Here is a 72,089-nt window from a genome sequence, read left to right as displayed (position 1 = left end):
GGTTCTTGTTTTAACCCATAAAGTGTTTTCTTTAATCTATAGACATGGTCTAATTTTTGTGAGTCTTCAAACCTGGGAGGTTGTTCTACATATACCTCCTATTGGATTAAACCATTTAAGAAGGCACTCTTAACATCCATTTGATATAGTTTAAAGTTCATAATAGAAGCATAAGCTAAAAGCATCCTAATGGCTTCTAATCTAGCTACGGGTGCAAAGGTTTCTTCATAGTCTATACCTTCTTCTTGGTTGTACCCTTTTGCAACTAGTCTAGCTTTATTTCTAATTAATATACCATTTTCATCTAGTTTATTTCTAAATACCCACTTAGTTCCTATGATTGGATAGTTTGAAGGTTTCTCTACTAATTCTCATACATCATTTCTTTCGAATTGGTTTAGTTCCTCTTGCATGGCTACTATCCAATGATCGTCTATAATGGCTTCCTTAAGGTTTTTGGGTTCTATTATAGAAGCAAAAGCCATATTATTGCATAAGTCTTTAAGAGAAAGTCTAGTGGTTACCCCTTTTGAGATATCTCCGATGATATTGTCAAGAGGATGATTTCTTGAGGTTTTCCATTCTTTGGGAAAATCATCATTTTCATGGGCTATGTCATCTTGAACATCCTTGTTTTCTTCATTTCTCTTCCTTTTTAGATTCCTTTCTTGATTGTGCATATCTTCCAAAGAATCTGCAATATCATCAAAAAACTCTTTTCTCAGAGAGGTAATATTAGTTCCATCAAAAGAAACATGTATTGATTCCTCAATTGTCATGGTTCTTTTGTTGTATATCCTAAAGGTTTTGCTATATGGGGAATAACCAAGGAAGATGCCCTCATCCGCCTTAGCATCAAATTTACTTAGGCTTTCTTTACCATTGTTTAGGACAAAACATTTACATCCAAAAACATTTAAATGAGCAATGTTTGGTTTTCTATTATTAAACAGTTCATATGGGGTTTTCTTAAGAATGGGTCTTATTAAGGCTCTATTCATAATATAACATGCAGTGTTGACAGCTTCAGCCCAAAAATATTTTGGGAGTGGAGTGTCATTTAAGAGAGTTCTAGCTATTTCTTCTAAAGATCTATTTTTCCTTTCTACTACACCATTTTGTTGGGGTGTCCTAGGTGCAGAAAAGTTGTGTTCTATGCCATGTTCATCGCAAAACATTTCAAAATCCTTGTTTTCAAATTCACCTCCATGATCACTTCTAATGGAGATGATTTTGAGACTTTTCCTGTTTTGGATGACTTTGGCAAGTCTCCTAAATGCATGAAATTGTGAGTAAGAAATAAAGTCCAAGTATACCTAGAATAGTCATCAACAATTACTAATGCATAGTAACTACCTCCAAAACTCATGACCCTAGAGGGTCCAAACAAATCCATGTGCAGTAATTGTAATGGTTGAGTGGTAGATACAATATTTTTAGATTTAAAGGATGCTCTTGTTTGTTTACCTTTTTGGCATGCATCACATAATTTATCTTTTTCAAACTTTAATTTTGGTAAACCAACAACTAGGTCTTTTGAGATTAATCTATTTAGATGATCCATGTTAATGTGAGCAATTCTCTTATGCCATAACCAAGGATCACTATCTTTACTTAGAAAGCATTTATCATTTTCAGATTTTTGTTTCAAATCAATCATGTAAACATTATTTTCTCTAAAACCTATATGCTCAATATCTTTGTCATGCTCATGCTTGATAACACATTTTTCATAATCAAAAGATACTTTATATCCTTTATCACATAATTGAGTAACACTTAATAGGCTATGCTTTAAACCTTCTACAAGTAACACATTTTCAATGGAAGTAGAGGAACTCATACCTATTTTGCCGACTCCAATGATTTTGCCTTTGTTGTTGTCGCCGTATGTAACATGTCCACTTTTCTTGGGGAAAATGGTTGTAAATTTGGATACATCTCCCGTCATATGCTTGGAACATCCACTGTCGATGTACCACATCTTCCTTATAGATTCTTCCTCGTTGTTCTCATGAGATTTTGTCATGAGACATAAGTTGGCTTGGTCTTCATCATGATCTTGAAATGATTTCAGATTTGATCTATACCTGAAATTACTTTCGAAAAACAGAGAATTTAAAGAGGCCATTTATCTTGAAGTTGTGAAACTTTTCTCAAGATACCGAGCTCTAATACCACTTGTTGGAAAAAGTGTTCTTAGAATAATTAAGAAGGGGGGGTTGAATTAATTATGAATGTGTCTTGACTAATTAAAAATTTATCCTTCTTAATGTTACTAGATTCAATTAGGCTTTACTACTAAGTTATGAGAAAGTAAAGAACAGAAACAATAACTTAGACAAAAGTAAAGAGGAAATAAAAAGTGCACAGCGGAAAAGTAAAGAGCGTAGGGAAGAAGAAAGCAAACCCAAGTTTTATACTGGTTCGACAATGACCCATGCCTACATCCAGTCCTCAAGTAACCTCTTGAGATTTCCTTTCCTTGTAAAAATCCTTTACAAGCAAAGAGCCACAAAGGATGTACCCTCCCTTATTCTCTTTGAACAACGAAGTAGATGTACCCTCTACTTGAAGTGAACCACAAAGGATGTACCCTCCCTTGTGTTCACTATTACAACCAAAAAGCTACCCACTTCTTACACAGAATTCTCAGACGATTAGTTCTTTGAATTTAGTGTTTGGGCAAAGAATTCTCAAACGGTTAGTTCTATGAATTCTTTTGGCAAGAGGGAGAAGGAAAGAAGAAGAAAAAAAAAACAGAAGGATAACACAGTTTTTGTTTTTGCAGAATTTTCCTTTCTTCAAGGAAAGATCGAACAAAAACTTAGAATGAATTTGGCAAAGGTTTTGCAAGAGAAAAGCAATGGAAAGTTTTGTGTAATCAGATGTGTTTTTCTTTGTGTTATTGTATATTTAAAATGCGTGCCAAGGTCTTATATTTATATAACCTTGATACCTTTTGAGAAAACCATGTTAAGAGTTATAACTCTTAACATTTTCTTCAAAAACATTCACTGGTAATCGATTACCATAATGGTGTAATCGATTACACAATGTATTTTATGAAAAGTTGTGACTCTTCATAATTGGATTTGAAATCCAACGTTCAGATTCACTTGTAATCGATTACTAATATAATGTAATCGATTACACTATTTGAAAATTATTTTGGAACGTTGCAAAGCACTAAAACCAGTTTGAAAACCATCCTGGTCATTGGTAATCAATTACTACCAAATGGTAATCGATTACCAGAGAGTAAAAACTCTGGTAACTTAGAAGATTTCAGAAAATCCTTTTTAAAACAAAAGGTGTGCTATTTGATGTTTTTTTAAAAAAATACTTTTTACTACCTACTTTGAGTTGCCTTGATGCTTCTTGATTTCTTCATTTGATTCTTGACTCTTTGAGAGGAATCTTGAATGCTTGATTCTTTAATCTTGAAACAACTCTTTGAGCTTTGGCATCATCAAAACATCTTGGTGAATCATCATAGTAGCTTTGCTTCCACAATTACCATGCGCAGTGTTGTTTACCTAACTTGGTGTTGTTGTTTATTTTGCTATGATTAAGGGAGTCTTTGACCTTATCACTCAACTTTTTGAATCTCCATGGAGAAGTCATTGTAATGCGAGCAGGAGAGGTCCAGATGTTGCATTACAAATTTCATTGTTGTGGTGTTGTCTAAAATTTCAAAGATGATGTGATATGTTGGATTTTTCTTATATTTAGTTGATGATAAATGCACATGAATGATTGATTTATTCTCTATTATGACAAATATTCCCTATGACCAATATTATGTGTAGCTACATTCTTCAATATATTTATAACGAGTAGTTCAGTAGCTTTTCCTTGCATTGTTGTACATGTGATTTGTGCCAATGATAATTTTGAAAGATGCATTCATGGGAGCAAATGCACACATCGAGGCTATCAAAGATGTTTAGCATTAAGCTCCTTCTTATTATTCAAAGGAGTGGCACTGCAGGATAAATGTTAGACCAAAAGGCGGGTGAAGTGCGTTATGATGAACTTGCAGTGACTAAGTTCTTGCCCCGATGCATCATTGTATCCACAGTTCTAGCTATGATGCATATCCAGTACGATGAGTTTGTGCAACCCCTACAAGTTACTCCATAGGCTCACCTTTCATCATCTCGACGTGTAGGTTGTATGAGAGTATATTGTAGGATGTTCTATGCTGCAACTCGAGGGCATGGACGTGGACACAAGCAAGGATATTACGAGGACTATGATGATGAGAATATGCGATCCACTTCACCTCATTGTCCTTAGGGGATCACTTCACCTCACAAAACCAAAATTAAGGATTGAAAACTATTAAAAGAGCTAAAGGAAAAAAAGATTAAAGGTTTAATGAAAAGTATTTACTAAGTTAAAGCGTTATAAGAGTTAAACCCTAGCAAATAGTTATTTACTTTCATTACATTGGGGCATTTTGACTCCAACAGAAATTGTCTAGAATGGTAATTATTGTTAGATCCACAATAAAAGTATTGTGTATTGATTGTTGTAACACCCTCTACCCCGACATATATATAAATAAATAAAATGTATAAAAAATTGATAAACAAATTCACGTAGGTAAAAGGTTCACATTTACTTCACTATTACTAAATAAAACTTATTAAAAATATATTCGACTCAAAACAAGACCGTCAAAATTTACAAAATGTTTTGTTAAATCAATGAGGTAAAATAAAATTGACTAACATCATGCAATTAATATAGAAACATATGTCTCAATGTCACATCCTATCAGAATATTGTGTCCCAACGTTCTTCTGCACAAGGTTCCTTAAAGCAATTTACCTAGTCATCTGCTCCCCCGAACATAAAGTTCAAGATCATCACAGGATCCAAACACAAATAACACACGGGGAGTGAGTTATCACATTCCTAACTAATAGAGAAACAAGACAACTATATACACATATCATATAAATGAGATACAACTTACTTAAACATAACTCACGTAATTCCACCACTTTGTCATTTAAAATTCAATTTTCAATCATCAATCACATTACACATGAATCACACAATTCAATCAAGTCATAATAACACATCAATTTCATAATAAACAATTAGCAAGCGTTATGCAACAGTTATGCTAAGACTCAAGCTTATATGCAATGTGGTATTATGTCAGTGAAAAACCACCCTAGGACACTTAGGAGTACATAACAAGACACACCACACAATGGGTATGTCATGTCACTCTCACTAACTAAAATCATAGGGAGACCAGTCAGGGTCACGCTGTTTTGCGAGAATGCTTCAACCATATGAGATCAACATAGGCTTAAAGAAACACTCAAACCGGGTGTATTTACCTCCAAGGCCTACACTCCGAAGAGTCCATCAGGGCCTCTCCCTCCTGATTCAGGTCCAATCCAGAAAACATTTTAGCACACAGACTCTATTTATGAACTGCACAAAACACATGACTTCTCAATTCTTCTCAAAATAGTTTCAACTCATCGCCCTTTAAAGGTCTTAGCATTAACTCGCCGCCCTTAAAGGGTCTTAGCATTAACTCGTCGCCCCTAAAGGGGTCTTATAGTCGTGTGATTATACAATTCATAGTTAGTAACTCAATGCACACAACATCTCAATCACATGCATATTCAGTTTATCACATACACTCGATCTCAATCACAATGGTATAATCTCAATTTAACGCATTATCACACTTCATGAATCATATACACTTTACCTATGAACCATGCAATACACACAACTACTCAATTATTTTCAAAATCATTTTAACTCGCCGGGTTCCCACAGTGGATCTCATCACAATACTCGTCGCCCTTTAAGGGTCTTACAATTGTGTGATTGCATAGTTCATAGCTCACAACTCAATACACACATCTCAATACACATTTATTTCACCATTAATCACAAGTTCAATTTATTACATACTCACAATTTGAATCACCATTTCACAATCTCAATATAACAATTTATGAAAAATGTTTATTACAACTTGGGGAGTATAACCCCTCAAATAATTTCACATAATTATATCAAAATCAATTAATCCAAATTATAGGTATACAAAAGTGAAAACATCAATAACACTCAATTTTATCAACCAATTCGCATCAAAACATCAATATTGTATTTATAATCATAAAGGAAAAAATTATAATTCAATAAACATCCCAAAATAAACCCCAATTTAATCCTCTAAGGATCCCTACACATGTTCATTCTAACCCCAGTTGCAATAAACTCATCCCTTACCTCGATGTAGTCGCTCAAGCATTATTCTTATCAATTGTGGAATTTCTGGTGCTCTCTAGAGCTCCTCCTCCGATTGCTCTGTTAGGGTTCCCAAATGTTAGGGAGAAAGAGAAGGGATTGAAGCCTCAATTCCATAGTACTATGTGCGATGCATCTTTCTCCCTTCACAGACATTATTTTGCAAATCCCAACTATGAAGACGTGTAGAAATGAATCGTCAACCCCATATCAAAATTTTACGACATTCCAATGGTTAACAAGTTCAGGATCATAGTTTTACTGAGACAACTCTGGGTTTCTGCGGGAAAGGAAATGTTACAATTCGAAGGGTATTTCTCTCAGTTTCGACATGAATTTGTAATTCCCATCAGTGAAAATGCTCAGAATTGAGTTGCGAACCTAGTGTTCAAATTTCACAAAGATTCAACGGTGAATGAGTCCGAGATCGTTATTTTTCTGAGACAAGTTTGGTGGTATACGGGAAAAGAGAGGGTTTTAGAGGGAAAAGAGAAAACGAAATTGAGAGGAAGAGGAGGCATCACCAGTGTGAAAACTGACCTAACACGTTTCTATTCATAGCTAGGGTACTTATAACTTATTATTTTACTTTATTTATTTATTTTTATTATTTTATAAAAAGGAACTCTATTTTATTTTCTATAAAATGAATAAATCAAATATTCTTTTTATTTTCTCTCAAACAATTATTTTAATTAATGAAGTTATTTATCCATATTTATTTAATTATAAAAACCTCATCATTTTTTTAAAACTCTATTTATTTATAAATAACAATCCTTTTTAAATTAGCTTATGAAAAATGGGATATTACAATTGCAATAATAGTAAGTCTAGCTAAGTTATCTAAACTAACACTTTACAATGTCATCTCAAAATGTCATTGCGCATTTGATGAGTCAAGTTGTTTATGAAGGAAGTCCTAGAATTTGAATTAGTGTCTAAAGGGATAGTGTTACCACTATTAGAGAGTTTTTACTACGACTTCTATAGATAGGCTCATCCAAGAAATATCGTGTCATTTCAAAAGAAGGTTCCAAATTCTCATTACCTTTGTCTGCATGACCAATTTCATTAACAACATCAACGACACATTCTTTTGGGATAAGAATATTTTGTGGAGGTGATAACACTTTTTTGCACCATTCTTGTTCAACATCAATATTTTGCCCTTTCAGAGTTGTGAAAGATTCAGAATGTTTGATATTCATAAATTCAAAAGACATTTGGAAATTTTTGTAATAGGTTTCAAATGAAACTCTAGTGAGATTTTATACTACAAATGCAATACATGGGTCTTGTAGTAGTTTTGCAAAGAGAAAGTCAAGGAAATAACCTAACTTTCAATAAACCTTTTTCTCCATTTTCAAGGACTCATATATGTTATTCAAAAGTACCTTTGTTATCTAGAGGCAAAAAAGAAAAGCATTATTGATCCTTATTAGCTCCATGATCTTTTATAGTCTTCTTTGGAAAACTTTCTAGAGTAGGCAATTTCCCATAATAGTACTCATTATGAGTTGACTTATTAGTTAACTGCATTATGTTCATGGTATCATCAAATTTGCTCTTACTTTTTGTTCCACCTTAAACTATTTTACTATACTAATAGGCAAGCAACAATGATGTTTATCCATGTTTGTAATGATTTTCCCCACACATGATTGATTAATGAAAAATTGCCTAGTTCTATAATCAGGTCAACCTTAATTCCAACAAGACGCTTTGAAGCACGATGAGGGAAATTGATCTCTTACCTGTGCTTGTAATTGCGCTAACCATTTTGGGCCTTTTTAGTTTCACGTGTTGTCTTACATTTTTTGTTAGGTGCTTTTTTGGGAAAGCTCCATAATAAGTGACATAGGGAACTAAATCACTTTAAGTTAAGCCAAACATCCTTTCTAATAAACATATATCATATGCAATATTTGTATATAGTATTTACATGGATAAGAACAACTGAACTAGCATTGACAAATACAATTAGTAAATAATATTTTGTTTCATTTAGATAATGAGAATTCAACTCTTTACTTTGACTCAAATTCAGATTCAAAACTTTATTATGTTCACATAATGCCTTAATTTTAGGAATAACCCAAACAATTTTTTAGAAATAGTTTTTATAAAGTATAGATTAGTTATATTGCAACTCACAAACAACAATTACAAAACTCAAGAAAGAAAACATAATAGCATTGAATAATGCATTATTTAGATGCAAGTCATTATTATGAACATGAAAAGGAAAAGAAAAAATTCCAAGACTTTACATTGATTGAAAAATATGGATAGAGATGGAAGTAGATTCTCCTGCATGAGCTGGATTTGGGATTTGATGGTCATTGACAGATGCATGCAAACTTCAGTTTTGATCCATGCTAACCAATAAATAGAGTTGCTAAAAAAATTATTTTAAAAATTCATAATTAGCAATAATTGGTTATACAATAACCAATTATTTAAAATTGGTTATAATATATAACTAGCTAATATTTCGAGTAACTTATTTTTATTAAGAAGATTATTATTATTAAACTTGGTTTTATTACCAATTATTTCAAGTAAGGGGGTGAAACAAGTTGTAGCCCTTTTTCCCAGATGGAAGTTGCGACAACAATTAGACCATTAGAGTATGATAGAGAAGAAATTAAACACCTAAGAAGTTTTAGTAGAGCACCAAATAATTCAATATGTACTTCATTAGTTTGTTTTGGTTCTTATCATGTGTGGTTGTTGGAGGAAGTATTGATTTCATTTGTTTGGCTAATAGCTAAAGGTGTACTTTACTTGGGTTTCAATATCTATAACTTGTGTGTCTAATGTTTAACCATCCACTTGGCACTTTGCAAGGATTCAAAGAATTATAAATTTGTAACAAGAATTTAGAAATGCAATATCAACCAATATATGTGTGATATTCATGAATTTCAATCACACCAAAATTTATTATAGGATACAAATAAATTTAAACTTTGAAAATTTTCCTTGAAACACTGTTTGTCTAAACAATTTATTTCTTTTTTGCATGATTAATTATCTATTTTTGTGTTAGTAATTTTTCATTAATATTTACTTTTATAATAATACATTAGGTAATATTTATAAAATGACTAAGCTCATAAGATTACGATAATAATTGAAATAAAAATGATATTGTGAAGTCTAAAGAAATTATTTACACTAACATCAACTACAAAGTTGTTAATTGATTATAGTTTGAAGTACACATGCAATGAACTATGTCAAACTAGTGCATTAACAAGACATAACCCTTATATGAATTCATAATTTCTTAATCCTTAATGTTAATCTATGAAACTTGGATACGACAAAAAGACAAAAGTATCAATATTGTACTCGTGTTGAACATTGGTACGCCTTTGATACGCCCATATACATATCTAGGAAGTATCTATTTAAAAAAAATAGAAGACATGATGATAATACAACGCAAGTTGTTCCAAATAAGACTCCAATATAGCTTGAGCCACTTTCCAAATTTTAAATATTTTATAATTTTAATATTTTAAATTTAGGAATTTTAAAATAAAAAAGGTTCAAAGTAAATAACACAATACTTTTCCCTGTTCTCAAAAGCAAAATACATGACACTCCTTAATCTTTCTCGTCAAGCATGACAAGTGTGTTGTTCGAACACGACAATTTTGGACATCTTTTTTATGAGATGATTTGTTTTTTCAATGAATGGAGCAAGTGAGCATCTCTTCACATGACACAAAATTTTCTCATCTTTTCAAGCACGTGTTTCCTTAATAACTTTTTTTTAAAAAAAAAAATAGAGGGCACAATGACAATATGACTCGAGATGAAGGAATACAACTCAGCGAGCACAACAAATGGGTTCTCTAAGCACGACAATTCTTGACATTCTTTCAATGAGGTGATTTTTTTTTTCAGGGGGGGGGGGACATGTGAGTGTCTTTCTTCATGACACATAATTTTCTTTTCTTCTTCAAGGGCAATAACATCTTTCATTGAATTTGTGTTTATCAATGGTAAGGCTTTTCTTTTTGGTGAAGCATCATATCCCCTTACATTTTGGGTTTATTTATTCTTTTTTACAACATCGAGCCACCATTTCTAGTTTCAATATATTTCTCAATGGTGGTTTTGGTGTTCAGAGTTCTTATTTCTCAAGTTCTATTCTCTAACATTGTTACATTATTCTATTATCACTTGTGTAGTTGTGTTTCTTGATAAAATGTTTACACCAAATAAGGTAGAGAGTCTAAATGCTAATACTAATTCTTGTGTTAAAGATTCATACTCTAAAGTCAAAACACATCTACCCACAATTTTAGTTCAAAGAATTGTTGTTTGTCATAAAGTTAGTGTTGAATATTAAATTGATTAGAAAAGAATTTGGGATGAGACTGAAACATATTAAAACCCAAAAAGGTCTTGATTCCTACTGGCAAAAGGAGCCAAATGGCACCAACATTGCTACCAAAATGAAGAAGAAGGAGAATTGCAATGATATTGACAATGTAATGATGCTTTCAATGTTGACGATAGGAATAAATTTAGAAATGAGATAACAATCATGTTTTATTCTATTGGTATATCATTTCATCTTGCTAAAAATTCATATTGTGTTAGTTCTTATTCATTTGTTACTAACTATAAACTTTGTGACTCTATTCCTCCTAGTTATGTTGGTTGTTAATGGTTGGAAAAATGCTCAAAGAAGGCCTTTGACAAAGTTCATGACTATATGTGAAGAAGGACCTATATTTTTAAAGGCTATTGATGGGTGAAAGGAGTATAATGATAAATATTACATGAATAGAATAATAAAAGATGTAATCAAGGAGGTAAGACCACAAAATATGGTCCAAATCATAATGGACAACGTTGTTGTTTGTAAAACATTTGGGTTATTGATAGAAGTTGAATTCCCTTGTCATTTTTGGACTCCTTGTGTGGTTGATACTTTGAATCTTCGAGTAAAGAACATGTATAACAAATAATGTTGATGGTAATGTGAATGTTTTCAATGAATGTGGGTGGATTGTTGAAGTAATTAATGATACATCTTTTGTCAATACTTTTATCATGACTCATTTGATGGGATTAACTATTTTTAATGAGTTTTCTTTTCTTAAATTACTTTTAATTGCTAAAATTCACTTTGCCTCTATGATAGTCATGCTAAAAGGTTGTAATTGTTTAAACAATGTTTGCAAACTATGGTCATTAGTGATCAATGAAATAGTTATAGAGAAGATGATGTTAGAAAAACTGCATATATGAAATAAATTATTTTTAATGATATATGGTGGGATAAAATATATTACATTCTTTCTTTCATGGATCCTATATAAAACATGAATAGGATATGTGACACCAATGTTTCTATTCTTCATTTGGTGTGTTAAATGTGGAATTCTATTATAGAAAAGGTAAAAGGCAATCTTCTATAAGGGTGAGAAAAAGTAAGCAAACCAAGTTTGTAGTTTTTATAATGTTCAAGAAATACTCAATTATAGGTGGAGCAAGAATTGTACTCCACTTCATTGCTTAGCCCATTATTTGAATCAAAGATTATATTTTTATGTTAATTTATCAATGAGGAATTATGGCTTACCTTATCTCATTTTCAATTATCATATGACTTAAATATTTTATTATTTATAGGTATTATAGTGAATAATGACTTAGTCAAGCTCCAAATAGGATTCCTCCTCATCAAGAGGATGGAGAGGAATAAGAGTCTAAAAATATATTTTTCACATGTTGAGGAGAGAAAAAAAATTATGAAGAATTCTATAAATTCTTATCTTGTAAGAGTGACTTTTCTTTATTTCATTCAGTTAAGGATACATAAACATTAGATCCAAAAATTTGGTGGGTAGTGCATGGATCTTCTACACCTCTACTCCAAAAGCTTCTCTTAAAGCTTCTTGTGCATCCATGTTTTTCCTTTTGCTGTGAGAGGAATTGGAGTACATACTACTTTATTCATTATTTTAAGAGAAACAAAATGGATCCAAAAAAGGGCTTAAATTTGGTTTATATGCACTCCAATCATCAACTTTTGTCAAGAAAGGATTAAACGTATAAAAAAGAGGAGACAAGATTGTGGGACATTAGTGGAGATGTGTAATATCCCAAATTTATGGACTTTAGAAATATTAATAAAAGATACCTTTTAAGGATTAGCTTTAATAATTAATGGTTAAAGGATACCCTTAAGCATTATTAATAATAGATACCTTATATTAGGAACTAATGAGCATAGGAGAATAAGACCTAGATGGGGAGCCAAGGCCCAACAAATCTACTCACACAAGTGATTTATATGGAAGAATGAAGGGAGAGTTAGTGTGAGAAAGAGAAAGTTAGAGAGAAGGAGGAGCAGAAGAGTAAGAGGGAGAGGGAGCAAGATCAGAGACCTGGTGCCTGAAGCTTCAACCCAAGACCTCCACTATAACACCCTAAAGAATTTTACATTTTGTGTGCTTATATTACTAAATTTTGAAAACATAAAATATAAGAATATCATATTTAACTATATGAAAACTAAAACCAAAACATACATCATAAGGACAAAACTTATACAAAAGCTTTGGCACTTATGTGCCTTACAAACCATGACTAAGGTGCATAAAAACATAAACCAATTCTCATACATTGAGAGATACAAATTATACTAATCTTCTTCCACACAAAGAACTCCATGCTCCAAGCTTCTTTTATGAGCATGCCAACCTGCTTAACTTGTTAAAACATGAACCTTAAAGGAATAAGTCATAATGTTTTAGAGATTATTTAAAGGACTAATGTTTTAGCTTCTCCTAAGGCATAATGTTCTAAGGACTCTAGGTTGATTCTCTATTCTAGAGATTATTTTCTTAACTCTTGTGGTTTCTTAACCACTTCCATCTCACAACTATTATCCCATCTCTTTATCGTTTCTATCTTCTTGAACCACACCTAGGCACCTAGAGTTTATCAACTTAACCATCTCTAAGGCTTATAGTGTCTTATGACACCTAAACATCATTCTCCATCCTTTGATCACTCACTAGGATCTTCATTATTACCCAGAATAGAAAGTGTGTATAACCTTTTATTTTTCTAACGATTTAATTAGGGCTCTCATCACCTCTCTATCAAGCTTATTTCCTTTCTACAAGTCAATTTCATAATAACCCTAAGTTATACTAATCCATATGGATAACATAAGTAAATTCCAATCAAGGAAAAAGAGAAATAAAGCTAGGTTTTATATACTTCAAAAACAAGGTATATAGTAACCAATAGTTTATAATCCAAATCATTTCATAAAAAGTTATCTTATACATGTACACATCAGTAGATCATAATATCATAGATCAATCACCAAATATCACCATGGGAATTCAAACATCAACTATCAATAGTTATAATCATCATCCAATCATCAAAATTAATCATAACATCTTACTTAAACAGCATTGTCAACAACATACTCTTATCAACATAATCACATATATAATAATCAATCCTCACAATTTCTCATCAGAGTCAATTATCATACACTAGCAGCCAACTAGCCCACCTTAAACTTAAACCTCAACACTAACTCTACTTCATAGAGTTTTCAACACAATACGAGTGAACCCTCATGAGACTCATCCCCTAACATGGTACTCACACTTTGACTATTTAGGGAGTCTCTTGGGTTAACCTTCGGAGGATGTATGGTTTTATTGAATGTAAACAAGCATGTGTATTAGCTTTCCTTTGTAGGTTTGCAAGACCATACATCTATAGGGATTCGGCCACTTGTCTATTCTATAGGCCCATTCTTGTTAGCCACCACTAAAACCTTCAACACTAGGTTGAGAGCCCACCTAGCATCATTAACTTATGTGCCTACTCACATGTTTATGCACTAATTATGCACACAACGTACACCAACAACAATAGTATTTTCGTGCACCTACTATGAACTAACAACAAAACAATACACTTCGGTGCACCAACTGTGCACCCACCATGTACTAATAACAACAATAGTACATTTTTGTACACACACCATGTACCAATGATAACGACAAACACAACAACAACCCATTCATTATATCTAGGGATGATTCCAACATCAAGTCTACACTTACATCATACACATCATAATTTCATCAATAACATGTTACATTTAGATACTTCATTCAAGTTCTTCTTCCCAATCAATAACATTCAATAATCATCCAACCATCTCAACAATAAAGTATTGGTCTTGGTCTTATAGATAACCTATTACATTTATTTCAACATTTACAAGATTCATAATTAACCACGTTCATCTTTTAAAGGCAATATCTCAAACAAAAGGATAATCCCCATAAAAGTAACCTTACTCCTTTTATATAGTTCATAAAACAATTATGTACACATTTGAAATAGATCAGAAAACTCTCAAGAAAACATTCAAGGTAAAATAAAACATTTTGAAATTATTTAACTCCAGGTAAATTTGTGCAGTCTTAATTCCTTCAGAATTTAGCTTTAGCTAAACATTTTAGCTTTAGCTAAACATTTTAGCTTAAGCTAAAATCATGCAGTTCCAATTCTATCGAAATTTAGCTTGAGCTAAAAATCATGGCTACAACTAAAATTCGTCTAGTACTTTATTCTGTCAAAATTTACCTAGAGCCAGAAAACAAGGCCTGAGCTAAAAGTTCTTCACAAAATTATATTCAAAAACCCAAGTTTTTGGTCCCATTAGTGGCTACCCAACCTTCCAAACTCATAATAAACACTTAATATTGATCTCTTATGTTTTCTAACCGATTAATTTACTCATAAACATCATCAAACTTACATAATCCTCAAAATCTCACTATCTCCTAGCTTAGTGTTCAAAGGGGGAAATGAGAAAACAACAAATTTAAGGAATGATGATGGACAAGGGAGGAAGCACTCACCTCTAGGAATGTGTGGAAATGATCTTCAGGAATTGGGTCTTGGCATCTCTAATCTTTCTCCTTCTTCCTCTTCTTCTCTTTTTCCTTTTTCTCTCTAACCTCCTTCATTCTTTTCTTTTTTTCTCTCTCTAACTTTTCCTTCTTATTTTAATTAAACCATAGGGGATGTGGTTTAGTGGGCCTTGGATCCCCATTTGGGTCTTGTTATCCTATTCTCATCAATTCCTAATATGAGGCAAACTATTATTAATAATTCCTAAGGGTGTCCTTTAACCATTAAATATAAAGACTATGCCATAAAAGATATATCTTTATTATTTATGACTAAAGTCCATAAATTTGGGATGTTACATCCATAGTGAGTGTTTTTCCCTTAGTTTTGTTGTTTCCTTGTTTGTGCTTGTTTTCCCCTCTTCCCTTTTTCCCCCTTTTGGAACCCTAAGTTAATAGATGTGGGGATTTTGATGATTAGGGTTGATTGATAAGTTGTTTAAGAAGTTTAATTAGTTGGAAATGTAATAGAAGTGTTTATGACTTGATTTCTAAGCTTAGGGACTCATGGGAAGTCAATGTTGGTCCCTTTGTGTAGATCTTGCAAAATCGCTATTCTGCATAATCACAATGCTTGTTGGGAGAGCAAGTTCCCATGAAAATTTGTTAGCTGGGTGAGAAAGTTATCAGTGGTGTTTGTTGGTTGGGCGAGCAATGCTCACTAGGCAAGTATGGGTGGTCTAGAACAGGTTTATAACCCTCCAAAGAGTTCTTTAAGTATAGTAACATGTTATATTAACTTAGTTGTTCCCTATGCTTGTCGCCATATGTATAATCCTTGATGTGATGTTATGATGTGTGGATTGTTGTTGGTAGATGTATCCTTGTGGATTACGCTTAGCATTGTATGAAACGATGAACCTTTTAATAAAAAAATATTTAAAATTATACCTATGCCTCTTAGAAAAGAAAAGGGTGGGGAGTTTCCCCTAAGGTTTCAAGTAAAGGTTTTTATGAAAAGTGTTTTAGTTTCAATAAAGGATTTAGAAAGGATTATCCCCTCAATGATACAAGGTATAACCTTCCTTGATACCAATCATGCTTGAGAGTTGCACGCTCAGTGTACCATGGTGTGCAAAGGGCTAAGGATCCTTTATGTCACCAAGGAGTGATTAGTTTACAAAATGTTTATGAAAATGATTATTTATGAAAAAATTTATCATGAAAAATATTTCAAAGAGAAAGTTAAGATCTCAAATAAGGAAGAGATAAGCAACCAAAAGGTGTTGAGAGAGAGCAAGGCTAAGAGGCCCCCTAGAGGCGAGCAAAGGAACTGTCACCTAGACACCTATGGGAGAAAACCAATCATTTTCAGTGAAAATGGGGTTCTTCATAGACAATGACAACTCATTCTTCAAAGAGAAAAGAAGAATGTTTGGATTGAACATGCCTTCGGATAACAAAAGGTGGTTTGACTACTTTTGACCAGTAGCGTGTAACAAGGTAATAGTGGGAGGGATGCCTCTCTTGGCTTGAGCTTAGTCAATACTAGGTAATGATGGAAGTCAAGTGTAACTTAAATACAAAGATAACACAAAGCACATAGTTAGAAATCAACTAGTGGATAACTATATGCTTGATGTACGTATGTGTTCCTTGTGCATGCTTTAGAGTAGTCTTGAGCTTAGTTGCTAGGTGAGAGAGCTAAGTGAGACCTACACCTTAGATGCAAATGTGTGCATGATGAGAACTACCCTAAGGGGGTAGGCAAGTTCAAATACCTCAAACAAAGGTGATGTAAACCCTAGCTAGGCATGTAAAAAAAATAGAAAGCTTAGGCATGTCCTCATCCAATGTGATAGGAAGTGAGACCCTAGAGAGTGGTCAAGTATTAGAGGTATATTAGGTGTCCCTATGCACCAGTGGTCTTAAAATTGGCATACGAGCCTAATTCTAAGTGTCAAAGGAAAAGTTAGAGTATAACCCAAGGTCTAAGGTAAATATATTATTAGAAAGGATTAATTATGAATATGAGAACTACGAAAAGACTAGAGGGGTAGGAAAAGGATACCTAGGATAAAGAGTCAGCCTAGAGTCCTAATAGCATTCACTGAGACATTATGTGTTATCCCTTTAGTTTTCATGTTTTACAGGTTAGCAAATGGACACCTCGTGGAGAAGCTTGGAACTTGGAGCTGCTTGCTTGGAGGAAGACTAGTATAGTTTGTAGTTACCAATGTATGGGATTTCAGTTTATGTTTATGTATCTTTCTTATGTTTTGTAAGACACATAAGGGCCAAGAGCTTTGTATAAGTTTATGTTTTAATTTATGTCTAGTTAAACTCTAATGTACATATATACTAAGTTTTATAATTTAATAATATAAGGAGACAAGAGGTAATATTCTTTAGGGTGTTACAAGATGTGCATGATCCACTTGATTATGGTGTTGGAGTTCTTGATATGATAGATTTGTCCCTTGATGAACCAAAGTTAGAAACTATGTTTTTTTTTTATGTTGGCAATGAAGGAGAAGAAAATTACAGCTAGAGTTAGATGTTAATTTTTTTTTGGTAATGAGTTAGACATTAATTTAGTAATTACTAAATAGTAATGATGTTTTTGAATAAGCAATTGTATAGAGTGCCCATACTAAATAGTAATGATGTTTTTGTTAGGCAACCTATGGTGAGACATAACTTTGAGGTAGTTAAAGGCCAAGTTTGTGGTTTCTATATATGTGACTATATGAGGAATCACACCTGTGTTGTGGGAAAATGCCTAAACATAATCTATTGTCCTAAGATACATGGATCAAAATAAAAAGAAAATTAAATATATTGCATCCATGATCTATTTGAGTATTTTAATTGTTTTTTAACATACAAAAGAATCTTATATGAAATGTATAATTATTGTCACATTTTTTAAAAATTAATAAAATCCTAATTACTAAATTATGATGTTATTTTATTAAAAAAATATAATTAGTACATATTTGGATTAAGATTTGTAGATTTAAGTTTGAAATTCTTACAAACTTATAATCAAATTCAATTTACTAGAAAAACAAAAATTAGAAAAGATCGAATGGTAAAAAAAACATAGGTTTAACAAGTCAAATATATCAAATACAATTTTCGACAAAATGTTCATCAAATATATGAAAAAGTGGCAATTAAGTTGAATAAAAAGATAAGCTATATAGGTCATGACATATCATTCAAGACATACATTTTGAATTTTTCTTTTAAAAAAAATAATTATACATATTTATATATTATTTTTTTAAAAAAATATTATACAATTTGAATTCTGCTAGTTATAGTTATTCTAAAAGTTCGTAAACTTACCACAAGTAATAGTATATTTTCTTTATATAATCATAACTTAATACTTCATATATTTGATACATAATTTTTCTTGTATATGTGATAAATTTAAGTCTAATATATTTTTTAGTAAATAATTAAAATATACTATTATAAAATTAGTAAACTTAAAATTCTCTCTCTCTTTCTCTCTCTATATATACACGCACATAAATCTATAATATGATTTTATATCTTTAGAAACATTTATTTATTATATATTTCATATATTTAAAAATATTTATATTATAAATTTTAATTATATAAAATAAACATTTATTTGGTGTAATATACAAACTAAAATAACAATCTATACCATTGTATGAAGGGGATACCTTTTTTGTCAATGGTTTGGTCTCCATTTTTATTAACCCCATTATATCCTTTGTTAATTACATACTTTCTCACCTTAAAATAATAATATTTTGGCTTAGATGACCTATTTGGTCATTTGTTTATTTATTTTATTCTGTTTTATAATTTATCTTTTAAATTTTTTAATCTTATATATCTTATTTATTTTATTCAGTTTGATCATTTATTTATTTATTTATTTTTTATTTAATCCTTTATTTTTTTTTTATTCAACTTGATTCTTTATCTTATTTTTTTATAATTATGTGCCCTTTTCAATTTTTGTACGGTTAATGTGATGTGAGGAGATTTTTAATTTTTGTCCATTACAATTATCAATGATTTGTGTATAAGGATTTTTATTTATCGAGAGTATATAGTACAATGAGCAATGCCTATGGCATTTTTCATAATTAATCCTCACATTTTATTTGTTGATTTTCTCTTTGAATCACTTCCTTAGTATTGGAATTGGATCATAACTAAGATCAGAGAACTAACCTCAAGGTACTTTTCTACATTTTATTATCATTCTCTTTCGGAGTTATGTTGGTTTGATACCTTTCATGCATGTCTTTTATTTAAAAGTTTATATCTTTCTTGGTTTATTATTATTATTATTATTATTATTATTATTATTATTATTATTATTATTTTCAGGATGCAAGAGTCATAGAGTTTATGCATGGCCTTTCCCTAATTCACACCCGAGTTCCAAACATAGGCAAGACAAATTGTGAAACCATTGAAGGTCACTAATAATTAGTTTCAGAATGCCAGTCTAACAACATTTTATGGTTGCTTGTGCAAGGTCAATTGTCTGAGGATATCAACTTTTTTTCACTTCTTTCTCTTTTATATATTGTGTAAAATTGATGAACTCTGTTTGATTTTGTTTTAGTAAAAAAAAAAAACAACTTTAGGCTATGTTTGGATTGATTGTTAATAACTAAGCGGAACGGATTGGAATATAATGGAGTGGAATGGATTACCATTCTATTGTTTAGGTAATTTATAAGAGAATAAGACAAATATTTTGCTCCATCGTTTTGAAAAGAGAACGAAATGAAATAAATTATAATTTTTTATTTTCTGTATTACCTTTATTTTAAAGTGACTTATTTTCTTTTTCTTTCATTATCATGGTCGCCTGAAGTGTGTATTGACAATTTTTTTCTTCATCTTTTTGAGTCCATTATATTCTACAATTCGTCAAGTAGATGGTTGCTCCACTCGTAAAAAAAGCAGTTGGAATTCTACATTTTCCAATTTTCCTTTTAACAACAATTGAAACTAGAGAAGAATATAAATGTGAAATTCTATAATTTACGACTGTGTAACTTATAATGAAGGAAAAGATAGAGATTCAGTTAGAAAGAATAAAGCACCTTACAAAAATATTTGAGGAAGAGATGTTAACCATTACAAGGTTAAATTAGATATTTTATAACACCAATAATTGTTCCAATTAAATGGATTGGACTTAAAATCCGTTTCCACTTAATTCGATAATAAAAATGGTTTAGATTTATTTAAAATCAGTTTAAAATGATTTTAAAATCGATTTATAATTCTAAATCATTTTGGTTTCAAATCTTGTTTTAAACCATAAATAAGTTTTTGACCTACTTTGGTTTGGGTTGTTTTAACCTTTCGGTCACCATTGTTTTTTGTTGATTTTTGCTAGGATTATTTTTAGTTGACATTGATTGGATTATTTTTGATTGACGTTGGAACTATTCTATGGTTGAGGTTAGGGCTTTTTTTAGCCAACATCTACTAAAGTTAATTTTTTAGACACCTACGGAATATATGACTCGTACTCCTTTAGGTTCCTTAAATTCTGTGAGTGACGTATCTACAGATATTAATGCAATCAACTATGTTTCTCCTAGAAGTTGGTTAGCTACTTCTCATTTTATTCTAGAATTCTTCTTATTTGTATGCCATTTATGACACGAGAGAAGAGCTCGTGCAGGCCATAGGATTTGAAAAAGGAATTGATTGAGATTTTGAACCTTTTCTTTCCATGACTTCTATGAAGTAGAAATCACTTTTATTTTACTATAAATATTACTATACACAACAAAAAAATTAGTCCAGACCAAAAAAGAATTGTAGTTGATGTCGACAAAAAAAAAAAATTATGGTCGATGTCGGCAAAAAAATCCTTGTCAATATCAATTGAAAATAGTCTTGATCAAAGTCGGCTCAGAAACATTATCGATCAACGTCGACTGATAAAACTCCGATTGACATCTATAAAAAATAACCCCTATCAACACTAGCCGATAAATAGTGTTGTTGATGTTGGTAAAAAAAAAAAAAAACTACTTTTGGTCGATCTCCATCAAGATTATTTTGGGAAGAATGCTATAAAATTTAAAAATATTCACTCTAAATAATTGAATTGGATTTAAAATCCATAAAATTGGATTTAGATGTAAAATCATCCATTAAAATAGATTTAAAGTGGCTTGAATATGATCAGTTATGAATTAATTTTATATCACAGGATTTTTTGAACTCCCCTTCCATTACTTTGGAAGAAGAAGATGGGAATAAACAGTGGAATGGGCTATCATGTGTCATCCTCTTCGGTCATCTCCCATCTTCATTTCTTGCAAATCAAACCAGGGAATATCTTTCGCCTCCACTCTACACCCTTCCATCAATCCAACCAGAGCCTTAGTATGTGATTTTTTAGAAAATTTAGAGTAGAAAAGTCAAACAAGTTGGAATTCTTTTAATCAAGATCTAAATTATTTTTGTTTTTTTAATCATCTAAGTATCAGAGCATGTTCAATCAAGTAGAAGGGCATGACGTACACATGATTTTTCTTTTTTACTGTTTTGTGTTTCTTTTTATCAAGATGGTTTGGTTTCATTTATTTACAAGTTACAGCTTCTATTTATTCTTCTTTCTCTTTTCATATATTTAAACGTGATTTAAAAGTATAAAATGCTAATGAACCTCTTTATCTGTTTTACATATAACTTGGTAAAAAATCTAGCATTGAAATCATCTACTAATGGATATGATCACCACAAAAAATTGTTTTTATTGTCTGAGTTGTATATATATTTTTATTTCCTTTTATATATTGATGTTAATGTTATGCGACATTTACTTTTCAAGCAAGGTATTATTTTACTTGAATTCTTATGGCTTGTTTTCTTGACATGAACATGAATACACTTGAAATTCAGGCCATTGGAGATGATATAACTAATAAATAAGTTTGCCTCATGTGAATATATTTTATTGTTTAGTCCGAGTAGTAACGGGAATTGTTATGACTTATTATTATGGTTCGATCGTTACTGAAACTTTTGTTTCTGTTCAAATATATAATGATTAAAACCAACTAACTTTGGTTTGGTTAATCTGATTTGTTCATCGATGGTCGCCCATGACTGGGGTGCAGTGTTATTGGACTTAATATTGAGGACACAACAAATAATAATTAAACATATATTGATTGAAGAGTGAGCTCGTAGTTTGAATTTGAAAAATCTATCAATATGTTAATTAAAATTGTCCATGTTTTGAATTTTTTGAATATATAAATTTGTTATCTATAACGGTTTATTTTTTTAATTTTTAAATATATGAATTTGTTAACTAAAACTTCAAAGGCTGTTGAGTTTTAAAAATTAAATAATTTGTTAATTAAAACTGTCCATGTATTTGAAATTTAAAAATTTACATAATTTTTTAAAGTGAAATTGCTTTTTTTTTAAAAAATTTAAAAACATAACAATTTGTTGACTAAAACTTACCAGTTTTTGAATTTTAAAAAGCTGTCAATTTGTTGACTGAAATTTTAAAATTTAAATTTAGGTGTGCTACTAAAAGATCACGAAGCAAGTACAATCATTAAATTAAACTAGGAAAGAGAGGCACTCTGTGTCTCTCTGAATTTTTTAAATAATAAAAAAATAAAAGTTAAATATATTTAATAAAAAATAACAGAATAAAAAAATTAATAATATAAAAGTAATAAAAAGTTAATGTAAATTAGAAAAAAGTTTAACAACTAATTTAAAGATAAAATTATTCAATCAAATATGATACTAAATGGGAGATAATTTTTATTATTAATAGTTATAGATTAATTAAATTCTTAATAAAGTAAGAAACATGAAGTTACGAACATACCCCTACGAGGCCCAAAATATCTCCACCCCAACTTCGCGTGGCGCGTCGCTCATAGTCCCGTGGCATCTTGGTAAAATCCCAAACCCTCACAAGGCCAAAACAGTCATCCCACTCACCCACCGACACGTGGCAGGAAGTTCCCAAAACACATTGCACAGTGTCTCGCGCTCCAAAGGAACCAGCCTCATCTACGAAACACACACACAGAGGAAACACAAGCGATTCCAAGGGGCGTGCGAGAGCCTATGGTTTCTCAGCACACGGATCGATGACGTGGCGATAGATCGTCGAAATCCCGCGTAAACCCGAAACTTCAATTTTTTCGCGATTCGATTTTTTGTTTGCGTTTTCTCTACACTGCCCTTCCTCGCAACCCTTCTTATCCCCTGGCTCGCGCGCTCAAACCTCACAACACAACACAACGCGCACTCTCTCTTTTTCTCTCTGTTTTTTGTTCTCTCTTCGCTTAAACCCTATCGTTCTTCTCGTTTTCGCCGATTCTCGCCATGCCGAAAGCTAAATCCGACGCCAAAGCCGCCGATAGCAGGTACCGTGTTCTTATCTCTCTTTGGAATCAGTTTTTTTTTTAATAATTATGAGATCTGGTTTTTTCAATCTGGCGTTTCGCGTTCTGCGTTTTGCTTTGTCGCAGTCGCTTAATGTTTTACGTTTGCGTTTTCGTTTTGCGATGCGTCGTTTAGGTTGAAGCGGAAGGGCGCTGGTGCTGGGAGGAAGCAATCGAGGAAAGCTGCTAAGGACCCTAACAAGCCGAAGAGACCTCCAAGCGCTTTCTTCGTTTTCATGTATGGATTTTCGTTTCGTTTTGTTACCAAATCTGTTTTTTTTTTTTTTTTTGTGTTCTGGCGATTGAGGTTTTGGTGATTGTTTTTGTTTAGGTCCGAGTTCAGAGAGCAGTTCAAGAAGGAGCATCCTAACAACAAATCCGTCGCTGTTGTGAGTGATTTCGCCCTTTTTATTTTTTCTCTCCGCGTGAAAAATTTGACGCTATTTTTCGTTTATTCTCATCCGTATTTTTCTGAAAAATATTTTAGGTCGGCAAAGCTGGTGGTGAAAAATGGAAATCGCTATCTGATGCTGTGAGAATTATGATTTTGAGAAATATTTTAATGATAATTTTTTGTGTGTGGTTGTATATGATTTAATTTAACGAATCATGTCTACTTTTTCTGTAACCTAGTTTGCGTTAATTTAATGTTTCAGGAAAAGGCCCCTTTCGTTGCTACTGCTGAGAAGAAGAAACAGGAGTATGAGAAAACTATTTCGGCTTACAATAAGCAATTGGTGAATACTTTTTACCCTATGTACTTTTTTACTTCTTACTCATATTGTATATAATTGTTTATAATTTATTGAACTTGTTATTTTGATGTGTTAGGAGGGAAAGAATTCAGAGGAAGACGAGTCTGACAAGTCAAAGTCTGAAGTCAATGATGACGAGGAAGATGAGGTAGATTGATCTAATTGGTTATTTTGATTTGTGCCTTTGTGTATCTTATTGTATAATTAATGCGTTGTTTGTTTTATTCTGTAGGAGGAGGATGATGATGAGTAAAGATGGTGATACATGATGAAGCGTAGGTGGATGCGGGAAAAGAAAATTGTTTTGCATAGTTGTTGGGTTTAGAATTTCATAGGATGGTTCCCTACCCACATCCTTTTCTGATAATTAGTTTCTGAATTTTTATTTTGTCCTCCCTCAGTAGGTTTAGATTAGTGCACAATCGTAATTAGGGTTTAATATCATGATCCTGTACTTAAAGTCAATGTTATGATACGTTTCTATTCTATTCTCGAAGAAATTCCACTGCCTCTTTCAATTTCTACATTTTTGTTTGTTTGCTGTCGTTATAATGTGGCCTTTTTGTTGTTTCTTGGTTCAGCGACACAGAAGAATCTAAAATTCAGTTGACTTTTTAAAATGTGGAAGAGTTTGGACTTTTTTGAACTCACGCAGTGTTACCAATTACCAATGTCCCCACCAGTGGGATTCGCGCTTGCACTGAGCAGTTTGACTATTGTTCCAATTTCTATTCGAGTGCTTTGTCCTTAAGAAATTCCATTGATTTGTAGTTTTGTTTTGGTCAACTGTTCTATCGTCATTCTTTGTTTTTTTCATTTACGAGCATCGTGCAATGTTAGCGTAAAGCAGCTTGCTGATTATTTCTGTCGATGGGGCTTATGGATATTGAGCTCCGAATGAAGATGTAGTCGGTTCCTCATGTTTTAGTTAATATTTCTTTTTGACGGTTTCGTTAATCATTTCGAAGTCTTTTGCGGTTCATTTTATATTTTGATTGATTACGGTGGAAACATGGTTTGATTAATGTTGTACTTGACCCCATCTGCAGTAGTGCTTTTCACTCCATTCTCGGTAAATTTATGCAATTGGCAAAAAAGAGAATACATTGTTCTTAATTTATATTCACTCGATGTAAAGATCAACCCAAAACTGAGATGATAATCCAGTCTTCCACGGTGAAACAAAAAAATAAATACAATAAAATAAAGAAGCTTAAGTACAATAGGAGGGGTAAAAAGTCATTGTAATTTTTGGTGTAATCGATGAGTAGGTGCTTCCTAATTTCGTCTTTCCTGTTCTGCAGTCCGCAGCACTTGGTTTGCCAATGTTGAAAATGATTTTGCTTTATCTTGCATTTCTGTGGTTCGAAGGTTGATACCCTGCCAAATCCGAAGAATGATGTGTAGGTAAACAAACATATCGGAGTATAGGTAAACAAACAACATACCGACTCAAACTCTAGTGTTTTATCAGTAAGGATACCTGCAATTTTTTCATGTTCTCCTGCAGCTTGCTTTCTGCCAATTTAGCAAAGCTTGTTTCCTGCAGTGCCAGATTCACGATTGAAACATGGTTTCATCACATTCAAGAACAAATAATGGACTCCAGAAAATAATTAACAAAGCTCATCTTACTTTGGATTTCTTACCTGGTTTCATCCATATTTCTTACTTTGAATAATGTTGAAATTGGATATATACTTACGTTGGAAGAAGAAAATCCATATTTCTTCTTGATTTGATCGACTGCACCAGCTTGCTCATCTTGCTGCTCTTCCTTACTTGATGTTTTCTGGATGTTGCCCTTCATCTCCTTCAATCTACCTGCATATTGCACGCTCCACTAATTTAGCTAGCAGCAATTAGGGTAAGCACTTTGATCATCTTCAGCCTATTCAGGTAGCATGTAGGCGATCAAAGGTTCTTGAAAGTTATATAAAGCAGAGTTTCATGCTCCTATTTTCTCATAAGTTGTAGTTCACTAAATTTTAAGAATGCAATTTTGTTTGCCAGAGTTACTTGGTTGTAGGAAGGTGGCATTTGAAAACAAGGAATCTAGAACTGAAGCAGCATGAAAGATTTTTGATGAAATTTTCTATGTCATGATTTTTATGCACACCCCATACTTCCAACTTGGAACTCCAGCCACAATTATGTTAGCCTATTCCTTTATGCAAGGCAGTAATGGGTGTGTGCTAGTGTAGTGGTAATGGGTTAGTACTTAGTAGGAGGTTATAGGTTCTATTCTAGCCTCAGCACTGCAATTGTTCCAAATTAAAAAGTTCATTCCTTTTTGCAGGGAAAATGCAGTGTCCACATGCAGAAAAAGAACCAGAATAGTCTAAAAGACAAACTCTGAGAAGTCTTGGACACTATATGCAGGGTATTGCATTTTATCACTTTTCCAATATGAACATAGCGCTGTTAAGTAAGAGAATCTCATTACTGACCAGTACATTAAGCATTACCTGTCATGTTTATGCTAAGTAGAGATGCTTTTAGCTTGTTTATTTTCTTTTTTTTCAATTTGTTACAAATGAAATGATAAAATGAGCATACACACATATATTTTCTTATTTCACACTTATTTCATCCCAATCCCGGTAGTTCAAGTTCATATCTTTTTGCTTAACTATTGACCATGAGTAAATAATTCTCTTACAAAAGTAAAGTCACCAACCTTTTAGAGCCTGAAACTTTCCAGTCAATTTCTTCTTATTAAGAGCTCCCAATATACTTTGATCTTTGTGTTTTTCTTCATGATCGTCTAGGTCAATGTCATCTGTACAAGAGGAGAGTAGAATACCACAAATTGATTGTCTCAAACTAAATTATCCATTTGATAAAAAATGTAATAATACACATAGATGCCCACTTAAGATATGGAAAACCAGAAGAATTGCCTCTGGAAGCAGTCATATTATATAGGATTTGTGTTTTCTAACTAGCAGAGTCATGCCACCAATAAAAAGACCATATATTCATTAAAACAAACAGAAATTATTTTCAGTTTCTTCCTTGAAGGCTATGTAATATTCAGTAGCACATATCTAAGGTACTTTCATACCTATGTTTAATTCAAGCTCATCTTCATCAACAGTCAGATTATCATTATTATCAGCATCACATGGAAAATTTTCATTTGAGAAGATAGCTGAGAGTTCCTGGATGCTTTCTGTAGTATCTTCGGTTTCCAATATGGGAGCATGCTTTTCTTTACTGCCAGCAAAATCTTTGATAACAGAGCTGAATATACCCTGAGAAGACAAAAAGCAAGATCAAACACCTTTTGTCACAATGATAAGGAACATGTAATTTAACAAGTTATTAAAAACTGCTATTTACCTTTTTCTTTTCCTTATAGATGACTGGGCCAGGAACAAACACTTCTGGCGACAGCATCATATTTTTCCTGTAGATGCAGCTAATAGAGTCCAAAAGCCTATAAGTCAAGCAAAATGTAAAAGTGAGGCTACTAATCTTGAATATTACTACCACTTTCCATGTTGTGAGAAATATTATTCCAATATCCAAGTAGTTCTCAATAGAGGAGCAAGAGACAGATAACAAGATTCCCAATGGTAATCTCTAGGTTCATTATGTATAAAGTTATATATACCTGAAAATATTTCTTTGCACCAACAGCGAGACGACAAAAAATTCTTGGTTACCGTTCACCTGTAAATAGAAGTTGAGCTCATTCAAAATCAAATATCTAAAGAATTTTGTACAAGTGAAAAATATGCTCATACCAAAACAAGATCTCCTTTGGATGAACAACATATCTGGCAGCCAGAAAATGACTTCAATTTTGGAGGAGAATAATTATAACCTCTAATTGAAGTCTCCACAATTAGGGACAACTCTGGCAAAGACCTATCATTCAAAATATATGTCTATGTATTAAATTCTTATAACAAGAGAGAAAAAAATGAAAGTACTTGACATACAATTAACAAACTAGAAATAATAGAAGTTCAGATTTTGGTCGCCCCCACAAAGCGCATTCTTGTTTGACCTCGTGCTATTTGTTGGACTACTTGTTTTCTTTATTCTCCAGAACAAATGGAAGCAACAAAAAACTTCAAATAAAATATATACATTTTTCTTGTTTGACTTGAAAAGCACACTGGGGGCCAGAAAATGGTGGGAGGTTAACATTATATTACAAACAATGATATATTTTTTTCTTCTTATTTTTTGTCACTGAAACTATCCTCGTAAGTCGAAGTCGGCATTGAGTCATTATTTTAACAGATGGTGTTAAGTCTTTTCATATGTTCTATACCATCAAAATATGTTCTCATATAAAGTGCAGACTGAGAAAAACACCACCTTAATTCTACTTTTCCACTTGTAAAAATGAGTATAAGGCCAACATCAGAAGGGCTGTAAAATGTTGATGCCCAGCAACACGTAGAGGAATGAAACCTTTTCTTGTATAGCACCTTTTTAACTCCCTGGAATAAATCATTGCAAGCATCAGCTGATTGTTTTGTAATTCATGACTCCTATTATGGCTGTAAGTGATTCATGCATCACCTGAATCGCATGCACCAATGAATAGACATATAAAGCTTTCTCAGAACAAAGCAAAATGTACTGTTGCTTTGTTGTTGCATCCTCAATATGATTCCTTTCGCTCGACTCTAATCCATCTTTTGTAATCGATCCATTGACCGGTGCACCTTGTCCATCTGTGTACCACAAAATTGCTGTTAACATTTTCAATCATATCCTTCACATCAATCAATGATAGTACTGAAATTTTGATCCTTAACAGAATGAGTATTTGGATTGCTAATATCAATCAGTTTTTGACCATTTATTGTTGTGCTAACTATGCAAACTCTTACCCAAAACCTGCATAAATAGAGCTTTAGAGGGCTTCTTAGGATGAATAGTTCCCGTGCCCAGTGTGTTTCCAGCTTCTTTATCTAGTGCCAGAACAGATGAATCTTTTGTTCCAACTGCTAAAATGTTTTTTTCAAAACCATGTAAACTGCTGGTTAGGAACTGCAGAGAGATGATACCAGCAGAAATTTCACTGGCAATATGTTTCTGGTATAACAAAGTTGGGCCATCTATGTTAAAAACTGAAACCTGCAACAAATTGGTTTAATATTTAATATACGTTGCTGCACAAAATTATTTAGCAAGGACAGTAAACAACCATAACCTCAGAACAAGGAACACAAAATAGCTAGTTCCACTTCAGAGCTGAAGTAACAATACATTTAGAAAATACTACCCAAACATATGATCAAGGACAGAATGTAACTCTCAGGCTTTCAGAAATCTACTAGAAAGTTGCTCAAAGTGGAAACACAATATGCTTTTTTTATTATTCTAAACGATCCTCGTTATTTGTAAATGTGTTTAATGGAAGTTCTGTAGTTCAAATGATCCATGGTATTTATAGGTGGCCTCTCCTAGCTGCAGTAGTGCCTGAGGGGTTAGTCTGGCAATGATTCTTGTGGTAATATCCTTGCTGGAGACCAATATATTCTTCTACTGGCCTATAAATAGATGACTTCTATTTCTTTTAATATAACTGCAAATCTGGAATTTGTACCTCAAACGCATTTCTTTGAATACATGGAATAGCAAGCTAAAAACACATTTCCAAATTTTTTAGAAAAGCTAGAAAGTTATCTCACATGTCCCTGATCAGAACCAACAGCAAGATGCATCAAGCTGGGATCTATGTTCAATGACAGAATGGCACCATTGATCTTTACATGTTTCACACTTTGGATTATATGATCAGTCCCTTTCTTTGTACCTCCTAATGAATGGAAAAGGGAAGTGAGTATTGATTATAATATGAATCATACTAGCCTTTTGATAACCAAGAAGAAGTTATGCCACATACCAGTAAGAGACATGAAGCTGTTAGTGGCATATGGTTCAGTTTTGAATCTAAAGACACAAACCTGTAAATCATGTTTATGTCAGACATACTATAAATATTAAAGGATAAACAGAAAGAAGGAAATTATCATGTTTTTTACCAAATTGAGGAACCTCACCATTCCACTCTGGTCACCAGAAACAAGAAGTGGGGAGTTGCTATCGAAGTATAATGCCGTCAAGGGTATACCACTTAATGAACAGTCATTTTCACTCTGCATTGAGATGAAGGAAACACATAATAAATTTTACATGAAGAGAAAATAAATGCCAAGTAAATTTTTTAAATACATTGAAAACAAAATAGATGCCTTTAGTTCACCTAGGGTTGGGTTGAGCTTAAAGATGTATGACATACTTGGTTACACCAGATCTATGTGGTTATAGGGACTTATAAGCACATTTAGAATTTTCTTTATTAATCCAATACTTGCTTGAATGGTTCTTGAATACAAAAATCCATGATTAGCCAATACAATCAATAACTTTAATCACCTAGACAAATAAGTAGACTGGTGCTTTACATTCATGAAAGCAACTTCCTTTTGGAAAGTGTGAAAATATTCTAAAAGACAAAGATCCCTTTGCACATTATGCAGGCAAGTTGTGTATATTGAAGGTTAGTAAAGCTAACATTTTAGTATGAAGTACTTTGTAGTACAAACTGATTGTTTCTTTCCACTCAATGTAAAGAGCTTGAGAGCACAAGACATGCCTGATAAAAATATTACCTGTTGCTTCAATTGTAAAATTGGAGTGAAAATGGGGCATGAAGCATCCCAGAAGTTTATGGCTCCATTGCTGTGTCCAGTTATGTACAAGTTTTGAACTTTAGAAAATCCTGTAAATTTGGCAGAACTCAGGCTAATCTCATCTTTTTGATTTGTTTCAACAGGAACAAACAGTGGATAGCTTGTGATCAGCTGTCTGTAATACTGTCACAAAGAAAGACATTTATTAAAAGGTGGATTGCAAACAGAATGATCATAGTAGAGTAAAGTTATAGTTTCACGACCCTATTACCTCATCTTCAAATGTTAATACATTGGGATTGTTGGAGATGAATTTTGCTGTTGTGATGCTTGATTCTGCCAGTGGTAACTTTACAGTTACCTCCTTTGGAAGTGATGGTGTGGACTTAGATTGGCATTGTAGCAGATACCTTTCAATCAAAATATCGTCATACAGATATAGATGGCCTGACTTCCCAAGCAAAATGAAAGAATCTTGTTTATTCTTGCTTTGCTCAGTTGAAGTTGATATGATCTCCATGTCAATACAACATTCAGACAAATGAAGTCCAAGCTTAATTGTGCGAGCTTCTGTATGCTCATTCAGCAACACTACCTGTTTCGTATAATCACATAAGCTAGCATGATCTAACTGCAATCAACATCTAAAGGAAAAGGAAAATTGCTTTTACATCTCATTTAGCTAAACTAGAAAACTTTACAGTAAAAAATAGTGTGTTAAACTAGCAAATTATACCTAGCTCAAACTCTTTGAACAAAAGACACTACGCTTCTGAAAATCACAAGTTCATGTAGGTGGTAATAGTGAACTTGAATTCTGGCTTTATTTCTTTTAGAAAAGGGTTATCATGTAGGAATATCTGGTTAAAAAGTCCCATATCGCCTGCTTTAATTCTTGGGGTGCAACTTATACATTTGTTGAACAACTTCACTTAATGCTAATTGGTTTTAAGATGAAATCTAACATGGTATTATAGTTTATAGCCCATCTTGGCAAATCTCGTCTATTCTAGTAGGCTTGCCTGTTTTGGCAGACATATGGGGAGGAGGGTGTTAGGAAGTCCCACATTTTCTGCCTCAATTCTTGAAGTATAACTTATATATCTGTTGGACAACTTGACTTAATACTAACATATCTGTGAGACTTCCCAACATATCTCATTATAAAGATATAAATACATAAATATTCAAATAATTTGTCCTAGAACAAGATATTTTTGTTAAATGAGTTGAGCAAAGCATTCAAATACCTGCAACAAGTTTGAAGTTGCACAGTCAGAGGCTCCCATAATATATAGTCGACTAGCCTTTCCTCCAGCATAAACCCATTTTATTGATCCTATGGAAATTTTGTCAGACTTGTATCCTAAGTTAAGTTTGAGCAAAGGAGTATTTTGATAACTATGTTCAGATGCTGAACCATTTCCTATATTTAGAGAACGGATGCTCCAAATGAAGAGCTCTCCATTGTTGTACCCTACAATTGCTTTACTTCCAAAAGGGCACACCCAACATGCAGAAGTCACTTTTTTTGTTTCAGTATGCAGTGGCTGCAACATATTTTCACCAGTTTTGAAAATAGATCTACTTTCCCGAATATTCCATAATATCATTTGACCATTTCTAAAGATTATGAGAACCCTGCAATGGAACACATAAGAGAAATAGTTTGAGTTTACAAATAAATGATAAAGTATAATCAGGAACCAAATTATTTGTATAAAAACATCCTAAAGGATAGCTATGTTCGTAGAGATCACCTCTTACTTTCAGCTGCTGGTTGAGGCAGTATATGCGTCACAACAGTATCATCAGACACTTCAGAATTCCCTAAACAAAGATGATTTAAGAACTTACATTGAAAACCAGGTATAAGAGAGAAATTGGGTTAAGGACAATCATAACTATAAGTTGCATACATATAATGCACTTGACAAACAAATGATAATTTGAACTTCTTGTGCGGTTTCTATTTTGAGTAATGAGATACAAATTCAAAATATCCATCATATGTTACAAATACATGCCTATATAAAAAATAAACTTTTTTATGTTAGTGTTTTTAGTGGTGTAATCGTTCCTCTTGTTGGATCTTCACACGCCAAACAGAACTGAGTCAATGATATTGTTTAAAATTCCCTACAGATCATGCTGAGATTTATAGGCCTCAAGTAATCCTTAACTATGAAATCTTCTTTATAGCAGAACCAAAGATGCTGACATGTTTTACTTTTGCTACCGAAGTACTGATCAATGATCATATTAAGCATCAACATAACATTTAGTCATCACTGTCTACTATTTTTTTCAGGTCCAAATGTAGGTTTAAAGTATTACATGTAACATGTGAAATAAAAAGAAACAAGGTAACATATCTCACCATAGGAAGCTGAGAGAGGTATGGTGTATTTCATCTGAACCAAATGCCATGATGGCTCTTGGTCAAGCTTCAAAACTGAAATATTACCATTAGAATGTCCAATGTACCTGCCAACACAGTTACATGCTCATTACTTACGGAGCTTTACTTCATAGCTTGTTCCAAATTAGATTTACTACTTACATATAGAGGCTATGATGAATGACTGCAAAGGAAGTGATTTCTTCTTTAGCCATGTACACATCAGACAACAGTTTCTTGTCTATGTCCCAAACCTAAATGTGAAATTTCTTTTGGACAATCAATTATCTGAATAAACTGATCTTGAACATGATAATAAAAACATATTAACACATTACAACGAAAAAAAAGAACATAGTAACATTGTGAATCTTGGTAGTGGACTAGACTTATGAAATTCAGAGGCAGCACAAAATATTACAATAAATGTGAGCAAGTCCATAGATATACTTGCCTCAATATGGTTGTTGGAAGTGACATTTATAAGGACGCCTTGGTTCTGGATGAACTGCATGCATTAATATCTTAGCATTTTTAGTACACAGGCATACTTGGTATTCCTAAGCAAAGGTACATTTTTCACAACAGCAAGAGGCTAATTTTCCCTTTTTCATGGATGAGGCACTTAACCTGTAGAAACTTGCTAGGCAGGGGCTCACTAGATTCAAGCATGGCTTGAGCATTATCTTTTCCATAGAGTTTAATCTGGCCATCCCTTTTTTAAAAAAATAAAATAAAAACTCAACAGAATCAGTTTCAAACACGTGAAAACTCATCCAATTCAATAACATTAAAATGTTCACATGGTATGTCCCGTTCCCAGGATTTATACAATAGCCATTTCTCTGCCACTTAGATGCCACATAGCAAGGAGTGCAACACAAAATTGATTAGAAAGTGATAACTATTGAGAGGCATATGATATTAAATATGTTTTTAGTCCTTGGGATGTGTTTTTTAATTCCTCAAATTTATAAAAGGCTTTTTTTAATCTTTCTTGCGGTAAAAAACCGCTTTAAATTGTGTATCTAAACTACAAAAAATGAGTCATGAAGGACTAAAAAAGCAATTAGTGAATTTGAGGGATCAAAAAATACATATTTTAATTTGAGAGACTAAAAAAGACAAATTTAAATGACACCTTATATGACTATTGAACAGTTTGATGCAGTGTAGTAGTTAATCAAGGACTCAAGAAATGGCAAGGGGAACGTACTTGGTAGAAAGAGCCAGGATCCTCTGAATGGTGTCATAGGCGAACTTGGCACCACCAGATGGCACTCCATGATGAAACACCAACCGTGGATCTACATCACTAGCTTTTAATCCATCTGATGAATTTCCACCAGTCTGCATGGAAATTCACAAATTCAATGTTTGTATTTTAGTGCTGCCTGCTAAGGCAGTGTCTGGTTTTCATATTTTGTAAATGAGTAAGCCAGTAATGTTATATGCATATTATTTTATTATAGTAAGATAATAAAGCAAATAAGAATTTAATGTATTTTATTTGTTCGTGTCATGGTAAAAATACCATGCAAATTTATTCACTTTCTAGTTTGTGTTTTTGAAATTCAGACTCAAACTAAGAAGAAAGAACACTCACTTCTTCTATTTACACGTGTAAGTAAAAATATCTTAACATTTTTTGGAGGATAAAGAACTTGTTACTTTTAAGTTTCAAACATGTTTCAACTCTGTTAGCTTCAGTCGTTTGGATAAAACTTTCACATAGCAACCGTGAGTGACACCACTTACGTAATTCCTCCGAAATCAGCGACATCTCTTTAAAATGAACAGTTAAAATACTAAAATGTATTCATTGTTAATTTAATTTAAAGAATACATAAATGTTAACTTAAAAATTCAAAGGACTATTCAAATTAGAGACACTTCCCTAGTTTGGACAATATGCTATAAAGTGTGAAAGGCTATTACTTCGGTATGAGTTTAAAATAACTCACCTTGTGAGCTATGCATTATTCAACCATGTGTAATGTCATGTGACATATATCAACACATCACACAATTCAATTTTTTTTTACAATCAAAATCTAATGACTTTTAAGCTAACTTTTGTATTTTAGTTTCTAATTCAATGTTTTATTAAAAGAACATTTAATCCTTACTCTTTCTAATTCAATGTTTTTGGTTCTCCATAACAACCAAAGGAAATTTGATCTTTGTCGTAATTAAATAAAAAATTTAAATGAAATGGTTTAAAATATCAATGTATATCATGTGATATTATATAATTGGACAATACATAATTTATATTGTTGTGACTTATTTTAAAGTGGCCAAATAATTGTAGCAATGGATCAAAATCTTTGTTTTTCGTTCTTTTTATTCTTATTCGTTGAATTTATGTTAGAATGGATATTGGAACATTTTTCAACTGTAAATCAAGTAGAAAGTTTAGTTCTACTCAAAAACCATTTCCTTGTTGGTAGATACTTTCCTATTTACAACAGTTCAATGACTATGATGAGTTTAACTTAGCTGAAGACAATGCATATTTTTTACCCTTTGCCAAAACGCGTACCCTCTACCCGCTGGCCTTGGATTTCCAGTGGCAGCGGCAGCGGGTTAACTGATATTGACCAACATTAACGCATTCAAACATGGGCCCACACACTAATATATCACCGACCATAAAAATCCATATACTTTAAAAGATAACGACATAACGTATCTTTCTTTTTAATTGGTTCCCCCTTCTCTCGGCTCAGCATTAAATACTAATTTCACTTTTGTGTAAGCCATATCCATTTTTTTATGAAAAAGCAAAAATCCTCATCAGCAAAATTACTTCGGAATATTTCTTTTCTAGAATTAGCTACAGCCATTTCTCTACTTGCAAAAATTAGCAAGTAAAATGTGCGCTTGAGTTAACTAATTTGTTTTAAAACAATTTTTTTTTATAATTTCTAGTGAGGTTTTTTCTTTAAAAAAATTATTTTCACAAATAGTCTCAACTTAAAATGTCCTACTTATTATTTCTTTAATCAGGTAAACCCCTGTACATGGCCGTTAAATCAGATACAGAGAGTACTGACGCATCTCTTAAAATTACTTTGGAGGATCATAATTACTTTCGAATTGAAACTTAATTTGGAAGTTAAGTTATCATATTTCATTGTGATAGTAAATAAGATTTAGGTCCTATAAATAAATTATTGAATTCTAAATGAATTTACTATTTTAAAATATACCGTTAAAAATGATTTATACACTAATAATTAATAAACACTTATTGCCATAATATCGTTTAATTCTTAGTTAAAAACAAAAAATTAAATACCATTTAGTTTATGAATTTAATGGTTATACACTCAATCAATTAAAGATCACTCTTGATATAATTTTTTAAATAATCATTATAAAAACTAATAAACTTATTATTGATAATGTAAAACTACTTCATTCATGGTGCATAAGTTATTTCTCTTAATTTAATCAATATGCAAGTATGAAAAAGTTTTGAAATACACAACACAACTTAACCGACCAAAAACGTTGACATGTTATTTTTTTTTTTAAAGATTCTGCAACATAAAAGAATATCCAGATTCTTTGCAAACCAGAAATGGAATATCGCAAAATTAAATTAAATTGGATAAAAAAAGAAATGTGCACATAATAAAAAAGAAGCAATAAGAAATGATGTACGTAAATATTTGATAAACCCAGTTTTAGTATATCCGATATGCATTACCAAAAAAGTGTCCGATATGCTCATCATATGCGTTACATCATTCTTAATCGTTGAGCTATAGATTTTTAATGAATAAAATTAACGTTTTTTTAGGGTAATTAGTAAAAGTAATGTTAGAGTATGGATAAAAAAGAAATTAAGCAGCGACATCCAATCAAGGTGTATAAAATAATACTTATGACAATCATAGGATCCACGAATTTGTCTTTTAAATTGTATTGCTCCTATCAAAGCCTTTTTTTTATTTATAAAATTCAAAATAAAAACCAAATATCCAAGTCCAGAATCAAAAGAAAGAAATGAAATCTAGAGTGGAAAGAAAATTGATGATGGTTTGAAACCGAGTAAAGACTGTAAATTGGCAGAAAGAACTGATAGGTGTTTCAGTTTTAACTTTAAGCAATTAATGAAGCAGAGTAAGTAAGTGATGATAAATAACCGAAGAATGATGATGATGATGGCATGGAAGCAAATTGAGGGAACAAAAAAAGAAGAATATATGAAAGCAAAGAAAAAAGAGAAGAGAGAAGGGAAATGTTGTTCGGGTACCTTCTTTATGGAAGCTTTCTCCACGAGTTTCTTCACAAACATTGCTTATTTTGGAGGATCTGAGACTCGGAATCAGATATTCAATTGCTCAAATTAAACAGAGAGAAGAGAGAAAAGTGGGGAATGGTATTTGGCCTTGTGTGATAACTGATGTTTTCAGAAAGAGTTGTTAATTACTTTAGTAAGGAGCATTTGATTGCAGTTTCTTACTTTGTTCTGTATCTGATGATGGTTTGGTAGTGAGAAGAGACAACCAAGTAAGTGTCTTTTATAAGGGGAAAAAAACCAAAGGCAAACTGTGTATATTTAATACTATTATTTTTTAAAGTATGAGATCTCTCTTAAGCTCTTTTCACATTTATTTTTTCAAATATTGAATGCAAGTTTTTTCTTTTGGTATATTATCAATATTTTTTAATTTAATATCATCGTAACTAAGATTTTAGATTATCCTGTGATATCTGAAAGTATTTTCACAAATTTTGATGTTATGGACGGCTATGAGTATATTATCAATATAAAACAACAACAAATGATATATTATTATGTTATCAAAATGATTTAATTATAATTATAATAGCATATAATTCAGAGTTAAAGCTTTTCTATCATATGGTTCAAAAAAACTTTTCGATCATATAATAATATATTGTTAGATGGCGGCAGATTTAATTTACTAAATAATATGGATTAAAATCATACTTAAAACCTCTTTCTTCTTCTGTTAAATCATTAAAGAAATTGAAAAAACTTAAAAAACATGTAGTTGATAAGATTTGTCTAAAAGACAACTGTTTGACCGCAAAATCTCAATTTGTCTTGCTTGTGTGATCAACAAAAGAACAGACATTATATATTATTATTAAATTTTATAAAACATGATAGATTAAAATTATATCTATATATATATATATATATTGTTATTATTATTTAATGATTATTTATTTAATGTTAGCCAGTTCTTTGGACAAGTTAGTAACACGTGTCAGAAGTGAATTGCAGTGTAAGACCCCACTCATGGGCCAGGGTATGATTGAAAGAAACGTGGCACCACAAAAAGGAGTTTGCTTCATGGGCTTGATTTTTCTTACCATCCCTTCTTTGATTTTTAAGAATTTTGTTTTCTTTAAATTACTTTTTCATTTTAAATATGACGTATCAATCACTCCATTGATATAACCTAAGAAACAAAAAAAAAAATCACATTATTGATATAACAAAATTTAAGGAGAATATAAACTCCATGTCATAGTAGTTAACTATATATATATATATATCATGAACAAAAAGAGCATTCCTACTATATAGCGTAGACCGTAGTGCTAGTCTTCAGTCGGCAAATGCAAATGTTTGAGTAAGATAAAATTGTATTTTTGGTTTCTTACTTTAGTTTTAATTTTGTATTTAATTTTTTGGTAATTTAATTCATAAATTTGGTTCCCTATTTTATAAAATCCTGCAATATTAATCCCGGACACCTCAATTGAGCGTTGACACGTGATAGTTATCATTCAATAAGAATGTGACATGTGACAGTCAACCTCACTTGAACGTCCAATTGTGGTATGAGAGATCAACATTGTACGATTTTACAAAAGAGGGGACCTAATTCATGAATTAAATTACTGGGCGACCAAATCCAAAATTAGAGATAAACTGGGGATCAAAAATGCAATTTTGCCTTCGAGTAATGATATTTTCCCTCTTCATTTTTTATATTATTTTACTCTAATAAGAGTGTGTTTGGATGAGAGAATTTAAAATTCTGAGAAATTTTAAATTTTAAGAATTTCAAATATTTTAATTAAAATTCTTTTATTTTCAAATTTTTGTGTTTGGATGAAAAATTTTAAAATAGTGAGGGTAAAAGAAAATAAATGCAAAGAGAAGAGAATATATGGTTGGTGTGTTTCCAAAGAGAAGGATACTAATGCGGCATGAGAAGTCGTAGGGCAACCGGAACATGATGCGTATACCACCACACTTGACCATAACATTCAACGCAAGACATGACTCAAGTCCTCCACATCGGTGAACACTTCCACCGCGTGATGGATAGCCCTAACTGGAGGGTGCAGTTCTACGTGCCCCCTTATGCCCACACCCGATCGATATTCAACGAGTTCAAATAGTGTTTCTTGAAGAAGAGGATCATCAGCGTGAGGGAAGAGTCATGAGTTCAATAATTGGATTTCATGAACTTAGGTGAAAGAGAGAATGTAGGTTATGAAGGAAATACATGAACGTTTTAGAAGATTCTTCTATCAAGAAGAAAATTTCAATTTCTCATCTTTTAGAAGGAAATTCCACATTTTTAGTTGTTTAAAATTCTGTTTTAAAATTCTAAAAATTTAAACAATGAATTTTAGATTATAAAAATTTAAATTCTTTGATAAATTACTTTTATTCAATTAAAATTCTCTATTCAAACGCATTCATAGTCTTTTGTATGATAAAATTTGAATTTATTTCTCGTCCCTTTTACCATAAAAGATGGGTAATGTGAGAAAAAAAGAGGTGGTGAAGAAAACATTTTGGGCATGTCAATAGGTAAGGACCCATAGCCCAACGTATCAATATTTTTTATGCAATATTGAGTATTAACACAGACTGACACCAATCTTCTGTTATTTTTGTTCTAACACCGTAGAAAGTAAAAAAGGTAAATAAATATTATGAATTTATGATACCTTCCCACTTTTCACACAGGATTGCTAATTTGCTATATATAATGGTAATTATCAAGTGTCCATAAACGGTACATAAGATCATAAATAAGACTTGATATTATATGTTTCACGAAAATAACTTAAAAAATGTTAAATTAATTTAGAGTGTGTTTGGAGGGAAGAATTTTAAATTTTGAGAAATTTTAAATTTTAAGAATTTCAAATACTTGAATTGAAATTATTTTATTTTCAAAATTTTGTGTTTGGATAAAAAAAAGTTAAAATTATGAGGGTGAAAAAAATGAATGAAAAAAGAAAAGATATGATTGATGTACTAGTTATACGTGTTCTTTTACGTTCTCGTGCCCGACCGATGTTCCACAATCTAAGACGGTGTTTCTTGAAGAAGACGGTAAGAAGAGAATTTCAATTTCTCACATCTTAGAAGGAAATTGAAATTCCATATTTTTAGTTGTTTAAAATTCTATTTTAAAATTCTAAAATTTTAAATTCTTCACAAAAAACATCCAAACAATGAATTATAGATTACAGAAATTTAAATTATCTGATAAATTACTTTCGTCAGTTAAAAGACACTTTTAGATATCATAGGAGATAAAATATATTAAATGAATATGTTATATTAAGGATTTAATTTGATCAAAAGAAAAGAAATAAAATATAGACAAAATTATGAATTTGATCAAAATTTTATTTTTTTCAAAATATAAGAACTAAATGTCTCTACTTTAAAATGAAGAAAGGATTAAAATCACATATTTTTTAAATAAAATAACTAAACATCTTAATTTTAAAATAAAAAGACCAAAATTATGGATCGAAAAAAAATAAGGAACCATAATTATATTTAAGTCTATTTTTTATTAGTTAATAATATAATTTTTTATATTGATAATGCAAAAAGATTAAACTATTTATTAGATTAAATAGTTTTATATTTAATGCAGAGATAAATAATAAATTTTATTAAAATATTGATGATAAAAATAAAAATATTAATAAATTATAAGTTAAAGTAATATTTTAAATAGTCTGCATAACACAATAAGCTAAAGAGAAAAATTATTTACAAAATATTTCTATTTTAATGCAAATAAACTATAAATGAGCTGAAATAACTTGCCTAAACGCGCTTCTTGTCTCACATGAAAATGTTTCTGAACTGATACCAACATTAGGTTTGCACTTTGCAGAATGACACTATAGTTGCATATTGATTAAATATCCCTCATTTAGAAAAAGAAATTCATATGAAACTAGAGAATCCATCAAATATCCCTCATTCAGAAAAATAAATTCATATGAAACTAGAGAATCCCCAACCAAAGGAATTTGGATTCTTGACACTCTTTAAAAATATTTAATTTCTGATTGGTTGGAGAGAAAAATATTTCTTAGCACATAATATCTAAAAATATTTATTCATTTTTACTTTAAAGAATGTTTGGTTGGAGAGAAATTTTTTATTTTTCGGGAATTAAAGGTTGCGAAATTTAATTTCTGATATTTGGTATTGATTTTAAAATGTAATATGTTTGGAAAATGATATTTTTGAGAATATTCTTTAATCAGTTTTTCATGAAGAGAGATGAAAAACTTACTTTTTTCATTAATTTTTCTTTTACAATAATAAAAATATCGTCTCACTCTTTATTAAATTATTTAATATGATAAAAAATATTACTAACTAAAAACAAATTTTATTTATTTTCAACAAACATAATTTTTAAGAATCATGATTAGTTGGTATGAAAAACTTATCCTCTATCAAACATTTAAAGCTTAAAACTAAATTAAAACCTGCATTGCTTTGACTTTTTTAAGAAAGGAGGCCACATGAGGGCTATTGTTTTATGTACCTTTTTTTGTTTGATGCACCTCATAATTTTTAAAATCCCTATATTACCTTTTCTCACATTACGGAATCGTTGATCCAAAATGACATAGGTATTTTGGAAATGTATCATGAAATACTTATTCTGAAAATGTATTCTTGAATAATTGTTCCAAAATATATGTTTGGTATGTTCTTGAACATGCATTTTAGAACATATTTTTGGAATACATATACCATTATGGATCAATTAATGTGTAATATACACATTTTTTTTGTAATATACCAAACATATATTCCAAAACAGATATTCCAGAATACTTGTGTATTACAGATCAACGATTCCAAGGAAACAACAAACATAAATGGATGTCAGAAAAAAAAACATTGCCTACAGTCATTTACCTTCCACTACAATGTAGTGGCTTTGATGGTGGCAGTTGCGGTGCTTTCACTGGCAATTTGGGATGCCTATAATCGTTGAACGACAGATGGCAAAGGTGCAACAAACTACTATTATAAATGAGGTCTGATAGTGCCAGGTAAAGGAGGTGTGACGGGCTGCTGTAAAGAAAGGAAGTGGGGGGCTAGGGTTGGGAAACCAAGAGGAGTGCACGATAAGACTAATAAAAGGGCATATTAGTCCATTTGGGGCAGTTATTATTTCTCATTGAGTGCAACAGGCATAGAATGGGTGCATAAAGCAATTGCCCCATGTGAGATTTAAATTTCGGTAAGCCCAATTCAAATGTGTTTTTGGGATATGCTAGGTGCACCCAGCAATATTGCTGGTGCACCCAGCAATTTATTGAAACTACCATTTTACCCTTCATTAAAAAAGTTTAAAACATTTAAATAGTTTTCTTCTCCTCTCCCAGAATCACTCAGCCACTTCTTCTTGCTTCTGCTTTTCTTCCTTTGCTTACCTCTTCCGCGAGCCTTCTCCTCCACTGCGAGCCCAGCTGCTGCTTCTTTCGGTTGGACGCCATTTCCGTTCGAGGTAGGTGTCCCTAATCTTCCCTTTGCTTTTATTATGCACTGTAGTTGTAGCATTTAGGGTAGGTTAGAAGAACCTTAGGTTAGCGGAACCTTAGGGTAGAAGACGAGAGCAGGAGACGCCAGAAAAAATGGGGAAATGGCTGACGGCGGAGTCTTCCGGAAGACCCGTTAAGGGTTCTTCCGAATGTTCCAGAAGAACCTTTTCCGAAAAGTTTCCGGAAGAAGTGTTCTTCCGGAAGTAACCAAACATCTTTCGGAAGAACACTTCTTCCGGAAGACTCCCGGAAAACCTCTTCCGGAAACTTTCCGGAAGAAGTGGTTCTTCCAGAAGAATTCCGGAAGACGCGCTCTTCCGGAAGAACTTTCAAATTTCCGGAAGACCTTTCCGGAAGAACCACTTCTTCCGGAAGTGATTTTTTTGTTTTTTTTTTTTGCTTTTTTTTTTAAACAGAAATTGTTTTGTTTTTTTTAAATGAATTATTGTATTTATTTTGGTTATTTTATTTTTTAGATTTTATGAAAAATGAGGTTTGGGTTTTTGATGTCATGTTTTTTTTATAATTTAAATTGTGTATTTTTACTAAATATTAATTTGTAAATTATTTTTTTTATAAAAGTAGTTGTGTTTGTTTTTGTTTATTGTTTATTTTTTTAAATTAGTGTTTTTTCTTTAAAAATGAAGTTGTCTATTTTTATAATTAAAGTTGTGTGTTTTGGAAGTTTTATAAAAATACTAAATTTTTATAATTAATTATTTTTTTTATTATAAATGAAGTATTTTATTTTCTAAAAAAATTGTGGATGTTTACTAAATAATTTTTTTTACATTAGTTGTTTATTTTTTTTTTAAATTAAGTTGTGGATGTTTAGTAATGAATTATTTTTATATTAGTTGTGTTTTTTTTTTTTCATAAATGAAGTTGTTTATTTTTTTTTTAAAAAAATTAACTTGTGGATGTTTACTAAGTAATTTAGTTGTGTTTTTTTTTTAGAAATGAAGTTTCTTATTTTTTTTTAAATTAAGAGTTAGATGTTTACTAATTAATTTTTTTTACATTAGTTGTGTTTTTTTTTATAAATGAAGTTGTTTATTTTTTTAAAAAAATTAAGTTGTGGATGTTTAGTAATGAATAATTTTTATATTAGTTGTGTTTTTTTTATAAATGAAGTTGTTTATTTTTTTTTTAAATTAAGTTGTGCATGTTTATTAATAATTTTTTTTTACATTAGTTGTTTTTTTTTTATAAATGAAGTTGTTTATTTTTTTTTAAATTAGGTTGTGTATGTTTTAAAATAATTTGATTTAAGTTAGTCTTATTTATTTATAAATAAAGTTGTTTTTTTATAAAGAAAATTGTGTATATTTTGACCGAAAAAAATACGTGTTCGATATGATTTACAGATCATGCCCAGAACACAAGGTTTAGGTCGTGCCATAGGTAGAGTTGTAGGCAGAGATAGACCTGTTGATGAGGATGCTGGCGATGTTCCCGAGAGGCGTAGACCTACTGCCTCAGTCCGTAGGCTACACGTTCATCAGATGACTACGGAGGGACGTGATATGGCTGAGGACGTTGCTGACATGACTGACGATGTCCCTGAGCAGCCTACGGAGGCACCTGAGATGCGTACGCACAGGGTGCTGATAGTGGTGAGGGGTCAGATGGTGATAATGCTACAGAGGGATTCCCTGGTGGTCCACGTGACCCGTCAGTGCTCACATCATTTGCCGAGCATGTCGCACATGCCGTTTGGAGTGGACATGTATTTTAATTTGTTAATTATTTGTCATTGTTGATTTATTTGTTTATGATTAATTTTTTTTAATAATTGTATAATTTATACTTCAAATCAGGAACATCCTGATTTGAAGTTAGTGTCACATGGGAGGAAGGTGACACTGATTGGGAGGCTAGTGCCTGAGATTGAAGGCCTGGTGGTTGCCACAGGATTAAGTCCACTGATAGATTGTTCAGTTATTACTGGCGATCCTGGACTTATATCCGCATTTGTGGAGAGGTGGCACAGTGAGACTAGCACCTTCCACCTTATTGTAGGAGAGCTGACGATCACATTGGATGATGTGTCGTCCATCCTACATTTGCCCATCATTGGCGCCTTGCACAGTTTCCAAGCTCTTTCTACGGAGGAGGCCAGATTCTTGCTTACGGAGTTGCTGGAAGTGCCTGTCGAGGAGGCCAGAGTCGAGACAACACTCACACGTGGAGCATATGTACGATTAGGATGGGTTCGTGACATTTATGAGACCAGATATCAGGCCCGACAGTGGATTGTCGCAGCTCGCGCTTATCTGCTGCTCCCTTTCGGTTGCACTCTTTTTGCTAATAAGAGTGCAACATATGTGCATGTGGTCCACCTTGACGCTTTCTGGAACCTCGCTCATAGTGGTGGTTACGCTTGGGGGGTTGCCGCGCTGGTTCATATGTATGACCAGTTAGATGAGGCTTGTAGGACCACCACCCGACAGCTTGCGGGGTACTTGACGCTACTTCAGATAAATTTTGTGTTTATTAATATGTTAGGTTCGATTATGATTTAAACATGTTTTTATGTTATGTTAACCTCAATTATTGTGTAGTGCTGGATCTATGAGCACTTCCCTAGTGTGCACCAGTGCGTGACTGACGATACATACCAGGAGACGTCCCCACGTGCTTCCCGGTGGTTGACGTCGAAGGCGCACATGAAGGGAATCACAGGAGCACCCTACAGGGCACGTTGTGATGGTTTGACCGTCACAGATGTGTCCTGGTTGCCGTACACGGAGCATTGGGGGGTTAGGGCGTTTCAGGAGATTTCATCTTTCCAGGGTCAGTTTAGATGGGGTCCTATGGTCGTCACGGTTTGACCGGAGAGGGTGGTACGCCAGTTCAGTTACATCCAGAGCATTCCTCCGCCGTCTGTTAGTGCACGATTGTCACACGATCAGATAGATGACAGGTGGATGCAGTTTGCAAATCACTTACTACCTGCGGGTCAGCTTTGTCTAGTGCCTGGGCAGGTGACCAGCAGAGGGATGCACCAGCTGCAGACCCTAAGGACTACATACAGCCGCCCAGCCCCCAGGTTCTAGTGGCATTTGACCCCCCTCCACATGTGGTAAGATTATTTGCGGGTTTAATGTTTTATGAGTTGTTGTTTATTTTAAATTTCATAATAAATGTTTTTAATGACTTTGACAGGATGATTACGAGGGATATGAGGCGATTACACAGAGGTTGGAGCGTGTGCTCAACCTTAGAATAGTCACTGCAGGCACAAAGTTATATGACATTATGCAGGACTGCCTGACGATCGCGAGAGGGGGACCCAGTGCTGATGGGACGGTCAGGGCTCGTCAGAGACGCCGCACGGACCATTGATCATTGTATTTATTTTTTGTGTTGTAGTTGACATAAATATTTGTAATTATTACAGTTTTTGTTTAATATAGTTGACGTATTTTGCACAGTTTATTATTTTATAATATAGATTATTATTCCTATTGTTTGTAGTCCTTAAGCGAAGTTTACGGTTGTTTTAAATTTATTTTTAAAAAAAGGGAACTTAGAATCATGAGTTTTGTTTGTAAGAATTACATAAAAAATAAAAGTTTTTAAAATCATTAATAATTCATAATTCATAATTTACACCATTAATATATAAGGTCGTACCAAAAACTAAATATTTTAAAAAAATTACATGATAATGAAATCGCCATATAAGATACTACAAGGATGACTTTAAAAAAAATCCATGTTCAAGTACCCATGTTTGAGATTTTTTTGCGTGGGTGTGCCAGTGCCGTGAGACAATGGAGGGCGGCCATTTCTCATGTTTGGATGTCAAAGAACCCAAAAAAATAGTCCCGTTCCCCAGTTCCGTCAACTAACACGTCAAAACAAAGTCTGAAAATCCAAAAAAATAGGAAATTGACCCTTTTTCCATGTTCAAGTACCCATGTTTGGGATTTTTTTGCGTGGGTGTGCCAGTGCCGTGAGACAATGGAGGGCGGCCATTTCTCATGTTTGGACGTCAAAGAACCCAAAAAAAATAGTCCCGTTCCCCTGTTCCGTCAACTAACACGTCAAAACAAAGCCTGAAAATCCAAAAAAATAGGAAATGGACCCTTTTTCCATGTTCAAGTACCCATGTTTGGGATTTTTTTGCGTGGGTGTGCCAGTGCCGTGAGACAATGGAGGGCGGCCATTTCTCATGTTTGGACGTCAAAGAACCCAAAAAAAATAGTCCCGTTCCCCGGTTCCGTCAACTAACATGTCAAAACAAAGCCTGAAAATTCAAAAAAATAGGAAATGGACCCTTTTAACAATTAATTTTTTGGACCACTGAAACAACACATTCAACTTTATTATGGGAATTAAACACGCCGTAAACAGATAAAGGTTACATCAACAAAAAAACAAAAAATTAAACATCACATTCAGTTGTTTAGCGACGTCCCACTGACCTCGTCTTCAACATATTTAGTAAAGACAGCTAAAATTTCTATTGGTCCATATTTTTTCCAGTAGTTAGATTGTACTAACACCTTCAGCATTTCTTCGTTGGTGATCAGCTCATTTATTTCATATTTTATAACCGTATTTGAATACTCAAACCGAGCTGGTTGGCGGAAAAACAATCGTCTTACCGTTTGTGATTCGTGAATTCCAAGAGGGGGAATCCCTTTAGGTGCAACTTGTTTGATTAAATTCTTCAGTTCATCGATGGTACATGTTGAAGGAATTTGAAATTTCTTAGGATTTTTTCCTGTGAACGCGCATCCAACAAATTTGTTCTGCGGTGGCATGTTCCATTTCCCGTTGTAATACAGGATCACGTCATGAATACGAGGCATAGTGCGTTCAAGTAAGTTTATTATTCCATCTGGTGTTCTTCCAACGGTGCATAATAACTCAATCGGACCAACACAAGAAAATTGATCATTACACATTAACATTGTGTTGACATCGTCATCATTTATCAATTTGATACACTCAAAGCGAATTTGGTTACCTGTATCGGTGAATGGCTTCCGGTAGTGAATTTCATCCAAAAATTGTTTGTCGGATAGCTGAAGGGTATTGTGTATTCTGGTTTTTAGGCTTGCAAAATCACACCTCGAAGGGTATTGTGAATAATCGATCCATTTGGATAAATGAAAGCCAACCTTGAGTTGACAATCGTCTGACTGCTAGTTTCTCCTAAAAATGCCATAGTTTGTGTATCAGTTGGGAGATTATTTGAAAGCAAGATAATGTGTGATTTAGTAGCCTAGTCTGCCATATATATAGATGGTTGTCATCGAGCCATTGTTTAACTTTGTTTACAAAAAAATAGACACGCGTAAATGTGTAGTCAAGTCAGCCAATGTGTTGTCGGCAATGTGTACTAAAGTCATCCAATGTGTTGTCGCGCTCAAACTGTAATACGCATGCATGTCATTATGTGTTGTCAATTATGACAATGATGTATGCTGCACACTTAAATGATTTTTGTTGGACTAACAATTTCCTTGCTTAACCAAACGAGTACTTGATAATATTAATTGGTTAGTAACGGGTTACAACAAATTATATCGCATAATGAATACAATTACATAAACAATGCATGTTTAGTCTTCATTTAGGTCTACATAGTGTGTTTTGAATGACATCAAGCTTGTGTATTGCTGCATTCTACTAATATATGGAATTGCCCACTGTTTTGCCTGAGAATAACAATTGTTTGACCACAACAGCGCTGGAGGCGGCAAGGGACAATGGTCTTTCAAATAAACCTGTTGTACATGAACAAACATTATATCATGCGTTGACCGTGCCAAACGAACCAGCAAAGTCATTGCATAATTGTTATACTAACTATATTCAATGTACCTGAACAAAATGATTTCCAAACACATGACCGACAAATATGATGCGGTGGCCAGAAGAGTCAGGTGGTGGTTGACTTCTAAGAGGGAAAAATGTTATGCTTTGTTGTTGGGACAACGATACAAGGATTACGTTATACCGTGAAGCAATCACATATCCCATGTATGTTATATCCATCCACTTGTTCACACTAACCTGAATGAACCAAACATACACATGTAAGTAATTTAAACATTGTTATTAAAAAAAAATTAACCTAAAAACATACCTTTGAAAAGCCATCAACAAGTAGGGACAACTTTAATTTTTCAAATCTCTCTGTGCCACCGAAGAGGTTCATGTACTCATGCGACCACCTGCCAAGTTCTTTAATCAATTCATTACGCACTAACAGCCACGAATCTTCCCCCACACCTAATAAAGCGGCAATGGACCGATATCCACAGTTACCGTCTGCTTTCACATCCACAACGTCACGAATGAAACCTTGAAAGAATGACGCAAATTGATCCAATATCGGGATGATCCTTGTTGGCTGACGCGGTTGAGAACATGATGCACTTCGTTTCACTGGAGAGTTGCTGCTTTGAACAGAATGAAAAGCATCAACATACTCCCAGTAAGACGGATCACGCTTTGTGGATGTTTGACTTCTTTTCATCGGTTTCTTCGGTGCACCTTTAGTGTTGACCTTTGACGGAGGAGGGCACATAGAGTTATGATCAGGGTATGCAATTTCTCAAAGTTTACTCTTCAGAGTTACTTTGCCAGCCACATCAAGTTCATCAAACCTTTTAGATATGACCTCTATCTCTTCCTTGATGGTGACTTCCGTCTCACATAACCCTTGGTCTGAAAAGCAAAGTCTCCTCCAAAAAAGATGGACTGACTCCAATGGGATGCTGCCAGCAGTATACCTAGAAAGCTCACATGCACAAGGAAGGCCGTGCGTGCTTCTCATCACACAACCACAAGAAGAGAGATTGTTGCCGAGATAACGTAGACGGTCAATCTCAGAAGCAATCTGATTTAAAGCATCCCTCAAAACCATCCCAAGAAGCCTCTTGTATAAGGTTTTTTTATATACATGGCCAACCACATGCGTACTGGTTTCAAAGGATGCTTTAATTTCGACGTGTTGCAGCGTGATCATGTTGTTCATGGCATCCCAAACACTACATAGGTCTCCAACGCTATTTTGTAGTACTCTTTTGAGAGCCCAATGAGCTGATTCAACCCTACATTTAAAATACACAACAAACATGAAAATATACAACAATTAAATACCATTTAATACTAATTGTTACTAACAAATAAAACCAGTTCTTAATACTTGTTTGTTGTTGTGTTGCCTAGGTGCATGACCTTATTCGTCCATGCTGTAATAAATTTTTCCTTGTGGGGGATAATCCATGTGTCGTTAACATAGTCAATGAACATCGGCCAAGGCGAACAAGCAACTTGAAACTTCTGATGTGACTCATGGAACTCGTGTTCGGACGGACAATCAACCAAAGTACCCCAGCTATCCATTACATAGTCCCACGCATTTTTTTCCCCGATTAAAGATTTGCACTTCGCCTTCACATTCTTATCGATATGAAACTTGCACAACAAATTAGTAGACTCGGGAAACACAGTTTTCACTGCATTCATCAGTGCTAGGTCTCTGTCAGTGACAATAACAAGAAGGAGGCGATCATGTCTTAAAAATAGGCCTCGAAATCGTTCCAAAGCCCATACAATATTATTAACACGCTCAGCCTCCAGATATGCAAACCCAGCAGAGAATGTCATCGCCGTTAGTGTCACTCCAACAAAGTCAAGTAGTGGGAGTCTGTACCTGTTTGTTTTGTAGGTACTGTCTATAAAAAACACCAGATGACATGCATTGCATAACTTTACTGCATCTGGGTGACACCAAAACAGATCACGCACCACAACTTCATCCTTCAATCTATGCCAATGAATGTATTGATCACGTTCGAGAAGCTTCATCAGATGCTGCATTTCGGTATCAGCTCCTCTTATTGAAGAACGATATGCACTTCTTGCATTGTAAATTTGCTTTATCGTGGTGCAACTGTCGGCATTGTGTTCCTTCAACGTTAGCAAGATGTTTTTCGGTTTCACCATCGACTTTGTCATATCAGCAATAATTTTCTTTTCTTCCTTAGTCAATCGCCCGGCGTATGGATGTCCAACTAAGGACTTCGCCAATTCATGATTGTGAATCGCGCAGATCAACTTCACCATCCAACCTTCCCCTCCATGCACTGGTTTCCCACGAAGCCTAAAGGGACAACCACATTTCCTACTCCCGGTGTCTTTTCTAACGAATTCTTTATTTCTACACTTGTACGTACCACTCCTTTCACACCCAATTAAGACAAATGAACTTCTTCCTCTGCTACCGGTCTCTGTGTCAGACCTCATAATCACTGCAACAAATCCATTTTCATGGGCAACTGTTCGAGCCCATTGCAAAACATCATTTCGAGTAGCGAATACCTACAACGCAACCCTAACATTTTAATTTTCATACAAACCATCAATTCAACCAAATGACTCAAATTATCTATGATTACCTGAGACGTATTAAAAACATTTGAACAATCCACATGTGGTTCATTCACCCCACATTCTTCTTTATCATAATCATAATCCATATGAACTTCTTGTGACATCGCAAAGTCATACCTCCATTGATCTTCGTCCATCTTAAGGACATATGCATCATACACAAGTACATTCAAATTATCATATAACCACATCCAAAAATTTACTACACCTTAAATAACAAAAACATTAACAGCACATATGCATCATACACAATGTATATTCAAATTATCATATAACCACATCCATAAATTGACTACTTATTAACTAACAAACATAGTAACAACTAATACAAATATATTCTAAATTTATAACTATATTATTTACTTAAACTAAACTTATCACTATAATAAACAACTAATAAAATATTTTTGTACCATTATACATTTAAGTTACCTAAATCATTTAATATTATACCATTATACCTAATTAAACCAATAATCCATTAATCCATTATTAACTAACAGAAATATATATATATATATATATATATATATATATATATATATATATATATATATATATATATATATATATATATATATATATATATATATATATATATAAATTGTCAAACAGAAATAAAGACCTTCTTCTTCTGGAAGTGCCCGGAAGACCTTCTTCTTCTGGAAGTTACTAAGGCCTATTCCGGAAGCAATGCTTCCGGAATAGGCCTTAGTAACTTCCGGAAGAAGGTCTTCCGGAAGTGGTCATTCCGGACATTCCTCCTGCTGTGCCTAAAATTTCTTCCGGATATAGTTTTTACTGTTTTTCTTCTCTAAAAACTAGTCGGAAAACGAAAAAAATACTCATAAACGCATACCTCCGACGAAATAGGAAGAACAACCACTAATAAAACTTCAAATACGGAACACAGGACCACCAAATCTTCAAATACTTCACGGGACCACCAATTGAAACTGCAAAAGGGACCACCACCGGAACAACAGCAAGCAACCAAAACCAAAACGGAAGAAACAAAGCAGAGAAGAAAGCGCAGTAAAAAGAAGCGTGAACGCGTTAATTTAAAGAAAATTACACAAGGGAAAAATCGTCATTACATACGCATTAAATATTATTTTATTTTTACTTATTATTATAAAATGAAAATTCTTTTTTCTTCATTTTGTTATAAAATAATAATCATTTTTTATATTATATATTAACTTTTGTAATAGAAATTAAATGTTACCATAATAAATAATTTATATTTTTAATAAAATTTACGAATTAATTAATTTTTATGGTTTAAATTATACTAAATTGTCACACAAATTAATATTTGACATGCGGGTAAAAAATAAATTATAAATATTAGTCATAATTACGTTCACTAATTATTTAATTATTTATGTATAATAATATTAATTATTTTATAATTTAGTTTATCCATTAAAAATAAATTATTACAAAATAAAATATTTTTTTCAAAAAAACTAACTTCCGGAAGCACCTTCTTCCGGAAGTTTCCGGAAGAACCTTCTTCCGGAAACATTCCGGATGACGTTCTTCCGAAAGTATTTTCTGGGTACTTCCGGAAGTCACAAATTCTTCTTCCGGAAAATTTCCGGAAAAAATCTTCTTCTGGAAGAAGAATTGCTAAATGACAGTTTCGCCACTTCACTGTTTGCTGGGTGCCCCAACAATAATGCTGGATGTATGTAGCAACTCCCTGTGTTTTTGTAGATGACCCAAAGATGAATAAAGTAGGAAGAAAGGTAGACATTGGGGGAATTGTTAAACGCATTCTATAATTGCTAAGTATAGATACCCCCACCCTTTTAAAGAAACCCTAAAGCTATCTATTACCCCAACTCCTCCCCCTCCTTTTCTGATTTCACTAACCGCTCCTGCAGTCTATTTTTATTTTACTTCTCTTCGATATCCTTTCTTCATTTGTTTTAATTTCATTTTTTTTTAATGTCAGCATGCTAACACAAAAATGTGTTTTCATGGGAAGTATCTACAATGGAAACTCTGTTTTCATTTTGCATTAGGATTTTTTTTTGGTAATATTATTATCATTAAATTAATTTTAATTTTAAAAAAATTAATTTTAATGTGAATATTATAAATTGATAAAAATGAGATATATATAAAAATATTCGAGCAATAATATTCTTTTAATTATATCATGTAAACATTCAATACATATAATCCGGGATGGATGGAACTAGAAAAAAAATGTTAGGGGGGCATATTTAATCTCTTTGGTTAACAGGAAACTCTTATATATCTTTAGACACAATTAATCCAACGCTCTATATTAATAGCATCAATTTCTTCTAACTGAGTTTTTCGACATTATAAAAATCTTTCATCAAGTTCAAAACTTTGTAGTGAATTATTTGAAGTTAATGGCATACGAGTAGGTTGAGATCGATGGATCAAAATTATTAATTTATTTCTTAAAAAATGAATAAGAAGTTATAAATTATCGTACTTCAACAAGTCAATTGCAAATTTTTATCAAACACATAATAAAAAAAATAACATTAAAAAATAATTTAGTAATTCAAGATAAAATAACACTAAATTATTTTTAGTCTAAAGACAACAATTTAAAAAGAACATAATATTTAAAAATAATAAGTTGAATATAATATTTAAGTTTAAAGCACACACGTATTACATGAATCAATATTTGATATCAAAATTTGTTAAAATCAAATTAGATAATATGGATATATGATGTGGGTGAATCAATTTCCTTTTGGGGTTGGGAAAAGACAAATCATCTAATATTGTTGGAGATAAAGGTGTATGTCTAATATTTAGTCTATCATGTTACTAATTTTAATAAAAAAAATATTTTTATTTTATTATCATATTTATTATTGTATTAAATTATTAATTTGACAAGTCTTTGATTAAAATTAGAGGCTTGTTATCATGATAGAGATTATGATAATGATAAATAAATCCTTTATAATTTTAATCTAAATTATTCTTGATCATAGGATTATTATGAATATGAAATCAATAATCCGGATAGATCAATATATATGTAATGATTTTTATTGGATAAAGATTAATAGATTTCATTTATTAAATTGCATATATAGATGATGTACATGTGAATGTCAATTGGAAGTTTTTGAGAAAAAAATATAATAATTTCCTTTGACGTGAGATTATCGTAGTAATTAACAAGTTATTTGTTATATTTTAATTTCAGATACCTAATGTCTTAGGACACTAGTTGAATGAATATTAAATATGATTAAATAATTCTAGAATTAATGATTAATTAATAAGAAATCCATCAACTCCATGTAATGAGTTTGAGATCTATGATAAAATTAACGACTTGGTCAGGACAATTGAACGAAAGAAGAAAAAAGTTTCTTAAGTTATTAATTAATTAAATATAATGTGTTAATTTATTAGAGTTTGATAATAATACTATATTCTAGAGTTAACCTTAAGCTATAAATGATGAAAAAAATATTATTCTTCTGTTGGTTCCTGAAGGTAAAAAATATTATTTCATGCTATCCGAACTTTAAGGAGTGTTACTAGACGTATACTTTGATTAGTAAATTAATTATGATTAATTTACTATCAATTTAGTATTGAATCTACAGGGTCACACATAAAGGAGTGTTCCAATCTTTGCAAAAGAAAATAATTTATTTGATAATTAAATTAGAGAATTTAATTCAATCAAATAAATATTTTAGTGGAATATTATTATATTCTTTGCTAGCACCAAGAATATAATTAGTATGAACAAAGAGTATTATTTTATAAATGTGGAAGTTGTCCATAATACAAGAATAAGACTTTATTGTTACATATCAGGATCAAGTCATGTGATTACTTATCGTGACTAGTCTATGATAAGTATCTTTGCCTTATACAAGGAAGCTTCTTAGGATAAAAAAGATATATGAGATAATTTTTATTTTCAAATATAAAGATAAATACATATGAAATTATTTTAAATAAAATCTCTCATTTTTTAAAAGGACCAACTCCATATCTCTTTAACATTATAAATAGAAGCATCTACTTGATAGCAAAATGTATTAGACACAAACCAGAAAAGTTCAAACATAGTTTTAGACCTAAAAGTAGAAAGGGGGTTTTCTCTTTAGAGTTTTACTCATCAAAGAGTAGATAGTAAAGATTGGTCTCAACGTGGATACACATAGAGTCTTTGCACTATTTTGTTCTTCAAGAACGCACATCTGAGTACGTAAATTTCTTTTTTCTCTATTTATTATTGTTGTATATTTTGAATGTAAATAGATCCTAATTTTTCGCTTTTCAAGTGCTGGAAACACTTCTATGTAACTTAAAACTATTACATAATTTTTGTAGCAATTCCAATGCAAACTTCATTTAAATAATTTGTCTAATATTATTTGATTAAATAACCAATGTATTGTTGTACAAATCAAACCAATCATGAAACAATGTGTGTATTGTCTAACATGGGTAAGAATCATACAAATAGAAGGTTAATTCCTGTGGCTACATTTTTTTTATCAAAACAATTTTACTAATTCCAACTCATTTTTCTAACCTTGCTCAAATTGGATCCTTTCTATTTTGCTATAAAAAATATGCTTACGAAGTTTTTCTAACTTATTAATTTTCACTAATCTTAGATACTTGACCTTGAAAAATGAATAAATTCAAGCTCCATCATGTACTATTTACATCATCAACTTCTTTCCCGTCCCTAAAACAATAAGTTCTAGTGGAACATAACAAATGATGTTAAGTCAAGAGCATGTGGTAAACACTAGAAGAGAAATACCTCATAGTATCACCTTGTACTGGAGTGAAAGTGCATGGGAGAAACAAAAAATTAAGGCAACAAACTTAATCATTTAACAATATATATTAAGTAACTTATGTTATTTAGGGGGCCAGTTGCCCCTATTGGCTTATAGGTAGTTTCGTTCCAGCACATAGCACATTAAATTAAATTTTTGTTTTTAGTTGAAATTGATTAGTTAGACTAAAATAAAATTTTGATCCCTTATTAGGTTTTAATTTTGTCTCTTATTAGGTTTTAATTTTGTGCGGGGTGTTAGTTAAAAAAAAGGAATAAAGGGTATACTTAGCAAAAAAGGGCATGGGTTTAACAATTTCCTACATTGCTTTCAACAGGTGTGAACTTTATTGGGTTTATGGCCCAATAAAAGAGTTGAGGATTTGGTACACTAGTGTAGGTAAACCAATCAGTTGTGGATTGGAAAATTCAATTAGCTGAGTTATGGACCAAATGAAAAAACCAGTCAGTTTGACTAAAAAAACACTAAGTAATAAAATCTCTACATTGTGTTTAAGGGTATTGCTATTGGCCCCATCCAAATTGCTCTTGACCTCTACCAGCCTAATGTAAAGACCAAGATACCCTTTTGCAATAATTTACACAACCCTTCTCCACCCGACTAGTCTCTTCTCCTTCCATTTCTTCATTCCTATTATCCTTTCCACTTTCCCTTTCTTCATTCCTTCCTTCCTTTCCTCTTTCCCTCTCTTCACTTCTTACCTCATGAAACTCTCCCTTGTGCAGGTATATTTTCCTTGTGTTTGTAAACATTTTTCATTTTGCACAATGAAATCGTGATTATGTTTTTTTTTGGGGTTTTGGTAATATAACGGAATCACGATTCCGTTGTGTTACAGTTTTGTTGCACAACGAATCACAATTTCGTTGTGCAGCAAATTCGCTCCTCATGTAATATAACAGAATCACATTTCCGTTGTGTAACAATTTATGTAGCATAACAAAATCATGATTTTTTTGTGTTTGACATTTAGTGGGAATGGGTTTAGAGGGGTTAAAAACTGTCAAAAAAATGCCAACCTTAAAGCATTTACAAGTTTTTTTTTTTTTTTTGCATTTGTTGGGAGTTTAAAATCATTGGTAACAATTAAAATGCATAATTGATTATATTACAACATAATTGATTATCTCTTGCAACATAATCAATTATGTTGCTTTTTTAAATAAATCTTTTCAATTAACTCTTTTAGTCAAGGTTGGTCTTATGAAGGATCATAAAAGGAACGACTGTCAGACCCTTATTCCGTCCGGTGACTATCGTTCGTTGATCTTTTGATTCTTACTAGTTGACTTACGACATTGAACGCCAGTTACAGCGCAAAGCAAGGAACCACTCAGTGTTTCGATTCGGAAAACAAAAGACACCAAGGAAGGAGGGCAAAAGGGTATTTTCCTTGCATTTTCTAGGCCCCAGCTCGCCCAGGCCAACATTTGGCTCACCTGGGCCATCAAATAACTACATGGTTAAGAAATTAGCTCGCCTAGGCGAGCTCATTACTTAAGGGTTAAGGTTCAGCTTGCCTGGGCGAGCTGCAACTGCCCCAAAGTGGCCTTTTGCCTATAAATAGGCATGATGAGGGGTGTTTTGAGGGGTTAGAAGGTTCAACACTGAAGGGAATTGAGAGAAAAGAAGAAGAAAGAGAAAAAGAAGAACAAGAAAGAAGAGGAAACAAAGCCGAGAGGTTACCAAATCGCGATCGCGATCAGTCCCTACGTCGTTTCTTGTTCTACGTTCTTCGTGCGACAGTCAGTTAGTTTTATTTTTAAGGATTGAATGTGATTTATGTACCTTTAGTGGTCCCCCCTGTTATTATGTGCACATTCATCTCCTCCATCTATCATCGGTAATCTCGTTTTTTTTTTGTAAAGTTTAATCTCAACCGATCACTAGTGCCGTAAAGTTGTCTTTAAAGAGATTGAAAGTTAATAGACAAAAAAGCAAAATAAAACCAACTCATAACTAAACTTCATTTCATCAAATATCACTTGAGATCGTTTCAAGGTCCAACGCTTTTAATGATTCTCTCTGCTTTTCAAAAATTTAAAACATCGTTTCAAGGTCCAACACCTTAAATAACTCTTTGTTTGCAATTAAAATGAATATTTTAAATGCATAAAACCAACTCAACACACAAACTTTTAGACTTAAAGAACTATGCAGGTCTGAATTTCTCATCACACCTGAGGGTATGTAGGAGCAAGGGCAGCCCCCTTAACGACCCCAAAAAGTAAAAAAATATAAAAAGGGGAAAATAAATAGTACTAAAGTCACATTTTTGCACACTCGATTAAAGGCTATCGTCCATTGTGACTGGCGCATAGGGTGCTAATAGCTTTCCCTATGCGTAAACAACTCCCGGACCCTTATTTTCAAAATTCGCAGATCTCCTTTTGGTTTTTTCTAATGTTTTCCTCGAATAAACGTTGGTGGCGACTCCACGTGTTTTCTTCCTAGGAGATGAACGCTTTGGCTTATTTATTTTGCTTTTGCTGTCCCGTCGTGAGGTAGGTTGCAACAATGACATACGTCTTTTGTAGATAAAATACATATGCATCAATACATGGTCATAGAGAAGTATATTCATTTGTAGTGCTTAAAGAGAAAATACATCAAAGTAGACTGATCCAAAAATATACAAATAATGAAGTTACCCATCCATATATACGACAAAAGAATGACCTAAGTTAGACTACTAATAGTTACTAGACCCCTTTAAAAACATAAGGCCTTGTAAAAAGTAAGCATCATCAGAAGTCCTTACTGAGAGTCTTGAGTTCATGTCATCTCCATTATCAAAGCTGATCCTTTCCTCATCATTTGAATGCAACTGCTCGTCACTAATGAAACTCCCAACATTGCTAATCTTGGAACCAAAATATATGTACCCATAATCTCTACTCATATCCTAGAAGGGTGTAAATGAGCAATCCCTTAGAGACAGGTGGAGGAAAAATCTCTAATGATGCTAGGAAGTTCTATAACAGAGGAGCATGGATTTCCATGGCCCATACCTAAGGTGCCATCCAATTGATGTACCCTAGACTATTGCTGGGGATAAGCATTTGCCATCTCATCATTAGCTAAAGGTGATCGTGGTGCTACTCATACAAAGCTTTCGGGTGTTGTAGTAGAGAATGCCAATGGTAGAGTAAGGTCTTCAATGGGGAGCTAGATACCTGGTTTCAATGATGGAAAGTAGAATGTTATAGGTTCCTAATAAGTCGAAAAACCCATCTAAGTATCGTATCCCCAATTCCTTTAAGCAAAGTGAATGTTCCTTATCTGGTGGAAGGCCACCATATACTCAATTTGTGAACACATACAAAAAGAAGCAAAAAAAAAGAGTGAGGTTTTCACAAGCCTCATTCATCAATCTTAATAGACTTAACAAACAAAGAATATTCAACAAGGGGAACCCATATTTGACCTAAGTTTAAGACTTAACCTTAAACTTTAACCAAACATATGGATCCATACCCAACTTCTGATGATCAACCATGGCCATCATTGGATGATGTGATCCTTACTAGGAGCGGATCGCTTGATATAGGTCATAGAGTTTGGATGACATCACTTCCAGAGAGGGAAGATAAGTTAGGGTAGACGCCATAAGGATTACCTCGATAAGTCCAAGATTGGTTCAACAAGGAACCCAGAAAGAAGCTCTCACAAAATATTTTCAAAATGCCAAAAGTTCCTTCAATTGAAAACAAGTTCAATACATATAGTGTATCTGAGGTGCAGCTAAAAAGACACCAATTTTATTTAATTAAAATGACAACAAAAATAGAATAGGTCTTCAAATTAGTTTGAGCCAAAATGACAACGAAAAATAGAAATAGAAAAAAAAACATATGTGGCATAGGCCTTCAAATTAGTTTGGGCCTTCAACAATAATTAGGATTCTTGGTAGTGCCTCTGGGCCTTCATCCTTCTTCACTTGGACTTTGTTAAGTATCTGATATCATTTGTTGGAGGGTATTCTCTGACTATTTGGTCCTACTTCTGGTCATAAATCCTTGTATTTGGGCAGTTTTAGGATTCTCATCATTCCCTCCTTCTTGGAAAGCATTTGCCCTTAAATCTTCAGAATCACCACCTGTAACGAATAGAGTCAAGTCAACAACATTAAATGAAGAACTTTTTCCACACTAACCTAAAATATCGATCTTGTAAGCATTGTCATTGATCCTTTCTAGCACTTGGAATGGTCTGTCGCCTCTAGGTTGAACTTTGGACTTCCTTTGTTTAGGAAACCTCTCTTTCCTCATGTGTACCCAAACCCAATCACCTGGTTCAAGTACCACTTTCTTCCTATTCTTGTTGGCTTGCTTGGCATGAATTTCATTCTTCTTTGCAATTTGAGCCTTCACTTGCTCATGCAATCTTTTCACATACTCAACTTTAGCTTGTGCATCCTTTTGCTTAAAAATATAAATGTTAGGCAATGATAAAAAATCAAGAGGAGTCAAGGGATTAAAACCATACACTACTTCAAATGGAGAGTGTTGTGTAGTGCTATGTACAACCCTATTGTATGCAAATTCAACATGAGGTAGACATTCTTCCCAACTCTTTATATTCTATTTAATCACATCTCTAAGAAGAGAAGACAAAGTTTTGTTTACTACCTCAGTTTGGCCAACGGTTTAAGGATGACATGTGGTGGAAAAAATAAGCTTTGTTCCCACCTTACCCCACAATGTTCTCCAAAAGTGACTAAGGAACTTGGTGTCTCAGTCTAAAATGATGCTTCTTGGTAGTCCGTGGAGATGCACCCCTTCCTTGAAAAATAAATCAGCAACATGTCACACATCATCATTTTTCTTACATGGTATGAAATGTTCCATTTTTGAGAACCTGTCAATCACAACAAAAATAGAGTCCTTACCATTCCTTGTTCGAGGCAAACCTAAAACAAAATCCATAGATAAATCAGTCCAAGGATATTCAGGAACATGTAAAAGAGATTAAAGACCATGAGGCATGACCTTAGACTTTTAGTGCTTACAAACAATGCACCGTGCACAAAACTTATACACATCATGTTTCATATGCGGCCAATAGAAATGCTCCTGTAACATGTCTAAAGTCTTTTGAACCCTAAAATGCCTTATTAATCCCCCCGCACGGGCTTCTTTCACAAGCAATCTTCTCATGGATCCTTTGGGTACACATAATCGTTTTTCTTTGAACAAATAGTCATTATGTCGAAAGAACCCATTTTGAGTAGTGTCAGACCCTAATTTCATCCGGGGACTATTATTCATTGATGTTTTGATTCTCACTAGCTGAATTGCATTGTTCGACACCAGTTACCACACAAAACGAAGACTTGTTCAATGTTTTGATCAAGAATACGAAAGATACCAAAAAGGAGGGGCAAAAGGGTTTTTTCATTTAGTTTCCTGGACCCTAGCTCGCCTAGGCTAGCCTCTGGCTTGCCTGGGCCCCCCAAAGATTTCAGGGTGAAGTTACCAGCTCGCTTGGGTGAGCCAGTTACTTCAGGAGTAAGCATCAGCTCGCCTGGGCGAGCTGTCTTTGCCCTTAGTGCCCATTTTCCTATAAATAGGCATGCTAGGGAGGTTGAGAAGAGGTTCGAAGGTTAAAAGGGTGAGGAAATTGAGAGAATAGAGAAAGAAGAAGAAGAAAGAAGAGGAAACAAAGTCGAGGCCCTACATCGTTCCCTATTTGGTGTTCTTCGTGCGACCGTCGGTTAGTTTTTATTTTTGAGGGTTGAATGTGATCTATGTACCCTTAGGGATCCCCCTTGTTATTATGTGAACATCCATCTTCTCCATCTATCATCAGCAATCTCATTTTTCTTTGTAAAGTTCAATCTTAACCGATCACTAGTGTTGTAAAGTTGTCTTTAAAAAGATTGAAAGTTAATAAACAAAACCAAGATAAAATCAACTCATAACTAATTTATTTTTATCAAATTTAAAAGATCGTTTCAAGGTCCAACGCCTTAACGATTCTCTTTGCTTTTCAAAGTTTAAATAATCGTTTCAAGGTCCAATGCCTTAAACGACTTTTTGTTCGCAATTAAAATGAGTCTTTCAAAAACATATAAATCAATTTAACACACAAACATTTAGACTTTAAAGAACCACGTAAGTCTGAATTCCTCATCGCACCTGAGGATACATAGGAGCAAGGACAACACCCTTGTCGACCCCAAAAAAATAAAAAAATATAAAAGGGAAAATAAATAATATTGAAGTCACGTTTTTGCACACTCGATTAAAGACTGTCATCCCTTATGATGGGCATGTGGGGTGCTAATACCTTCCCCATGCGTAAACAACTCCCAAACCCTTATTTTCAAAATTCACAGACCTCTTTTTGATTTTTCTAACGTTTTCCTTGAATAAACGTTGGTGGTGACTCCCATGCATTTTCCTTTTGGGAAGACGCTCCTTTGGATTTTCGCCCGCACTCCCGTCATAGGGTAGGTTGCGACCAGCAGTATGTACACATGCGGAATATTTTGAAGCAAAATCTGGATCATGGTCATACAATTCTTTAATGTGCTCAAACCCAATGAATTTAGTTTCAAGAGTAGAGAATAAAGCATACCTTCTTGAAAGTGCATCAGTAACTACATTGGACTTACCTTTCTTGTACTTGATGACATATTGGAGTTGTTCAAGAAACGCCACCCACCTGGCATGTCTCTTGCTCAGTTTGCTTTGACCCTTAAGATGCTTCAAGGATTCATGGTCACTATGGATGACAAATTGTTTGGGTAGAAGGTAATGCTGCCAATTTTGTAATGCCCTTCCCAACACATACAACTCCTTATTATATATGGAATAATTAAGGACAACCCCATTCAGTTTTTCACTAAAGTAGGCAATGGGATGTCACTCTTGCATTAAAACAACCCATATCCCAACCCCAGACGCACCACACTCAATTTCAAAGGATTTGTCAAAATTAGGTAATGCAAGAATTGGTGTATGCATCAATTTTTCTTTAAGTGCAGTGAATGCATGTTCTTGTTTCCCCGCATTTATATCCTACATTTTTCTTGGAAATCTCAGTAAAAGGTGCTGCCACATTTCTAAAATCCCTAACAAATCTCCTATAGAAACTTGCCAAACCATGAAAGCTTCTTACCTCACCAACAATTTTGGGGGTTGGCCATTCTTGAATGGCTTTCACCTTTTCTTGATCAACCTGTACTCCCTGTGAACTAACAACAAAACCAAGGAAAACTACATGTTCCATATAGAACACACATTTATCCATTTTAGCATACAAGCTCTCACGCCTATGGGCCTCTAAAACTCTCCTCAGATGCACAAGATGTTCATCATGGAAGTTCCCTTAACACATGGTTCGTTAATCTCATGAAAGTGCTAGGAGCATCAGTCAACCCAAAGAGCATAACCAGCCATTCATACAGCCCATACTTAGTTTTGAAAGCTGTTTTCCATTCATCCCCCTCTCTAATCCTAATTTGATGGTACCCACTTTTCAAATCAATTTTAGAGAAAACACAAGCTCCATGCAATTCATCCAACATATCATCTAGCCTAGGAATGGGATGTCTATACTTTACCATGATGTTGTTGATGGCTCTGCAGTCTGTGCACATCCTTCAAGTTCCATCTTTCTTCGGCACTAGAATAACTGGGATGACACACAGACTCAAGCTTTCTTGCACCCATCCCTTCTGCATGAGGTCTTGCACTGGCTTCTTAATCTCCTTAGTCTCTTGGGGATTACTTTTGTAAGCTGGACTATTAGGCAATGAAGCTCCTGGATGGAGGTCAATTTGATGTTCTATGGCTCTTGAAGGTGGCAATCCATGAGGAATCTCCTTGGGAAAGACATTTTTAAATTCCTGCAATAATGGTTCAACACTAGGAGAATAAAAAATAGTTAACTCATTAGAATTATCAGTAGAAACTTTACTGTCTTTGCAGTACAATAGATAGAGCGGCTCACGAGCAAGTAACACTTTCCTCACTTCACTCGCCTTTGCTAAACAATTAAATTTTCTCTCATGTGTATCACTTTTTCTCTCATATGTATCACTCTTTCCCTTACGTGTATGACTCTTGTTTTTCAAAATGCACCAATTTTATTTAATTAAAATGACAACGAAAAATAGAAATAGGCATGGGCCTTCAAATTAGTTTGGGCCAAAATGACAACGAAACAAATAGAAATAGAAAAAAAAATTTGGCACGAGCCTTCAAATTAGTTTGGGCCTTCAGCAATAATTAATATTCTTGGTAGTGCCTTTGGGCCTTCATCCTTTTCCACTTGGGTCTTGTTAAGTATGTCTGATACCATTTGTTGGAGGGTATCCACTGAATGTTGGGTCCTACTCCTGGTCACAGGTCCTTGTATTTGGGCAGTTTTAGGATTCTCATCATTGGGAGTTTGTATACACCTCATAAGTTATTAAAATCCATGTCGTAATCATCATCATCCTCAAGGAAAAGGCTACCAGCCTATCAATGGTGCACAACTACACCAATCTTGGAGATGTTGTGCAATTGCCAGGGTTACCAAGTCGATTTACATGATTTATCTAGCTTATGGAGCTATCTTGACTTTTGGACATTCACAACTCATTACCTTTATCCCTAATACTTGAACCATAGTCATTGTTGTCATCCTACAATTTATGCAATTGTAACTTCCAAAAACACATATATTTATGCATCAATATGGTCCTAACTCATCATAAGGTAACTTGGGATTTTTTCTAAGTTAACTAAAAACTATCTAAGAATTTCTAGCAGAGTTTCAAAAGTCATTGAATTTAGTGATTACACAAGTACATCATACTCTATCTCATGTCATCTAACAGTATTTGTCAACTTCAGTAGGAAGAGTATGGAAATAGACTTGTCTTCACAAGAGTTGTAGCCTTGGATATTATATAACTTAGGGCTTTGGTTTCGCTAAAAAAATGTCTAGAAATCAAGATACATTCAAGTTAGTTTGCATTGATTGAGCTATTAGGGTTATGCGATAAGTTCATGTTCTTCTTAACTTTAGGCATAGTGAACAGTTGAACTAACTTTCAAGGTCAACATAGAAGTTGTTGTTGAAAACTCAATCCAAATTTCCAAACATTAATAATGCAACCAAGTAGAAAGTTAAGAGGTGCATTCCAAAAGATTGTGAATGCATCTTAACTCTTGAAGAATCCACTTCCATAATGAGAAGTTAGATGATGAGGTGGGATAATTGAAGTCCATTAAGTGTCAATTATCAATGAAGCCATGAACCTATGCTATATATAGGGAGAAGGAACCATCTAGCCTAGAGAGAGGGAATCACCATCCTAAGAGATAAAGGTTTTGTAATGAAAATGATTTCTTAATTTTGTCCAAAAAACTTGTAATGTGTTTTAAATAATGAATATTTGTTTAGATGTTCCCATGGATGTAGGCAAGAGGTGCTAGGGCACTAAAAATTGGGCCTTTGCTATTCATATTTGTGATGTTATCTTGTATGTGTCTCATGCCTTTGATCCTGATTGTGCGTGAAGGGAATTTTTCTCCAATAGTGGTATTATAGTTGATGGTGTGATCTGGTGACTAGACAAGTATTGAAGTTTGATAAAGTTGATGATGGATCCATGTAGGGGTCCTTGTGTCAAAAATCTTTTTGGCAATAGAAGTCAAGTGATGTGTCTCAGTAGCTAACAATGGTACAAATCTTTGTGTCAAAAGTCTTCTCAAAAGTGTGGAAGTCAACTAGCATGCCCTAGTAGCTAACATTAGTATAAGTACAAGAAATGTCATCATCCAATACTCGTGGAGGAATATTGAGATCAGAGGCATCCAATGATCGTCTCTGCTTCAACCACAAAGCATGAACCAACTCAAAACCTCCAGATCCAGAACTAAAAGCTTTTGGATTGAATAGATCTTTGGTTAGTGATTTGGATCTGAGTTCCTATTGTGAGAGAAATACTAATGTTAAAGTATGTTAATTTGATGAATTTTCATGATTTTAGATTTTGAGAACCAAGATGAAGCAATTTCTGGTGATTTTTATTTGCTAGAAATGGATTAGCCCCACTATCATTGATAACGAAGTGGTTAAAAAAATTAAATCAACTTGATAATGATTATTCCGACTAACATGATGAAGAATTTGAATTTCCTAATTTCTTCTTGGATTTTATTGTTCGCGAATACAAAATTATTTCTTATGGGTAGTGTCTAGGGTGGACCACTTTCATAAGTGGTCCACCATGCACAATTTTTAGGAGCCCCTAAATTAGTCTAAGGCACACACTCTTACCATCCCTTCCTTTTTGGTATCTCCTCCAGTGTTTCTGGCAACCCGTTGACTCCTCCATTGTGGCAACCCATCACTATCCACCACCGTCATTCCCCTTTTATCACCACTGACCATCGCCACAAATGCCGCCTTCACCCTCCAACCCTTCTCGGTGATACCCTTTATCCCAACATACATATAGTGAAAGGAAACAGAATTGCGAGAGTAATTTAGAAAGATTTACTTCATAACTCGATATAAAACTTCTCGATGGAGTAAAAGGTTCATATTCATCAATAAACCAAGTTAAAACTTATCGGTAAGAATGTATAAACATGTTTCGACTCCAAACAAAGACTGTACCAGTATTACAACTAAAATTCCAATAAGAAACATAGAGGTAAATCATGTTCAACTACATATCTCAAACTAGCATATGATAAAAAAAACCATAAAACCCTAGGCCCTGATGTCACATCCTATCAGAGCATGGTGTCCCAATGTCTTTTAGCATGCGGTTCTTCATAGCCATTCACCTAACCATTTGCTCCCACGAACACAAGATTTGAGATCATCATAGGATCCAAACACAAACAACACACATGGAATGAGTTATTACATTCCTAGCTAATAGAGAGAAACGAGACAACATGTAGATATACATATCATATGAATGTAATACAACTTACTTAAACGTAACTCACGTCATTCCACCACTTATCGTATAACATCATGTCTCACACATTTTCACGTCATTCACGTACTCACGGATCAAAACATAATATCACTCAACCAGCTAATGATGATCAATACAAAAGCATTATGTAACAGATATACTAAGACTCAATCCTAGATGCAATGTGATACCATTTTAGTGAAAAACCTCATTGGGCACCCAAGAGTACATGATAAGACAGACCATACACTAGTAAGTCAGGTCACTCTCACTAGGTAAAATGATAGGGAGACCAGTCAGGACCATGCTGTTTTGCGAGAATGCTTCAACCATGTGGGATCAACACAAACTTAAAGGAGCACTCAAATCAGGTGTATTTACCCCAAGGCTTAGACTCCAAGAGTCCATCAGGACCTCTCCCTCTTGATTCAGGTCCAACCCAGAAAACATTTTAACATGCAAACTCTATCCATGAACTATACAAAACACACGACTCCTCAATTGTTCTCAAAATAATTTTAACTTGTCGCACCTCAAAGTGATTCAACTTGTCGGGTTCCCATAGTGGATCCCATCATAATACTCGTCATGCAAAAAATCATCATCCTCAAAGGACCCGCAGTTGTTTGGTTTATAGCTCACAACTCAATGCACATAATATCTCAATACACGTGTGATATCACAATTTAACACATACTCAACTTCTCACTTACACACAGTTCATCAGACTTTCATAATTCCATGACAACACGTTATCACGTCTCATGCCTCATACACATATCACATAGTAATAATATTAATATGTTATGTTCATATGATTAATCATCTCATTAAAACAAGCATTTAAAATCATATATGTGTCACTTGAGTTTGAACTATGCAATACACACAATTACTCAATTGTTTTCAAAATCATTTTAACTCGTCGCGCCTCAAAGTGATTGGACTAGTCAGGTTCCCACAGTGGAGCCATCATTAAACTCATTGAGCATTAACTTGTCGCCCTTAAAGGGTCTTATAGTTGTGTGATTGTGCAATTCATAGCTCACAACTCAATGCGTACAAAATCTCAATACACATGTATCTTACAATTCAACACCTACTTTATTTATCACATACACCCAATCTCCATCACAATGTTACAATCTCAAAGTAACATGCTATCACACCTCATGAATCATATAAATATCACACAATATTAATATTTACATGGAACAAAACATGTATATATTAAATCAAACTATATTATTTTCAATTAAAAAGAATTAATAAATAATTAAACTAAAAATGCATTGAAAGTATTTATCGTTGAATCTTAATATATTAATTTTCTTCAATTTAATTTTATTATTTGAACTCTTAATTTCTAATTTATTTTAACAATTCACACACACACACACACACACACACACACACACACACACACACACACACACACACACACACACACACACACACACACACACACACACACACACACACACACACACACACACACACACACACACACACACACACACATATATATGTGTGTGTGTGTTATAATCATCACACACACATATATATATGTGTGTGTGTGTTATAATCATCAACACGTAATAAGCTTATGAGACCAAAACATGACAAAGAATCTTTCCAACAATCTAATTATCATGCTAATCTAATAAATTTTGTCATATTCTTTATATAGCTTTATGATTATCCTATTGATTCAAGAGCAAAGGGCAACCCTTCACATTCGCGTGGTATCATGGAGTATTATTCAAAAAATCTTTCCGTTCATCATCAATAAGCAAAAAATACGAAGACGTCGATAGTTAATTGAACAATAATATATTAAATCAAATAGATAGATATCTCATGACACAAATATACTGAAAGCAATCAAACGTATAATTTATAGGTACGAGAAACAAGAGAAAGACACATTACAATCATAGATAAATTTTTAAAGCACGCAACAAGGGAATAGAATACATCAATTTGACAATAATTTCGCACCAGGACATCAATTGGTCCATCAAACTTAGTCAATTCGCGATCAAAAGCATGAGAACAAAATTGAATTTCATAAAATAACCCAAAATTAATCCTCTAGGGATACCTACACATGTTCATTCTAATTCCCAAGTGTGAGTAACTCAATCCTTACCTCTAAGTTGGCTCACGTGTGTAGTTCGACAGTGATAGAGATGTCTCTAGTGATTCCCTAAAATTTTGTCAAGTTTTTCCTCTGGTTCCTTTGTTAGGGTTTCCAAGTGTTAGAGAGAAGGAGAAGGGGTCAAAGTCTCAATTTTACTATTTCTGTGGAAGGGGCACATCGCTCTCTATAGATATTATTTTACAAATCCCAACTATGGGATTGTGAGTAAATGAATCCCAAAGGTGATGTCCAAATTTTAGATCCAATGATTAACGAGTTTGGGATTGCAATTTTACTGAGGCAAATTTAAGTGTATATGAAAAAAGAGAGGATTTTGGAAGAAGAAGAAAGGAGAACAAATTTGAAAGGAAGAAAGAGTGCAGACACATATTGTAATTATAAAAACTAACATAATATATTTCTATTTATAACTAGAATTTCGAGTCTACTATGTATTCTATTTTTTCTTTAATTTATTATTTTATAAAAAAAGAGCTCTATTTTACTCTATATTAAATAATAAATAAAACATCCTTTTTATTTTCTAAAAACACATATTTATTTTATTTATCTTTAAATCATTATTTTAATTAATAAAACTATTTCTCCTTATTTATTTAATTATAAAAATCTCATTATTTTTTTAAAACTTTATTTATTTTTAAATAAAAACCTTTTAAATTTATTTTATGAAAAAGGGGGTGTTACATACTCCACTCCCCCCTCCTGTATCTTCCCCAAAAATCAATGCTCTTCCACTCCAACATGCTAGAAATTTGAACATAACATCAAGAAATATCCATCTAAAATTTTATGGTTTGAAAACCATACAAAGAATAATTAATCAAAAAATAAAAATAAAAAAAACAAATCTTAGTGTGCAAAATTAATCACCAACAACATTAAACTCTAACTAGCAACATCAATATATCAGACGAGCGATGAGTTTGGGCGATTTCTTGACCTCGACAAATCACATGCAATAACTATCGATGAGAGTCTGTTGTGATAGCAAAATCAAGAGATGTCGATGCCGACGACTTTGTAGGTATGAAGAACGGTCATTCTCTTTAGGATTTTTATAGCACCTCAATGGCATAGTTGCGGTTTGTGAAGTGGATGCGTGTGCCAGTGAGTTGTGTCTGTGATGGGTGCTCCGATTGCATGGTGGAGGCTTCTGGATTCTAAATCTCAAGTTTGAAGTGGGGTCTCATGTTTGTAAGGAGAAAGCTTGATTTGGGGAAGAGGGGGTGAAAGGGAAGTGGGAGAGGGTTGGTGGATGACGTGGCAATGACTGGTTGTCGGAGGCGTTGGAGGATCCGTTAGAGTGGAAATGAGAAAGGTTGTCAGAGAGGAGGGGATAGTAAAGAGGATAAAGCTTTAGTTTGGAAAGTGTATTGTAAGAGTGTGTACCCTAGATTAATCTAAGGGCTCCTAAAAATTGTGCATGATGAACCACTTATGAAAGTGGTCCACCCTAGGCATCGCCTTTCTTAAGAAACTATTATTATTTCAAAAAATTTAAAAGGATACAAAAGACTTGCCCAAAAATAAGATTGTTTTATAATTTAATAGGCAAAAAAACTATTTTGCTTGTCAAAGTCTAGGTGATTAGTTCTTTGACTAATATTTAAATTTAACAACGTACTATTTATAATATTTAATTTATTATTTTAACATATAATTCACTAAATTGACAATAATAAATGTTAGATTTATTTTATTTTAATTTTCTATTATTTTTTTGAATAATTTTATATCATGTGATTTATTTAACTATTACACTAATTAACATAATAAAAGTATAACGTCTAATTAAATTATTTTTTTTACTTTATTTCAAAATTGATTAAAAAGATTTTAAGATACCTAATATGAGAAATATAATAATTGAAAATAAATTGTAATGAAAATAATTTGTCTATGAATAAAAATTTGAAGAATTTGAAATTGATTAAAAGATAAAATTATAATATTTCAAAACATACTTTTATCCATAAAGAAAATTGAAACTTATATAAAATTATAATATAAATATGTTCATTTATGTCATTTTATATTTTTCAGTTATTTGAACAAATTATTTTATTGAACACTTATAATTTAATATGTTAATTTTTTAGCTTGCTGATAATTTTATCAAACATAGCCTTTATAAATATATTTTTTTATTTTCTTTTTGTTGATCGAGAATTTTGGATTAGGTTTGAAAAATGATAAATCAACAAATAAGAATTTGATAATAGGACTAATTATACTAAACCAAAATACTTATCGGGTTCTTTGTTTCCAACCTAACAATCTTAGATTTTCAATTTAACAAAGTGTATCTTAGAAACTTATTATGAGAATAAACTTTATGACAAGTATAAAACGAGTATTCAGATTATAATAATTGATTCTCACAAATGTAAATACATTT

General features: G+C 33.0%; 2 protein-coding genes and 1 long non-coding RNA gene across 5 annotated transcripts; 2 read left to right on the top strand and 1 right to left on the bottom strand.

Annotated features, from left to right (window-relative positions):
* The first annotated feature begins 23,325 nt into the window (after positions 1-23,325).
* LOC100499992 (uncharacterized) lies at positions 23,326-24,932 on the top strand. Of its 2 annotated transcripts, NM_001248383.1 has the most exon segments (7): positions 23,553-23,659; positions 23,814-23,915; positions 24,009-24,066; positions 24,165-24,209; positions 24,334-24,414; positions 24,509-24,580; positions 24,665-24,833. In NM_001248383.1, coding segments are annotated over 7 exon segments (420 nt in total). In that variant the 5' UTR covers positions 23,553-23,618; the 3' UTR covers positions 24,686-24,833.
* A 606-nt stretch (positions 24,933-25,538) lies between these two features.
* Positions 25,539-38,015, bottom strand: LOC100811900 (uncharacterized). 2 transcript variants are annotated; one of them, XM_006599215.4, is made up of 24 exons: positions 37,766-38,015; positions 34,715-34,848; positions 34,129-34,213; positions 33,953-34,006; positions 33,661-33,752; positions 33,478-33,584; positions 32,858-32,927; positions 32,348-32,738; positions 31,369-31,692; positions 31,077-31,280; positions 30,465-30,560; positions 30,308-30,368; positions 30,093-30,220; positions 29,289-29,535; positions 28,975-29,129; positions 28,768-28,892; positions 28,185-28,308; positions 28,052-28,110; positions 27,778-27,874; positions 27,500-27,689; positions 27,113-27,214; positions 26,082-26,256; positions 25,916-25,975; positions 25,539-25,812 (listed from the first exon to the last, which is right to left on the bottom strand). In XM_006599215.4, exons 1-23 carry the CDS (start codon positions 37,805-37,807, stop codon positions 25,927-25,929), a joined length of 3,111 nt encoding a protein of 1,036 aa, XP_006599278.1. In that variant the 5' UTR covers positions 37,808-38,015; the 3' UTR covers positions 25,539-25,812; positions 25,916-25,926. The 2 variants fall into 2 exon arrangements, with proteins under 2 accessions (XP_006599278.1, XP_003548801.1); XM_003548753.5 differs by having other exon boundaries at positions 26,138-26,256.
* Positions 26,263-31,323, top strand: LOC121173720 (uncharacterized). The gene is made up of 2 exons (XR_005889009.1): positions 26,263-26,815; positions 31,241-31,323. It is a non-coding gene; the product is annotated as an uncharacterized lncRNA (long non-coding RNA).
* Positions 38,016-72,089: the final 34,074 nt, after the last annotated feature.

Source organism: Glycine max, chromosome 16 (assembly GCF_000004515.6).
Source record: "Glycine max cultivar Williams 82 chromosome 16, Glycine_max_v4.0, whole genome shotgun sequence".
Lineage (NCBI taxonomy): Eukaryota > Viridiplantae > Streptophyta > Magnoliopsida > Fabales > Fabaceae > Glycine > Glycine max.
The sequence above is the reverse complement of the archived record's forward strand: the minus strand, read 5'-3'. Positions and strand labels throughout refer to the sequence as shown.

Excerpts from the sequence above, each read along its gene's own strand:
- LOC100499992 (XM_041010167.1), top strand. The coding sequence starts at position 23,619 with ATGCCGAAAGCTAAATCCGACGCCAAAGCCGCCGATAGCAG. Across the intron at positions 23,660-23,813 it reads GCCAAAGCCGCCGATAGCAG|GTTGAAGCGGAAGGGCGCTG; the intron begins GTACCGTGTTCT and ends TGCGTCGTTTAG. Across the intron at positions 23,916-24,008 it reads AGCGCTTTCTTCGTTTTCAT|GTCCGAGTTCAGAGAGCAGT; the intron begins GTATGGATTTTC and ends GTTTTTGTTTAG.
- LOC100811900 (XM_003548753.5), bottom strand. The coding sequence starts at position 37,807 with ATGTTTGTGAAGAAACTCGTGGAGAAAGCTTCCATAAAGAAG. Across the intron at positions 34,214-34,714 it reads ATCCTGGCTCTTTCTACCAA|GGATGGCCAGATTAAACTCT; the intron begins GTACGTTCCCCT and ends TTTTTAAAAAAG. Across the intron at positions 32,739-32,857 it reads CCAGCAGCTGAAAGTAAGAG|GGTTCTCATAATCTTTAGAA; the intron begins GTGATCTCTACG and ends GTTCCATTGCAG.